The sequence below is a fragment of the Pyxicephalus adspersus genome, chromosome 3, assembly GCF_032062135.1.
Source record: "Pyxicephalus adspersus chromosome 3, UCB_Pads_2.0, whole genome shotgun sequence".
Lineage (NCBI taxonomy): Eukaryota > Metazoa > Chordata > Amphibia > Anura > Pyxicephalidae > Pyxicephalus > Pyxicephalus adspersus.
The window spans coordinates 123,765,426-123,837,514 of record NC_092860.1 but is presented as its reverse complement, the minus strand read 5'-3'; the positions used below and the strand labels follow the sequence as shown (position 1 = coordinate 123,837,514).

Below are 72,089 nucleotides of genomic sequence, written 5' to 3'. Positions count from 1 at the left end.
TAAAGTTATGTAATACACAGCAACCAGAAACCAAGTTAGCTGACAATAACATATCATCTGTTTAGGTACTTCTTTTGCATGCCCTTTTACTGTCCCTAATATTTCTATTGTAAACCAAATTTGATCTGCTGGAGATGCTGGAATATCATCAAACCAATCTCTTGGTTGGTATGCCATAAAGATCCAAATAACAGTAACAAGAGTCAAATGGCGGCTGACATTCAGACAAGACAGACAAGTTATAAAGGTTAACTAGAACTATACAGAAATCTAAAAATCCTTTTACAGGATTGAACATGCTGATTTAAATTGCTAGGCATTGGAATTACCCCTTTATCGCCCTTGATTTTGTTATACATAAATTTACCTGGTTTATTATTATTGAAAACTAACTAGTATGGTCAATAATACACCGGATGCCCATAGCAAGACTTGGAATCCACGGTGTTCACACATGGGTTGGCCACCACAGAATACAGACCTTAACCCCATTAAGAATGTTTAAGATGTTCTTGAGAAGACTTTACACACCAGTCTGGCTCTCCCATCATCTTCACAAGATCCTAATGGAAACAATGCTACTCTGGACAGTATTAAATATAACATTACATAAACTTATTGAAACAATACCATGGCAAATTCATGCTGTAATCAGTTTATGTTGTTTTTGTCGGCTTAGTGGATATATCAAGGACATCTTGGCAAGATCAACTGGTATTTTCTGCACCTTTTAGGAATGTTCTTAGCATGAAAAACACTAAATAAAATGAGTGCAGCCATAACATACTCTTCTGTTGTCAAAGGCCCTGATTTATTAAAGCTCTGCAAGGCTGGAGAGGATACACTTTCTTCGGTAAAGCCAGGTGATCCAGCAAATCTGGAATGGATTTCCTAAACTCATTTGCTATTTGTTAGCAAATGTTTTTGATCCTGGACCAGATCCATTCCAGGTTTTTTGAATCACTCAGGTTCACTGATGAAAGTGTATTCTCCCCAGCCTTGGAGAGCTTTATTAAATCAGGCCTATAATGTTTATTTCTCACAGACATCCACTAAACATACACTCAGTGAGGTCACATAGCAGGCTGGTGTGCCATGGCACTACAGGGTTGTACCTCTGGTTCTAACTATGTGCCTGCTTTAACACAGGCACAATACAAAGGGGCTAAGGTTTGTGATGTGTTGTGCTGTCACCAGTGGCAGATGTGAACTGATAACCAAGGTTAGTAAAAAACTGTTTGGGTGACAACATGGGGAGAGTACGGGAGGTAAGGAGCACATTTTAGGTTTACCCAGAGCTCAGTGTTAAAAAAGAGAAGGTTCTGATTTCAGTAAATAGGAGATACAAACACTGGCACTATATATAATCAGGAGCCATGGTGGACACACAAACTTAATCTGAACCACGTATGCTCTATTTATGTGATATGTTGGATTGATGGGAATGATAGTTCACAAATAAGAGACAACATACAATGCCTGGCCAAGAAAGGTGCCCAAGCCTGTGGAAATTATTTGGGATGGAGAACACTTTACATGGTGATCATAGTCAATACAAGATCTTGGTAAAACAAAATAATGGTGATTATGTGTCATAATCAAAGTTGAAGGCAGTCCAATGTAGTTTTTAGCTGTTTTTTCAGCTCACTGGAAATGTCAAGGGCATTGTATTTCTGGCAAGATCAACCGGTATTTTCTGTACTTTTTAAGAATGTTCTTAGCCTAAGAAAAAAAATAAATAAATGCAATAATAACATCTAAGGATTGGTAGGTTAACAGTAAGTAGGTCTATTTTAGTATTACATTTTAGTTATTGGGTTTAAATACACCTTACACTCTGGATTTGGATTTATGTTTGGTCTGATCAATTGTGCTGATGTCCAAAACAAAAGGCCACACACAGTATATTACATATGATCTGCTTGTTTAGTCAGTGACTTTGAATTTATATACAGTATAACTGGAATCTTTCTGAATTCTAACATGTGTGTGGCTCCCATAAACTTTAACACAGTCATAAAATAAAATATCATTTGGAGGGTATTTGTAACATTGTCACTAGGACAGAAAGTAATAGGGAAATTTCTATAAAATGATACAGGCAGCAAAAAGCACATGTATCCATAGGGCAATGGTCTATGTATACCATATAGTATCTTTCTCCAAATAAATGTGATGTCAAGCATCTTAATGCACAAAAAATAGACATAGCAGTATTTTTTTAACACATCGCAATTTAACACAATAAGCATACGTATCTATGTGTGCTTTACCACACTGAAATTGACTGCACTGCAGTGCACCACAACACAGATCTACAGCATGTTACCGTGCATTGCAGCAATGTGCATTATTTTGTCAATTTTGGTTACAAGGCCCATTCCTGTGTGAACTAACCCTAAATGTCAAATGTTTAAAGTCAATATGCTTTTCTATACTGAAAGTAAATTCTTTTTCCTTTGTAAGCAATTGTTGTCACTCCTTCATTAATATAGTCTGTTTTATGGAAAAGTCCTTTTTTGCTGCCTATATTTATTATTGACTGTTTAAAAAATATAAAGAATATAAAACATACAAAAAAGCTTACCAGACCATATGTGAGAACATAAAACAATACAAAGATATACAAAACATAACAGAAAATATACAAAAAAAAGAATCACACACAACTAAGAACAACATGTCTCACACATAAGGTTGATACGCAGAAAACTGAGGATTGTGTAGTTTGTAAATTGCATGTTATGACTTAGGAACCCACAGTATCATACTAATAAGAAGAGATAAAGCACAGTCCATATATTTTTGCTCATGAAGGTACTATTCAATTAAACAAAAGGAAATAAAAGCAGTGGGAGTATTTAAAGCATATCTAGCTCTCCTAAGGTGCATCCTCAATTTTTCTATACAGTACCATCCAGTATGTTAGAGGTATTAGTGGTATTAGTAGCATTGGTTACTCCCTCAATCATCATCAACTTATGTAGTAATTGTTTGACTTTGCATAGAGGGCTGGGGTTCTGACCTGCCACCTTGCTCATTCATATAGGCTTGCATGGCTCGAATACCCAAGGAGTCCTTGAATTCAAGGAGTCCCGGTCGTGAGGGAATTGTGGGGGGGACATATCAGCATTGTAGGTTAGAGCGGACGAGGACATACTACTAACAATGAATGGTTCTTGATGCACTATGCACCACTAAATCACATGTACAGTAAAGAATCTATACATTTGCTGCATTCTTATTTTTTTTAAATTTCAACTCCTAAAGAACATTGCAGCCTTTTTTTTCTTACACTTAACCCTTTTTTTATTGTACTTTGCTTTCTATTATCAGTTTTTATATGCTCTCTTTAGTACTGTTTCCTATCTGGTTTGCTTTAATGTCTCCTTTTCTACCTTTTGCTCCTATTTTAATAAACCTTATTTTTTCCATTATATTTCCATTATTTTTCCATTTAATATATCTGGCCAGCCTGCCAGTAACACACTCCGAGGATGACAATGTTTATTCGCTGTACTATAATTTCTGGGGAGCAGCATTAACACCCTAGTTATATTGTGATTTGGACTTCAAATGCCTCCCTCTCTTCCCTATTCCATAATGGGTTGTTGCTTTGTGGTTTACCGAAGATAGCTGAGAAGGCTTATAACATTGAAATATCATTTCATTTCACGGGAAGTTGTAAGGACACAGCTTTTCTAACAGGGTTAATGTGTAATGGATTGCGTGTCTAAGGATTGGTATACTGCAGTATATTATATTTTTGTTTTTGGGATTAGATATACTTTAATTAAATTACTGGTTAGACTGCACACACTTCACAAATTCTGCGGTCACCTATCCCTATGTGCTGTCCAATTCAGCCATATATGTAATCTGGACAAAAAAAATTCCAATGAATAAAACAGCTTGCTATCTTCTGAAAAAAGGGAGTTACAGGGAAAGTTTTTTCTACTAAGGAGGCATAATTTAGCCACTTGCTGCAGACAAATAGAGTTTATCCTATTACAGAGTTTAGGACCTCCAGGTACATGCCAATGGACCACTAGTGCTCTATGGATTATAGCTGAACAAACACTCAAGCATAAGCTACGGTATATTTGAAAGTAAGACAAGCTACATAATCTTGATGACTTTCATACCAAACTGACAAAAGGCTTTGGATATAGTGTGGAGTCATTTGAGGTCAATAATAAAGTTATGTTTTATCATGCAGGGCGTGGGTTGCCTCTCTGCACTATAACAAAGTTTTATTATGTGAGTTAAGGTTGTGATGATTTGGCATTTCAGGCCATGAATGACAATTATTTTTACAATACCTAGCATGCTATTAAAGTGGACCTATCACTACAATTTTAATTTTTTTTTTAATTGTCTTTTTAAACAATTTTTGAGAGGAACCCTTCCTATCCATCTTTACCGCAGTGGCGCAGCCCCCTGGGACACACACGTTACATATTCCAGGAGGCTGTTGCTGTTACTTCTGCACATGCCTAGGAGCTGCATTTGTCATAAGGGGCTTTCTTAGAATGTAAAAAACAAGTGCATGTGCAGTGAGATCTCCATTTTTTTTTACATTTTTAGGAAGACACGCCACCTGATCTTATGTTGTCATAAAATTTCTAATACAAGTTTGATTTAGGAAAAAAGTCACAGAAGTGATTCTTCAGTGTATTACCTAAATAAATGTTTTTTTTTTACCAACCTTACAAATTGTTTTAGGCGTATAGATGGGTAAAAATGAACCCTTGCAAACTGATATTTGTACATATTAAGCTCCCATATTATAAGCAGTTGATGGTTTATACACTGATAGTCCCTGTAAAAAATGAACACTAATATCTAACTTATTTTCTCTGCTTGTTCTTTATCAGGCCAATGCTAAGAGACAGCTAACCGCCTAACACTCCGGTGAATGAGCCAATACCAGGCAACAGGTGTTATAGTTTAGTTATGAAATGGAGATCATTTTCACATTGCCCTTGATATGTTGATCCTTGTCAGGGCTTGGCTGCTGATAAAAAATATTTATTTCCTCACAGATCGGAGGTGTAAAACCAACCTTTGTACCTGACTGTGAGATTGTCAAACTGTCTGGTAGTAGCAGTTTATGTTATGGCCTCAAATTGGCTGGATTTGTTTTTCTGCATTTAACTTGCAATTCAAGTGCATCTAATCACTGTTTTATGTTCCAGTTACATATCTGTCCCCTCAAGCTGGGAGTGAGTACAGGGGTTCATAGTACTTTACCATTCTTTACTTTCCTAGAAAGGTCAAAGCAGCCTTAGAAATAACAACATCACACAAATTTTAAATATAATTGTATTTTTCTTTCATTAACTAAAACTTACATTTGCAGGGTTCAGCAATGTCCAGTGTCCCACAATGACTGATCCCAAGCTGGCTGATTTACATCCAGCACAAGCTGCTCCCTGCTCCAGATTGATAGGATCGCTGACCAGGTGGATAGAGCTCCCGGCTCATTGAAAGAGCTCAGTATTCAGTATTTCATTAATTCAACCATTCACACAAGAGGGCAGCTGAGGACAGCTGCCCTGGGTGAACACATTGGGCCTGATTTATGAAAGCTCTCCAAGGCTGGAAAGATTACACTTTTGTCAGTGAACCTGGGAAATCCAGCAAACCTCGAATCGATTTCTTAAAAATAATTTGCTGTTTGTTAGCAAATATTTTCAATCAGATCAATTCCAGGTTTGCTGGATCACCAAGGTTCACTGATGAAAGTGTATCCTCTCCAGCCTTCCTAAACTCATGAATCAGGCCCAATGTGCTTTCATGAATCAGGCCCAATGTGTTCACCCAGGGCAGCTGTCCTCAGCTGCCCTCTTGTGTGAATGGTTGAATTAATGAAATACTGAATACTGAGCTCTTTCAATGGGCCTCACACTGTTTTTTTTCTAGTAGTAAAAAAAGGTAAAATCCCTAAAAACGCATGAACATGCATTTTCAAGTGTTTGAAAGTTCCTATTCAAGTCTAAGGAGTTTTTTTGAATGCCTAATGCAGTGCAAGCCGTATTGAGCATCCAAAAGACTGTGTGGCCGCCTTTTGCCACCTGTCAAACATAGAATAATAATTGGACCTATTCAGTACAATGTAAACTGTTTTTTTTCAAGCGGTTTTGAGCAGTATAATGGTACCACTACTACTTAATGGTACTCAAAACTACTTGTAAAAAACTGTTAGTCTGAACAAAGCCTAAAACCTATATATATTCAACAAAAAGTTGAGAAGGGTTGAACCCCATATAATGTTACATTTTGCTGCCTGCTCCCTGTTAAGGTTATTTTCCTTTGACTTCTTGTTCTAAGGACCCAACAGGCAATGATAGGAAATCTTCTTGGCAAATCATCAATCAACTTAATCAAGCAAAATACATAATTTTTTATTTACAACAACTATGTACTAAATAACTCCACAATGTCAGCATATGTGTAAAGTATGACATTTTGCATTGCAGCACACTTGTGCTATACTTGTGACATCTGACTGTATGTATGTATATATATATATATATATATATTTATATATGAAATTCTGAACACCTGATGAAATGCTGTGAAACATGCTGATGGAGATGTGGTCTGCAAACCTTGCTGCACCACTGCCGCCTAGTGGTTACTATGAAAAGTGTTGACCAATAGAAACAACTTTTTATTTTCAGTTTGAAGAGTTTGGAAAATTTCTATGTGTTACTGTTGAATCACAGTAAGTGAAGGTAAATCTCTCCAACAGAACCCCAGAGAGCAGTAGAACCCCAGAGAGCCCCCTCCAACCCCCTCCAACCCCAGAGAGCCCCCTCCAAAAAAAAATCCATCTTTTCTCTATTTTATCTCAAACTGGAAAGTTTTAGGTTTGCTTTTACTTTATATACTTTAAAGCAGATGTTAACCCTAAGCAAGGTTTGTCTATTTACCAAGACCTTTCAACCCAACAATGCTGACAAAATACTGCAGTGTAGCAAATGGCAGACCTGTGAGCATAAAAGGCTAATAGATACCTTTACCTTCAGTTTCCAAAACCCAAATTTTGCCCCAGGACTCTTCATCACTGTACTGGGGTGTCATGTCTGCCACCCTTGTTTATGTGCTACCGGGTAAGCTGTGTATATAATAATATATTTATTTTACAGCAGGAATTCACAATGGGGGAGGAGTACATGCCGTAATAAATAAGCAAGGATTGCCTATTTAGTTCAAGGACCGCCTTGCAGAATGGCATACTTTTATTATGAAACTGTAATAGTCAAACAAAATGATTATGAATACTAAAAGTAATATAGTTTTATGCTGGGTTCACATCTTTGTGTCTGAGATTGTAGAGATTGCCATGCAGTCAGTCAGCCCATTCATTTAAAAGTTCTGTGAGGCACAGAGGAAATGTTTGACATTTTTTTGTTTGCATTTGTACTGAAACACATAGTAAATGCAGTACTGTATGTTGTAGTATAGCACTGTTTTCCTAGAAAGGTGCATTGGGATGCCATTCAGAATGGTTTCGCACAACTGTAGGAAAGTAGCTAAATGTGTAATAAATAAAAGTTTTTATTGCAAATATTAACCATAAAACATTGCCATTTTTCATAATCACATTATAGTTTTAAAAGACACAATATATTTTCTCCATATCAAAGTCACCTATGTATACAGCTAATTACATGTTTATTATACTTGATATATCATATATCATACATTATGCTGCGCCTCCCTTGTTTTTCCGTCTCTAGTACAGTTTGTGAATTTAGTGCAATATGAAGGCCAAAATTGTCATTCAAAATATAAGAATTAATTAGAGTATTATTTTTGTTTTAATATTAATAAAACTAAAAATTGCAAATAATGTCCAAATTTTTCAGTGGACCACCAAAAGTTTCTCACAGACCACTGGCCTAGAATACTTCTGGTTTATATCTTTTAAGTGACTGGACCCATGGACTGTGTAACAATTGGTCTTTGTGATCTCCAAAGGAAATGTAATGATTCATCACTTTAGTGTCACATTTATGAAATGGTGATCGATAAGGGGAGGGGGTCAGTGATTGATTGCTGTACCATAATTACCCAAAATTGGCAATCAAGAACTTAATTCACTTGAATACTGTTCATGAAAAAAAAAGAAACAGGCCATTTCTAACATTTATTTATATACTTCTGTATATGCATAGCATAATAATAACCTCCATTATGGTAAGTTTTTGTTATGCATAATTCTTAAGTATGTGTATAGATAATAGAATTTTTGTCATTGAGATACAATGTAACTTTGTATTAAAATACATTTTTGTTTTTTTTTAACATCATAGACTGTACTGACTTTATTTTTTCAGAGGAAGCAGATCACTCAAAATATAAAGTTCCAATTCTCCATTATGTTAATGTCCTAAATTAGATTTTGAATACAACAGATCTTCCATTTGGACTTAATATGGCTTTTTATCAGTGACCTGAGAATACCTTGTAATGATTCGCTATCAGAATATTGTATGATGTAACAAACCATTTCATTTTTGTATACAAGTATACAATACCTTTTTATTATTTTTATATTATTTATGTCATTTTTTATCTTTTGATTGTACCTTATTTGAAACCAACACATTTGATTTGTGATTATATTTAAAAAACGATGTGATCTCTTCTTTGTTGAATTGAGATATGTAGTAGCTATTACCTTTTTTTTTTTTTTTTATTTAACCTTGTGATAAAAGGAAATGTGTCCTGAAAAATGTGTTCATTATTACATTGGCTCAGGCTGGTGCTTGGAGTTGGAGGTGTTCCTACTTACTTCAATTCAACTGCTGTAACACTGACATCTTGTGGTGATATTTAGTATTGCAGTTATTAGAAAAACATGACAAATCTGAGATTTTGGGTCAGAGTCTGTAATATTTTAGTAATATCTGGAAAGTGTTTAGTTAAATCTATGCTGCTTGTTATTTACTTTTAGTTAGCCTATCTTGACTATAAAATGATACCACTTACATATTAGAAGATGGTAATCATCAGAAATATTAAAACTGCCCACATTGCAACAAGTTAATTGTGTCAATGCCTGCAATTCCCCATGCTGTTAAATATTGCCCATCAATGTTTATTAAATGGAAAGCAGAATTTTGTAAAGCAGATGAGTGTTTGTTTGTGAAAGAGTTTACAAATTAGCTATGTAGCTTCAATCTGATGGTTAATGTAACCTGGTCTTTGCAGGGACATGGCCCCACATGTAGGGCTCTCTCATTACAAGTCAGGGGATGTAAAGTGGCAGCAAGTGCTGATTTCAAAAATGCAAAGCATTGCAGCACCTGGCAATGTATCTTGGCCCTGACCCAATCTTTTGCCCAATGGTAATAAAACCTGTCCAAAAATAACGATACAACAAAGAGTGTTGCAGGACATGTTGCCAGCACAAAGGTAAGTGACTATTCACACAGATGCTGGGTTTGCTTCTCCAGTCCCATTGACACTTATTAATAGGAGGCATTTCTCTCTCCCACTGACACTAATGCTGGATTGGTTTTCTCAGTTACTCAACACCTACGATGAAGTTTTTATTACTTTCACTGAATTCCTTAATAGAGAATTATTATTTCTACTGATATGAGCAATGGGATATGTATTACTCTTACTGACATCATATGTATGGGATATGTAATGCTCCCACTGATACCAGGGATGTGTGTATGTATTACTTCCTATAACACTAATCTAGAGGATTTATTACTTCTATTAACACCAAAAACAGGGCATTAAATACTACCAATGGCACCAAAAAGGGGCATTTATTACCCCCACTGACATTAGCAATAGGGCGTATATCATTCCCACTGACAGCAGCAATGGGGCATTTTTTACTCCCAATGACAGCAGAAAGAGTCAGATTTTACTACCTTTATATTTATGTACATATATTACTAACACCAACAATGGGGCATTTATTACTCAAACTTTCATGTGATGGCACATTTATTACTTCTACTAACACCGACATAGGGGCATTTATTACTCTCATTGGCATCTGCATAACAAATTTTGAATTCTTCTTTTCTTCTCATCTAAAAGAGAAATTACGTTAGTAGGTTCTAATGATTTATTTTATTGGTGTAAGCTCTGATCTCAGTTAATGAATCACAATGACAGTATCAGAACTTGCACACGCAATGATAATGCCTAATGTGATTTTTCAGTGATTCTCCCTACCTAATTTTTGAAGTTGTTACACTGTTGTTTATCTGTATCTGAATATAATTTGTTTTCTTGATGATAAATTGTTGGTTGTAACCCCCTGCTTTCTTTCCCTTTTATTTTTTCCCTCTATTGGTAAAAAATTTACTGTTAATAAAAATAAAATGTTTAAAAAAAGAACACATACAAAAAAAACATTTATGACTTCCATATTTCTAACCTTACAGGTCCAATTTTAATTAATTTAGGTTAATTTTCCCAGCCTAACCCAGCTCCCACTAACATCATGGTGTTGCCTCCCTGTTTATTATACCATGCACAGCCTATAATAATGCTGAATATCAGTCTCTCTGATTTTGGCGGAGGCCAGAAGTACTGAATGAGCTGTAGGAAACTCAAAGGAGACATTTTTCCATGAACAGTCCAAATAACTAAATTGCAGAGGTAAAGAAGTAATAATTGAAAGCTATATTGCTATATAAATATTCTTGAGGTTAAAAATCAGTGTCTTATATGGTACAATATTAGTTGAAAAAGTAGTGCATACATAGTCTTACCAACAAGAATGTAATAATATGAAATAAAAAACATGTATAAAAGAAAAAAAATCCAAAAATGTTCTGCATTTGCTGGCTGGATTAGTAAAAAGGGAGGTAGGGCTTAAAATTTACACTGATGAATTGCAGCATATACAGTAATTGGAGTGTCACAATTTCTGTACATTAATACTATTCCTTTGTGTATTTTTTTTTAAACATACAAAATGGACTGTGGAGCCCCTTATCTGAAATGACACCTAACAAATCTTGCTAATACCCCCAATGTATCTTGTGAAACATCTATGTATTATAGTGTGCTGCGTATAAAAAAAATCTTTAAAAGGTCCATTGCGGTGTGTTGGCAGCCCAGTTAAAATGAATTGTTTTACAACAACACATTTAATACATAAACCATCAGTAAATAAACATTTTGCTGCAGGAAGAGATATAATCAATAACATTTACTCCACTGGGGACATCTTATCCAGCTCTGGAGGAACTCTGCAAAATCAATGTTCTTTTAATTGATAAGCATAAATATTATACAAAGTGTTATATACCTGGCATAGCTTGATATTTTACATTTCCTTCCACCACTGCCTTCATTTTAAACCTACAAGTTCTCTTTATCCACAAGCCTTATGGTATCTTTATATGTTAAGTGCATTGATTTCCAGGGTCTACACCCATCAACATGCTATCCTGGGAATACTAATTCCCACACAAAATCCTTATAGAGCAATTATTTGTTAGTATATTTACCATGGAGTCTCATCATCTAGCCCAGGGCTGACCAACTGCAGTCATTGACAGCTACATACATGTAAGTTTTTTTATACACAGTCATTTTCGACACCTTTCCAAATTCACTATGGGAGCCGGACAGCCATAATCCAGCGTCAGTTAGTAAATGTCTGGGGGAATTACACACCAGAACGAATGGCAGGATGATCACATGCAGAGCAAAGATGAACGTTTATTTCATGGTTTATCTAAACTGAAAATCCTGGTTACCTGGCTGTTGCAATAAATGTAAACCCTAACTGGATGCCATTCAGTTTATTGATGGTGACAACAACATCCAGTAGACCGTGCGAGTGTAACGTATTGAAATTGTCACTTATAGTCTCCATTAACCAATCCGCGGGTTGCTGGATAAATCTGCCAGGGGGTGTTAGGAACTACCGGAGCCGGAGCCTCCGGAGCCCTGGTGCCGCCTCCTTGCTGTTCCTCCCCTATTTTGCAGGAGGCGAGGGATTTCACTTCAGGGGGCGTTCCCTGGTGGTGGGTGGATCCATTAGGGCGGGAGTCCGGCCTAATGTACTCCAGCTCACCCCATAAATGGCCTAGTGGCCATAAAAGTTTGCTGAGACCTGTGAGCAGTAAAAAGACCTATCCCAGTCTTTCCTGCACAGAAACACCCCCTGCCAATGTTTTGTTGCTGATAATGGAGACTGGCAGACTTTTTGGGACCTTGTGTGCTCCACTAAAATAAATGTAGCTGCGTTTTAATGGAAACAGCTCCATTTCCAACTATGCCCATTGACAGCTCCAAAGCTGCAGTCAGGCAATTGGGGGTTCCAAGACTATTTAAAAATGGCAGTCTACACATTTTTTTTTTAGCTTTGATGCTGAAGGAGCTTTCTACTGGCATCTGTACATTGGGAACCAGAATTTCTCCAAAAATATGACAGAGACATGAAAGAAGTTGGCGGTCAAAAGTGCAATAGTGGGTTTATCCACTTACATTTCAGAACTGCAGCACATTGTTTAAGCAACCTACATTTACTTGATAATCATTCTGCCCTCACACACCCATGGAGAATATACATAACTACCATATTTCCAAGAAGCCCAAATTTTCATACTTCTGTACATGTATTAGTTGGTGCGTCTACCAATAACAAAATATGTATATATACATATAACCTGTAACCTCCTCCTCTCTGGTATCCCACTAACCCGACTCTCTCCTCTACAATCTGCTGCAGCCAGACTCATCCATCCTTCCCACCGCTCCTCCTCTGCTGCCTCTTTTTGTACTTCTCCTCATTGGCTTCCATTTCACCTTAGAATCAAATACAAGCTCCTGTGCTTTGCTTTCAAATCCCCCTTCCTATTGTATGCTGCTTCCTCACCTCTTAGATTGAAAGCTCTTCGGGGCAGAGTCCTCTTCTCATTCGGTGTCTGTCTGTCTTTGCAAACGCTATTTAATGTACAGCACTGTGAACTATATTGGCGTTAAATAAATACTGTTTATTATTATTATTATTATTATTATTAATAATAATAATAATAATATTAATAATTTTACTAGTTCAATATGAGGCAATCAACTTCAGTCTTCACTGTCTAAATGATTGGAAAACAAGCTATAAATCAGATACTTTCCTTCTTTAAATGCATGTATCCAGAGATTCTATGCTTTCTATTGCTTCCTTGTGAAACGCTGCCTAGAAGAAGATGCTACAAATAGCTTCTACCCACAGCAGCCCCATGGGGAATGAATGGGGGTGGAAGTGAATGGTACAGTAACTGCTCACTGGCGCACGCAATCAAATCTGCAGACTCTGGTTCGATAAGAACCAACGGTGCTAGTCACCAGGACCATTTGGAACTGCATGATCCCAAATCAGGTCTGCACCTAGCCTATGTGCTTTACCTTATGGCTTTATTCAGGTTAGATAGATTTGGAAATGGCTGGGTGCACATTGGTGATAACCTTTCCTATTGGATGTAATATAATGTCCTGTAGGACCTTTAAATACAAAGAAATTGAATTTGTTTTTCACCTGATCAGTTCTATTTTATTGAACAGACTGAACTTCACAGCCCATATGAGACCAAGTCATTGTGCAGGCCATTCAATATCAGTAGAACTTGTATGTCCATATCTACTGTCATGTCTAGTTATGTTTATCAGATTATAAAAGGACACAGACACTCTTCTTAACACAGCCAGTACACACTGACATGTTATCTGTATTAAATATAGTATAATACAGCTGTGTTCTTCACCATACAGGCTTTTTCTAGTTTGTTGTTAGTTGCTGGAATAAAAGGATAGGTGGCATTTTGAACATTATGAATGCAAATTAACTACCTTCTTTAATTATACTGTATATCATATAGGTTCAAGTCAGTCTTAAAAGGGGATGTAGGTTGTCAGATATCACGTAACTAAGAAGGGATGAATAGTCAGTTTGCACAACTTCAACTAACATAGCTATAATGAATTTGAGTTCATAGTAAAACTTTCAGTTTTAGTTGAGTATTAGGTGGTTACCTCAATAGTTGGACCAAATGCATGTATGGATGCCTGTTAGTTGGACTGTATTTCAAAGGAAGTATTCATTCTGACTATCCACTTTTTTTGAGTTAATTGATATCTGACAATCTACATCCCCTGAAGTAGCAAATGTTGCAAAATGTGTTGGACTTTTAGGACTGATTTGAACCTATGTATAATACGAACTTGTGACTGTTTGTCTATTGACCGGATGCTCAAATGATTCTACAGGTAATCCCCAGGTTCAGGACATCTGACATATGGACAACTCCTAAAAACCAACTGCTTAATTCCCTGCTTGCTCTGTGCAGAAAGGAGGCTTGAAGGGGGGAAGGGGGCAGTTTGCTTGACTTGCAGAAGAAATCTTTTGCTAAACACAGCTGAGGTTGGGGACTGAGCTCTTCTGCAGCCTCTTGTAACTCTTTAATGACCAAGACAAACTCTGCAGTTGTTTCTTTTTGCATATCAAAGCACTGCTTGCTCCAGAAGTTAATGAATGTCTTTGTTTTTTTGCTTTGTTTGTGATTAACTCACAGTGAGGAATTTATACAGTAACTGACACCACACTGCCTAATAATATGTTGAGACAAACATCTGTCCTAATTGCATTCATTAAAATAATGTACCTGTTCCGACTTACATACAAATTCAACTTAATAACAAACCTACAGTCCCTATCCTGTATGTAACCTGGGGACTACCTGTATACCAATAACTGTATTGCAGTTGTCGATTCTAAATGTAAATGGGATATAATAAAATTGTTAGTTTTTGACGCTCTTATATATATTTATATATCGTAAAATGTTGTTAACTATAAGACCCTTCTTTTAGATAAACCAGATTTGGATTTATACAATTTCTTTAACATGGTCAATTAGTTATTGCCTCTTCAGATTTTAGAGACTTTAGCCAGTAAAGAGTTATATGATATCTGTCCAAAAATCCCGTGACTGCAGCATAGTCATGCCAGCACCATCACTGATCCTAAACTGTACAGTGTTTCGGGAGAAGTTAGCCCAGCCTTCTTCAACTTTTTTATACCCTTGAGGAAGCCTTAAAATAATTTTAAAATCTTGGGGAATCCTTGCTAAAACCAATTTAGTTTGGGTCAGTGGGGAAAAAGCCTTTAAATTGGTGGCCAGTGGACAGAATGCCCCTTGCAGTGGTAGCTAGAATACCACTGTATATAAAAAACTAAAAATATCCCTAAAGTTGGCTCTACCAAATAGTAACCCAGAATTACGAAGGCATCAAGACATGGGAGGCCAATCTGCTTCAAGGTTATAGACGATCTGTGGTATGCCATCTACTAAATGCTGCAAAGGCAAGTATACCAGTTTACTGAAAAACAGATACCCCACAGACTGTTGACCAATGGCTACAACGTGTGGCAGACATCTATGCTATGGAAGAAATGATGGTGACCGGAGATGGAAACGCAGAGAAATGCACACAAACATGGTTTTATTGGATACAGTTCAGTACTACCACAGAATACAAATTGATTCTATTACAACATGCTGCCCCTGCCGATGATGACTGGCCATTTAGAGCCATTCAATGATACCATAGCCTACTACGAGTGAAATCAATACACAGCCCCAATACCTCATTACCCCCCACCCCTCAACCTTTTCTCATACGTCTTAACGTACTAACTTGACTTCTTTTCTAAACCCTCCTACTGCTCTATTCTTTCCTACTCTACAATTAACCCCTCGTGTGTTGCTCGGATTAAAAAAAAAGCATGCTGAAAGCGGTAATCCCCAGCCACACTTGGGGTAGCTAAAAAAAAATAAACTTACCTGGTCCCATCGGCGTGCTCCAGTGTCCTGCCAGTCGGATCCAATCTTGGGCCGCGTCCTCTTCGGCCGAGTTCCCGGTGACGCCGGTGTGTGCGAGGGAACGTGGCAGGAATTTGTAATTATTTTGTATTGGATTCAATAAAAAATACTGTATTGAATCCAATACAAAGTAATCATTATTTTATATAAATATTTATATATATATATATATATATATATATATATATTATAAAATACATTTTCATGACTGTATTTATATTGAAGATTTGTCTCAATAAAAAATCAATAATAAAAAAAAAAATAAAATCTGCTTCAAGGAACTCCCAGCACCCTCGGGTTGGGAATGGTCCTTCGTTCACTTGGTAAAGGGCTGACGTTGGCTGGAACCATTACATTTTGGATCCATGATGATAAAATTGGGGTTATTGCAGAATGGATGTAAGGAAATACCAGGACTGGACAGCTCTTTGGACTCCAAGGTTTGGTCATCTTAGAATAACGGGCCATGGGGCCATGGATAGACCCATGGGTGGTACCTGCTCAATATATTCTTCTAATGTCACTACTTTCCAACACTACATAGCTCCCCACCTATTGTGTGATACTTCCCCAGATTGTAAGCTCTTCGGGGCAGCATCCTCTCTTGTGTCACTGTCTGTATCATTTGCAACCCCTATATAATTTGTACATGGCTGCGTAATATGTTGGCGCTATATGAAACCTGTTTTTTATTATTATTAATATTAATAATAATAATAATATTAATAGTATATTCACCGTTTGTACACTAATGTGCATGTCACATCCCATGTTATTTCACAAGGACCATTTATAGTCCACACATTACAAGCCATGTCCTCCAAGCCTACACATTACTGGTACTGACCATCACCCTGCTAAATACTAAAAGGCTCTGCCATATCCCCGCCCACTTTACCCTACTGACCAATAGCATTGCTTTCAAAACAGCTGCTTATGACGTCACCTCAAGTTAGTCCAGGGACTTTTCTAAAACAAGCATCTCTAATGTGTCCGAGTTACCATGACATTTATCAATTTGTAGGTGAATCTTTCCCCAAACCCGATAATGACGTCATATATAAAATCCACTCTCTCCCCCGTCGGAACAATAAGATCCGCCCCAGGTTCCCGCAACCTACCATGGCCCGCCCCTATCACCAGTAACCAATTATAGGAGAAGAGGGGAGGGCGCTGAGGAATCCTGATCCAATCAGCATGGTGGATGGGCCGGGCTGAGCGGTGTGCGTGTGTCCTGCGAAGTGAGTGCGGGTCGAGGAGCTGAAGTGGGGGGACCGGGCTGTTAGTGCCTGTGTGTCTGCGTCACACGAAAATGCACTCGGATGCTGTCAGTAAGTACAGGCCGCGGCTGGCTCCTTCACACCTGCCCATACCTCTGTATGGTGACGGTAGCTTCCAGCCCTGAGCACCTAGGGGCCCCTGAGTGTTAGAATGAGGGGAGAGGTGGTGCGGCGGCTCCAGCTGCTGCGTAATAATAGCGGCCGCCATAGCTGTCTGGCGCTCCCTTCTCCTCTCCTAGACAGACCTCCCCCTACCCCTGTGTTGCTGCTGACAGCTACCTCTACCCCTCAGGGAACTTCCTGGGGCTGAATGACTGGCAGCTGTTAGAGCGCCACCTGCTGGTGGGGTATGTGTTGTCAGGGATTGCAGGGTCACATATAAGGAAGATTTGTGTCCTATAGTCTGATGTATATACTGGAACAAAAGGCTTGTTCTGTCAGGCAGTGTATTATAACAGAGGGGCTATAGGGACAGTAACCCATAGCAACCTCATCACTGGCCCCTTGCTTCTGTAGATAGGTGCATTGTCCTCACTGTTTGCTTTTTGCCCCATACACCTTGGTTGGGATGTGCACCCAGGGTTTGTTTTGGGGTACACAGCAACCAGTGGGTATGATAAGGGAGGATGCCCCAATATCTTGTGTAGCTGCACAGGTGTGCTGCAATTCCATTAACCCTTGGCTTTGGGTACCCATAGCAACATGATGGTTGTTAGGCTTGAGTTCACATAAGAGCCTAATAAAGAGTTCTGATTGGTTTCCACGAGCAGGTGCTACATGTTCAAGTCGTATCATTGGATAGACATCCCGTCATCAGAAATCTACAATCAGGCAAATATTTTCCAATCCAGTCATATGATTTCCTCCTACGTTAACTTTTATTTAGTGCAATCATTTACATCCAATCCACAATGTGTATGAGGGTTCCAATCCCATTGCATCTGAATCCGCATGGGTATTATGCATTAAAATATGGGGCCCATGTATGAGGTGCAGGAGCTGTAGTCTCTAACTTCCCTCCCCCAAACACATGGGTAATGCACTGAATTGTACGGCACCACAACTTGTGTGAACACTGCCCTAGTGGTACATTGAATTATTAGGGGCATTTCCTAGTCTATTAGTCTGCCCTAGTCTATCAACCACACACACCTTGGTATATTCATATGTAAGAATATCTTTATTTGTGATTGTCATTAAAGTTAGTTTAAAATATCTTATTTTGAAGGGATTCTAATATACGATCCCTATTCCACAAATAAATGTCAAATACATGACAAAGGATTCCCAGAGCACTATGTCTTTTCTAAAGAAACATCACAGCAGATGCCTTGCTTTTCAGCACACTTTACCTGATTAAAATGGAATCATCCTGTAATGATTTATTCACTTGTACTTTCCCTGATGGAGTGGAGGTGTTAGAAGCCCCCGTCAGCAACATACAGAGGGGTGACTGGGTGCACAGTGATGGACCCCTGCCAATCCTATAGAAGGATATGCATGGTGACAGAGCAGTCCTCCTCTTGTATACAAGCCCCCCTTGTTGGAATTCAGTTTGTTTCATGTGAGGCATGTATTGTCTGCTGCATGCACCGTACATACTACATACATAGAAGCTGTCAGGGGGGTAAGGCTCACATCCCCGCCCTGTCCACTTGTGGGGAAGGGTTAATTATGAAATATCTGACACCAGTATCAGGGTTATTATTGAGGTCACTGACACCAATGGGGAGGCACTATTGAGGTAACTGAGGTAACACCAATGTGAGGGTTTCTGTTGTGAGCAGTGACTCAAATGTTTGAGGTTATTATTGGGGTCACTGACACCAATGCTGGCAGTTATTAATGGGAGTTATTAATGGGGTTACTATGGGGTCACTGACACCATTGCTGGGGAATTTTATTAGGGTTACTGACACCATTGCTGGGGATTATTATTGGGGTCACTGACACCATTGCTAGGGGTTATTATTGGGGTCACTGACACCATTGCTAGGGGTTATTATTGGGGTCACCGATACCATTGCTGGGGGTTATTAGGGTTACCGACACCATTGCTAGCGATTATTATTGGGATCACCGACACCATTGCTGTGGGTTGATATTAGGGTCTGCAACACCAATGCTGAGGGTTATTATTGGGGTCACCGACCCCATTGCTGGGGGTTATTATTGGGGTCACCAACCCCCAGCAATGGGGTCGATTATTGGGGTCACCGACCCCATTGTTGGGGGTTATTGTTGGGGTCACTGACACCATTGCTGGGGATTAATATTAGGGTTACTGACACCATTGCTGGGAAATATTATTGGGGTCAGCGACACCAATGCTTAGGGTTAATATTGGGGTCACTGACACCAATGCTGGGGGTATTTATTGGGGTCACCATTAGGTCACTGACACCATTGCTGGGGGTTATTATTGGGGTCACTGACACCAATGCTGGGGGTTATTATTGGGGTCACTGACACCATTGCTTGTGGTTATTATTGGGGTCACTAACTGCAATGCTGGTGGTTATTATTGGGGTCACTGACACCAATGCTGGGGGTTATTATTGGGGTCACTGACACCATTGCTTGTGGTTATTATTGGGGTCACTGACACCATTGCTGGGGGTTATTATTGGGGTCACCATCACCAATGTTGGGGGTTATTATTGGGGTCACTATTAGGTCATGGACACCATTGCTGTGGGTTATTATTGGAGTCACTGACACCAATGCTGGGGGTTATTGGGGTCACTATGGGGTCACTGACACCAATGGTGGGGGTTATTGGGGTCACTATGGGGTCACTGACACCAATGCTGGGGGTTATTATTGGGGTCACTGACATTATGGAGCTTTTCTTTCACTTTCCCTTCAGTGTGTGTTGGGGTTTGCTTACAGTGAGTTTATTATGAATCATCAGTGCGGTGTCTTTAAATCATTTATTACGGATGAAAAATACGATCATCTGTTATTGGTTTACTTTACATTTTTGTATTTTTTTAATAGGGAAAATATATGCTAATAATATATAAATATATGTTCATTAATAATTTAAAAAAACAAATTTGTACTACTAAAGGCAGGGGCGTGGGTGCGATTGTAAAAATAATTACAGTTCTTTCTTTATATGTTTTCTGTGTGGTTATTTTATGTGTGTAATTTGTAATATGGAAGTGAAACTTTAAAAGTGTTTTCCTTGATGTGTTTTTGTGTTATTCTTTAAAATAATGCTTTTTTTAAATAATGTTTTTCTGTGGTTAAACACGCTGAAAATGTATTAGCCTTCAGCTCATGAGCCCAGACTGGTGCATAGGAATTTTCCTAATTTTTTTGAATATGAGAAATTCTGTATTTAGTATATTGTCCTCTGATTCTTGTAGAAAGGGTTTGTACTTGGTTGCAGATATAAACAGAAACGGATGGTATAATTGGCCAGAATGGAAGCCATACTTGGTGCTTACATTGTCCCGTGTTTGCAGATTTGTAGTGGTTTGGGTTTAGTGGTTGTAACATCTAGCTTTCCTGTCTGGTAATGATGGCTCATTCGACTAAACACCTCTTTTAAACCTTTTCTTATGTTTAAGGCCTGAGCTCTAACACTGAGCTTTTTCTGCCAGATTAAGCACAAGGAATCACAAAAACAAAAATGTAACCTATTGCAGTTTATCAGTTTGAAGTTGTGATGACTACTTTGATTTTCATTTTTTTAAGGATATTTTCATTATCTACAAAAAATACCTGTTGATTAGAAATTCAATGTTCCTGTCATTTCCAGTGAGCAGAACAGGTGACAAATATATTAGGATGTTAGCCCCAGAAATTTTTTGGGGCTGGGTGGGAAGAAGCTGTAGGCATGTAGCAGCTCCTGTAATGTCACCCAATTTTCAGTAAGCACCCAAAAACAGGTGGTGCACCCAGCTGAAAGGGGCTGGGGAGAATATTGTATAATTGTGTTCATGAACTAATTTATAATAGAGATGAGCAAAGGCAGACGCTACAGTAGCCCAACATGGGTGGTAACCATGGCTGCTTCCAAAGGTACAGTGGAGATGAGAACCTAGCCCCCTGAGGACAGGAAATTATCTGTTTGCAGGGATAATATGTGAAAATAGGGGAAAAGGCTGGAACATAAACTATTGCAGCCACATTGTTTAAGGATAGGTAAGCTCCAACATGTTTTAAAATGCTTCAGGGTAATATTAGGGTAATATACATTTTGCTGTCTGTGTTTAAATTGTATACTTTTATGAATAGAAAGCCTCCATGCCCTTATTTTTTTTTTTTTACATCTCTTTTATTTAAAGTTGATTTAGAGATCACATGGTCTGTAGATAAGAGGTTTGTGCTTTTATAAACCAGTGATACTCCCCTTCCCTTGTAGGCACCGCTATCTCTTCCTTATTTCTCTTCCTGTAGAATCTGGATTGGCTGTTCCAGGATGACATAACTCATTCACGTGCAGAGGATGTCAGGATTGCCAACCAACGCTGATGCTGCACATGTGCGGCTGAGCTTTCTGCCAGATACCTGGAGTGATCAGGCAGGAAGAAGGGATTATTGCAGAAGGGACATCCCCTGTTCCCTACTACAATATTGACCTGACCAGTGGAATGTTATGCAAATATAAAATATATAAAATTTATTTTCTTTTCTCCATTTCCAAGTAGAGAAGAGTGGTGTTTGGCTTGGTACAGGCTTGGCTATGCCTAGTGCATAGATTTGAAAAGTCACCATACCTGCACTAAGGACCTGAGTGAAAGTTTAGGCCTTGCTAGCAATTCTTTCCTCTGTTGGCAGTATGTAAAGATTGTGTGATCCTGTTCTTGCTTATCAGCTGCTGTCTGCCTAAAGATGACTAAACTTGATAAAATTATAGTACTGTGTGTTTGGATATCAGTCCTCAGTGGTGCAGTCTATAGGATTACTATAACTGCACTACTAAAGTTCAGACTGGCATTGGGAACACCAGTTCACCTTGCCAGCCATTGAGCTCCCTCCACTTTTGTGCTAAATCCAAATGAAAGTTTTGCAGCTTGCAATTCTGATCTATTCACTGCCATCATTCTATATGGGCTACAACTGGTTGTCAGCCAGGGGTAACTACACTGCAACCTCACCACCAAGTCTGAACTAGCTCTTGGCCACTAAACAAGACAAATCTGATGACTGTGGAAATGTGCTGTTTATGAAATATTTCCTAGAGGTGTATCATATGTAAGAAGAAAGCTGGTGACACATAAAAAAGTAATGCATAACTTCAATACTAACAACATTATGCTTTTTTAAGGATGAATTACTGACATTTCTAAATCTTTGCTAGATTAAAGTTTTCATTAAACTTTACTTTTTGTTCAAATTAAATTTAATTGTTGTTTATTGAGTTCCTTTGTGTTACATTGTAATATCACAAACCATTTTCCTGTCATAGTTATTAGTTTTTTGAGTGTTATTACTTCTCTCCGCTCTTCATTTAATCATAATGTGTTACAGAGACCTCCAGGCATGATGGCAGCTATGGTCATGTGGCTCATGAAAGTAGAATAGCTTTCATGCCGTTTCATAGCTTAGTTCACTGTAGCAAAAAAAACAATCTGATAACATGAATGTTTTCCTCCATCACACATTCATCCCCTCATCATTCCTGCTAGTTAGAGAAGTAGCAGGGGCACACCACATGATCACCGGCCACGCAGCACAATTTGTTTCTAAACTTATAAAAACTATATGTCGCAAGCAAAAATGTGACAGAACATTTTTTCTTTAAAATCTGTAAAAATAGAAAATATGGAATGTGCCTGTATTGACCTGAGGTGATCATCCAGATTCCGGCTTTATTGCCTAATCCTTGTCCTAACCCTTGTCCTTGATCAGGAACAAGGATGCAACCTGTGAGGTCCAGACACCAATCCTGTAGGCATTGACAAATTTTCCAGAAATCTAAGATGCCTGAAACATTGAGCACCAAATGTTGCATCATTGATCTGTGGTAGGCAGCTCTCACCATCGTAACAAACATAAACACAGTTTTTTGTAACATTACACCTCTGTACATGTATACAATCCGCTACTAAAATGTCCCCAATTGTTTCCCATTTGTTAAATAGCCTGAATACAGAAGAGTGTCACTCCAGCAAGCACATTGCTGGCTGTTGGAGCAGCGACATGTAAAATAAATGGCATGTGGCAGAGGTGATATTGAGTTGGAGTTAAAGGTGTCAAAAAAACTGTGACTGCCAATAAATTTTATTTGTAATGAGATAATAAAATATGTTGCAGTTTCCTATTTTTCAGAGAATAACCATAATAAAGGGATTTTCACACTCTAGGATTAAAGCCCGGTGACTAGTTATTTCACTGGAGTGAAGTCCAGCTGAGCCATTTTACAAGCTGGCATTCATACATAACCTTAATCAGGATTATACACTACAAAAAGTGTTTTCATTTTAGTAGTAATATGTTGAAACCAGTTCTTTTGAGTGTAAACATGTGTAACTGTGAGTTTAAAATGTACTTGGTTTATTATTGTATAATTCATCCTGCAGAATTGAAAGTCCCCTGAAAATTTTGGGTGCATGCAATGCATAGGTGTTGTCATAATCTCACAAACCCTGTTTATATAGTCAGTGGATAAAGCATATTAGAGGGGAATCCCTCTCATTTCTTCTGCAGATTAACAGCACATTGTCCTGGGATGCACCCAGAGTCGGATTACCCACAAAACGACCTATGCTCTCCACATATGCTGCTACCTAGGGCTTTTTTACAATGATACAACTTGCTTCCTTGCTTGGCACACATAATATTAAAAGTAGACAAGGGGTACTGGTTGGCTTGCTGATGGTTTGGTAAGCACCAGATAAAAGCACGGTGGAAATTGACCTTGTTAAAATCAGAAACCACTTTCATTAAGCTGTAATATTTCAGAGAAGGGAAGTAAACACCATTTACTCACTTGCTTTGGCAATGATTAAATAGTTATGTTGCATGCTTTTAATTTATAAAAAGAGTTACTATAAAAGAGTTGGAGTTGAAAGCTTTATGCGGCATCTCTACCGCCCTGATTATAACACATACTCGCAGTGTTGCAGAAGGGACTGCTCATGAAGTGCATCTTGCTGGGTATGTCTGTTCTGAATGATGCTGGCTTCAAAACCTAATGCTACTGTTCCTAAATGGGTGTGAATTTGGGATAAGCTGGAAATGTGCTAGTACTTTGTTTAAAAGTGGTACTGACCGTGAAATCTTGCAAGGAGACTTCTTTTTTTTTTTTCTTTCAATGCAGCATACCAAAGTGCAGCTTACATGCATTGTGGTGCCCTGAAGTGCAGATACTTTGGCCCGTTTGACCAAGGTTCATCAGGGTGCTATTCTAAATAATTCCACCATACAGTGTGCCACATGTTCACTTTAAAGATTTGCTTCAATTGGGTGACTTGGGGACCCTAAAAAGGGTTTGTCTTGTAAATTTCCTGGGTGAATTGACAGAAATTCATGTGGCGACAATGCCTGTCTGGCCAGTCAGTCCTTCAGCCTCTAGGTATGCTGCGGTACACATTGTATGTGTTTCTTAGAAGGGGAAGGAGCTGCACTTTGAGACTCAACAATCAAATATTTTTTATTTCTTTTAAGGTAAGCTTTTTTTTTTTTTTTTTTTAATTTAACACCACTATTTATCACATTCTAAACTATTGAACCATTTAAAATATGCAGAAGTTATATCAGAAACTGAGGTACAGTCTAAAACTTTTTTTTTTTTTTGTATTAAGTATAGGATGTATAGCCCTCTCTGTCCATGTACCCTGATAACCACTGTCGCATAGACAGATAGTGATGGCAAAACAAATATTTTAGAATTGTTATCAGAACAGAACTAAAACTAACTTTTCTAATACAGACCACTGTCCCATGGACATAACTCTGCAAACAAAACATTGTTAGGCTCCCGTAAAATTGGGAAATGAATATGATTGGACATATTGTGTGAAAGATTCAATGATCATCTTGGAAATTCCATCCTTGCCAACAACCCCTCAAGCTAGATGAGCAGAGGATGTCTGCTACTGTCAGATCTAAGCTCCAGGTCACATCATTTGCAGATCATTAAAGAGGAACTAAACTCAAAATCCCCCAAAACACAAAAAATCCATTTACCTTCAATCCGGCAGGGTAGTCCAATCCATCCGGAGGTGTCTTCCATCGGGTCCCGGGCGCCGCCATCTTCGCCTCTTATTATGTAAAGTGAAAATTCTGAGTTTAGGTATGCTTTAAGATTCTGAGCTGATGCAGTCCATAGAGTTCTGACTGCTTGTTCTGACCTTCTTTTAGTTTTCATTACTATATATATTTATTTATACAGTTTTACAGAATCATGTGGTGTTCTTAATTATTTGTGCAGCTGAGAACTTATTTACATAAAAAAAGTAAAATAAATTTGTTTCCTGTAGCAATGATTTGCATGTAATTATTATAATGAAAAAGGGGTTTTATTTCCCATATATATATATATATATATATATATATATATATATATATATATATATATATATATATATTCGTTTATATATTTTTATACAAGATGCATTTTGTGATCAAAAAGTTTACCTTTTCGTTTGCATCTCATATGTATTGTGTATGGTTTAAGAAATGATAATTTATTTGAAACCTAGTTATTGTTTGCATACTGCCTATTGTGTCTGGTTGTTTTTGTGTATGTTATTTATAGACCCGAATCTTAAATAAATCTTAAAATATTGGAAAGTAGGGTAAGTTAAGAGCATATAATGCTTATATATGAAAGACTCTTGGACTGTCCAGTTAACTGGAGTGATTCAAATACATAGGGGGTCAGACATGAACAATAAATGTCCAAGGAAGTTTTGTGGCTCACGCATGTTTAAACCACTTAACTAAAACTAGTACACAGTTTAGAAAGTCAGTTTGTAACATCTGATCTATATACTTGAACCTCATCAGTGACTCCTAGTATGTAAAGCCACTGTACCAGTAACTTGGAAAAAGGTGGAAAATGAGGCACAGAAATTTTGTTTGGGGACTGGCAAAGATTCTTTTCAGTTTTCAAAGCATTTTAAAATTGCAGCTATATTAGGGAAATAGATTTAGATTGAAATGGGCACTTGAAACAAACAGATATTGCCTCTGTTATCGTTCAGCCTCCCATCTTTTTACTGGATAAAAAATAACCTACTCAGCAGATGGACTGATCTGACCAAAACTTTTTAACACCCCATTAAAAAAAATTCCCTAAAAGCTTTAAAAGCCTTCCTCCAGTTTATAAACCAAAACAAAAATGCTTACATGATCTATTAGGTAAATTTACCTTATTGCTATGTTGTAAATAAAAAAAAAAATATATACATCTATATGGAGCATTCTTCAACTTCTTAAATACAGAATAACACACCTCTACTACTTTTATCAGAATGGCCATGTCATATCTTTTCAGCATTGGAAGGATAAATTTGAGCTATCCAACACTGGCTATTGCCACTTGCTTCATTTACACCATGCAGCTAATACTGCATGGAATTTTTTTTCACACCTCAAGTCAGGAGTGTGATTGGCAAAACAATTTGGGTAAACACAGTTTTGTTTTGTAATATATTTTCATTGTCTGAACTCTGGATTTAAAAGGGGTACACATAGACCTTAATGGATACAGGATTTATATCAGGGGTTTTTCAGTGTGTCTGACCTTTGCTATGGGTAAATGCTTGATATGCACTTCTATGCTGGCATTCAGTATATGTAACAGGGTTAATTTACTTAAACAACACTTTTGTTACCACTTTTTTAAACACATGTTAAAATACACCTTTTGAGCATTACGATTGCAGTTTTCATTTTCTGAAGCAGAGACCCTTTAGAGTAAAATCATGGATGTATGGAATTTTTACACCCCACAAAATTAGCACTGCTGTTAACCATTCCTCACATTTTCAGTATGAATACACTGAAATTTAGTGCACATAAACCCAATCTAATCCCGTATTTTTTTTTTTTTACAAAATGGCAAGTAAATATGTACAAAATGTAATTGTGTGTGTCATCTATTAGATATCATCCAGTATCATCATTGCATTCAATTGAAGCTGAGCAAATAAAAGCTCATATACAGCTCCAATATTGCTCTTCCTGACAACCGCCATGATCTTCCATTTTTGTTCAGACAGGTATACCTTGGCATTGCTGCTGCAGTTGCTATATTCTTTACAGTGTCGACTACAATAAAGTATGGTTTGTATGAAAGGAGTGGTCACGGTGGTACAAATGTTGTTTTGCAAACTGCTGCTTCAGAATTTTTAGATTGCACCTGGATTGTTCAGAAGTTGCTCTTGAAGGATGTATGGATACTATTCTTTATTCATGGAAGTATTCTTTAGCACAATTGTGAGTGAGCCCACTCATTTGGATGGCAAGCAATCTCGCACATTGACTGTCTCATAATGTTGCACAACACAAAAAAGTTGGAAAGAGTATTCCTTCTCTTTTTTGGGGGGGGGGGGGGCTTCTTTGCTGCTCTTTGCCTCGCAGTGTGTACACAGGTGCACCCCTACCTGCTGCCCGTATTGAACTGGCTTTGGCAGCATGGTGCTGTAGCTGACTTGCTGGACAATCTCAGACTTCCTGAAGCCTTCTGTGATTCTCTCCAATTAAAGTTTTTGATGATCTGGTAAATTGTTCTTTAAGATGTTATATTCCTAGCAGCTGAAATCTTTTTTACAGGGCACTGTTTGTGAACTTTGTCTACATAAAGATGGTATTTGCCATTGAAGAAATGTAGCATTTTTAATTTACTCCATGCAAAGGATATGACAAATAATCTAATTGGTCTATTGGAAATACTTGGAAGCATCTCCTTGAGGGTTGGCAAGGGTGCAGGGACCTAACAAAGATTTTGAAATGAGCTTTCACAGACTGGAAAATGTTAATACTGTCCAGGATTTTCAATAAACAAGAAGGGATAAACTAAAACTTTAAAGTCCACTAAGCAGTAGTTTCCCCTAAATATGCAATGCAATCCCAGTGCAGGTTCAGAAAAAAAGAGAAACTCTTCCTGCTCATGACCTCTCCATGTTTAAGCCTATGCTGTAGTGTCCCACCTGTTTTATGCTCACCTTTAACTTGATGACCAGTTGTTACCACAAGTCTTGGCATCTAGCAGCCATTTCTGAGGAATATCTTGTGTATTGTCACTAACCAATGCAGGGATTAGCGGTGACTATAATGATATTATACTGTATTAAACTATATTATTGCTTAATTAAGAAACAGCCATACTAGAGCCAGACATGTTTGTGCTGTGTTTTGTAGGAATTTAAATCTCCTAAATTATACTGGTGTGTCAATACACTTGATTGGTTTTACTTGCATTTACTCTATATCAAAATAGAAATGTTAGGCTAAAATGCCCCCCCCCCAAAAAAGCTATTTTATCTCCTGACACTTCTGCTCTGAATAAAAATGCATAACATGGATAACGGGGTGTACACATTTATCCTTGGTGGTAACATTTACAATATGGCAGTGTTTCTCAACCAGATGAGACACCAATGGTCTTTTTGCCCATCTGTAAGGGTGGTATTCTTCCCTCACCAGCAATGTAAAAGACCTGACCACTAACAATGATCACCACACTAATATACTGTGAGTTGAGGATTTAGTTATATCAGGTTGAATGAAAACCTGAAAGCATTTCATTAGCTTTTTTTTTTATATAACCTTAGATCCTTTGGATGGACCTTTTTCGTGTCTCAAATGGATATTTTTTTCCCTCCCATCCTGCCCTGGTCACATTTTGGTAATTGCTAAACTAAGTTGATTTTCATCATATATCCCTAAGGAGTATTCACTGGGGAGGAGCAATCTCCAGTGTTTCTTTTTAAAGGAAAATGGAGGTGCTTATTGTGAAGGAAAGGGGCTCCCTGTAGCCCAAATTCCCTTTTACTGATTCCCCAGCTCCTTGAGTGTGCTTGTTCTTACTCCTAACCTTTCCCCAGTTTAAAGCTACGTAAACACGTTTAATGGTTCTAGCCCGATAATCGTCTCAGGGCCAATATCGGGCAAGAATCTGTCATGTGTACAGTGCCCATCGTCCGAACAACCGTCCTGGCGCATCCACAGACGATAGACGACAAACGATCCTAATGCAAGGGAAGGGGAAGAGCGCGCAACAGGGTGCCGCTCCATCGTTCTCTCCCTCCCCTCTGCATAGAGCAGAACAGTGCTGTATGTACAGCACTCGTTCATGCATCCTGCAGTGCTAGTCGTTGGAAAGAATCGTGAAAGATCCTTTCCAACAACTAATATTGCACGTGTGTATGCGGCTTTAGTGACAACCTGGCCTTGATCCTTTGTGTGGAGATAGTGGAGTTGGTATTTGGTTTGTAGGCATGTTTACACACACATATATATTTTTGGTAGATTAAAGATTGTCCTCTCACCTTCCTACCTGCATGCTTGACAGAGTGCAGATGACAAAGGCCCTGCTATCAGTGCTATCAGCAGGGTTCCTGACAAACTGCAGACCTGTTCCGGCCTTTGCGGGTTTTCCCAGAACAGGGACCCAAGAAGCACTCATCTGAGAGGGGTGACTGACTGCTTAGTAACGGTCTGACAGAGGCCAAATAGTTGTTCTTCTCCCTGACTGGCAGATCAGAGTCTGTGCTGAGGCCAGGCTCTGTCTGCATGCTTTAAGGATCTGCTTCCCGGAGCTGGGTGTCGACTAACTCTGAGGATACAGCTGAGCAGATACTGTGAGTACTGCTGGGATCTGTAGTGTGTTCCACGTCTAAACCTGCTAAGGACTGCTGGGATTTGTGGTGCTTCAATGGCTGAGTGCTGCAGAGAACTGTTGAGAGTGCTCTCTCCATGCTGGATGTAGCTGAAGAGCCAAGGAACTTGTGTCAGTGAACCAAACCGAGGTTCACGATTGCCTGGCTGCTGGAACCGTTAGTTATCTTGGCTTTGGATTACCGAAAGGGGCCCCTGGAACCTTGTTGTGACCTTAGTTTGCCCTACTCCAGTCTATCTTTTTCCTGTGTGTATATCTATGATCCTATAATAAACCTCTGGCCTGCTGGTCCCCTGTGATTGACCTCTGTGCTCCTACTTATTTACAAGCACATCGGAAGGTGGAGATAATCCACCACAAAGAGGGCCTCTCCCACTCTACTAAAATTATATAAGGGGTTTATTGCTATGTGTCCCTATTGCAGTATAGGAAATTATTTATTCATTTCTTAACCCTTAAAAAAAAAAGGGTCCAAAAAGTGGACCTTTTAAAACTTCTTTAAACAAGAACAAGCTCACTCTTTGAACTTGAAAATACTAACCTCACAGAAGGCTGGTTTTCCCAAGTTTTAGACAAACCACATCATCCAAGGCACAGCACTACTGCGGTACTGTCCCTTTAGCTAATCCTTAGTGTTCTTGGAATCTTTTGTTGTGTGTTTAATGTCTGTTTGTGAAACAAGTGTATACAGATGACAACACAGTTTATATGACCAGCATAAACCTAATAGCTCCAATAAATTAGATATTTGGATCCATGGATATGTAGAACTATCCACTGGCTTCATGAGATTTTTAACCAAGGGGGCTTTTATCTTTTGCTGCAGGTAACAAATTGCAGTGCCAGTGAGTCATTTCCCATGCAGGTTTTTTAATTCATAAATGTATTGCACCCTGGTGCAAATCAAGCCTATTGGTCTAGGTTATTTAGCAGGCTGACCTGGTAAAAAAAAAAAAAAAGGGTTATGTTAAAATAAATTATGATGGATTTTTAAAACAAAAAGTTTTACACAGCTGATGTTAATTTCTCACAATGGGCCTGATGCATAAAACATCTCCAAAGTTGGAGAAAATAGACAATCATGGGTGATCCAGCAAACCGAAAATGGATTTGTTAGAAATCGTTTGCTATTAGATGGCAAATGTTTTCAATCCTGAACCAGATCCCTTCCAGGTTTGTTGGATCACCCAGGTACACTTAGTATTAGCCTTGGAGAACTTAATTAAATCAGGCCAAGTTTGGGATTTATAAAATAATACTGAAAGTAACACATAAAATGGTATTCTCCAAAAAAAGGCTATTCTCCTGATATATAATCACATGATGAACATTTCTACTTCTGGGATCTCAAAAACCTAAAAATGGTGTTCTGGTCATAGGAAATATTAGCATTCAGAGCCCACTCACACCTACGTATGTGTGTTCTCTTACACCCATAAATGTGAATTGCATGGTTTTGCCTGTTTTTATGTCCTGAGAAAAATCGGCAAGTTTCTAAGTGTATAGCTCTACAGAAACATTTTTTGCTCGGTGTACTACATGCTTCTGCATAACCTGGTGGGATCTAGATTGGTTTAAAATGCAATAGGTTTGCCATGTTTTTTTTTTTTTTTTTTTTTTTATTTTGGAGTAAAGTCAGATACCCTTTAAAAAAAACCCCAAGTTAAGCAGTTGTTTACTGCAATTGTTCCACATCATGTAACTCAAAGTAAGGAAACCAAAGGTATTCAGGGAACGATCGTTTTTGGTCTACAGACTATATACTTTTCATTTAACAAAGAGAAGCACTGTATCCATAGTAAATGCAGCCTGCAATTAAGTATAAGTATTGTATAACTATTTTGTAATCTAATTTCAGATTTTCAGCTGAACTCTCATCTATCAACACTGGCAAATATTCACAAGATATATCACACGCTCAACAGGCTGGTAATAAAAGAAATTTTTTAAAATTTGAAAATTAGAACTTTAGTATTTTTTCTTTAATTTATTAAAGACTTTGAATAAGTTTATATTTAAAATTAATTTTGGGCACTTTAAATGCAGTCCATAAGGGATAAGAACGGATAAACAGAGTTTGGTTGGGTCAATTAAACTTAGTTTAATATCTTTTCAGCTTAGTGTTTATGTAGAATTAACCGTTTGGCAATATGTCACAGTAGGTGTTTCCCTCCACATGCATGAAAGGGCAAACGTCATGTTATTATGAGATATAGGCAACATTTTAAAAATACTTTAATAGTATTAATAATCATTTTTAGATATATCCCCAAACAAGTATGAATATATAGTGGTTGGAAAATGATATCAATTTATAGTTGAACGTGGCCTAAAAAAAATTGCAGTAAAGAGCAAATCCTTCAATGATGACATTCCTAAACTGAACTGAAAGTTGTCCCTATAAAAATCTTTTGTAAATTCTCTTGATCCTGCTTTCCAAAAGTCTCATGTTGTCCATATTTTTGTTGGGCATCCTCTGATATCTAAAATTATGTTAGCATGCTTACACAGATGAAAGTTGTCACCTATCTTTGCCGCATATATCGGCCCCCTATGTGTCTCTGTAAAGCACAGTTTAGCTCTGTATTTAACTTTAACTTGTATTTGATTTTGGTGGCCCTGGAATGTTGTGTCCTGAAATGGGTTTGCACAGGAGTGTTATGCGGGGATGGTGGATTTCATTTTTTTTATATTTCATCAAACCTAGGAAACAGCAATAGCAGGTTTCAGCGATTTATAAAGCCTGGTGTACTTTTAACTTCCCCTTTCCCTGAGAATATATCTGTGACAACAGGGCCGTGGATTTGGAGTCACTGCATATTTGCTGACTTTAACCCCAGTTACACAATAATTGTTTCCAACTCCGCAGCCTTAATAAAAACTATATAAAGCTACTCTGCAAAGTTTTTCTTCGATTTGCCATTGTGACTTTAGGAAAATTCATAGAGAGATTTTCTGGGGTTAATCTACTTTTGCTGGTGTAAATTAGCATTGTCCGTAAAACTTCCATATCTGTGGTTGGTAGTGGCAGATCCCAAGGGGTGTTTGTGCTGAAACCAGTGGCTGTCAGTTACTAAGCCCAAGGCCAGAATTGATTATTGTTTCTATTCTTGAATTCAGTAAAAATTAAAAACTATCCATGTATTCCACAGGTCTTAGTTGCACATACTGGGCATTCTAGGTGACATTTACACTTGGTGTTATGCTTAAGCTAGCCTGTTAAAAAGGCTGTTTTATCAAAATCTTGCACAATGATGACTCTTTCACTACCAATGTACACAAACAGATTTTCTTGACTTTCCCTTTGTCAAATAAAGTGTGCTCTTCATGTAAAGTGTAAAGGGATGGGGCAGCTCTGCTATACAGAAGGGTGAAATAATTGAAAATGCAATTATCTAGTTCATTATAAAAAGGGATTAAGACATATATGTTGATTATGTACTAGTAGTCTTAGAAAACAAATATTAGGCAAAAGGCGTTTCATTGTTTCCAGCTGGGGGCCTTCTGATTTTATTTTCTTCTACAGAATTTGACAGAAGACGTGGGCCAAGACGATCATCAAACAGGTAGTTTTTATTTTTACTTCAGAGAAACAAAGTAATCTATATTGGTAAATCTTACACATGCAAATTGTGGCTTTCTCGAGTAGTGGAAGAAAAGCACAAAAAATTTCTTGAAATTGAAAATCTCTTGAAATTGAGAACTTGTACAGCCTTCTTTTCTGTACTGAAATAGCTTATACATTTTAACTGCATATATTCCAATTTTTAGTGTGCATCATAAGCTACAACAAGTCAAAAAGAACTTGTATTATTTCTTAATTGATAGACATTTAACATGTCTAGATTAGCCTTTCTCAACCTTTTTAACATGGAGAAATAATTTTAGGTCCTAAGCAGCCCATGATGAAAACAAAATCCACAGGTCACAGCAGTGTGATGTTGAGTTGGAAGAATTCCTCTTACATTGCTGGCCAACAAGATCATTGCTGTCAGTGGTAACTGACCTGAGAGGCTCAGCATTACATGTGAACTTTACCTAAGGCAGGGTGCTGTGATCCTGCACCCTGGCCAGCTCCATGCATTACAAAGAGAAGCACAGAAACCAAGTAACAATGTCACTGGATCTAAAATAAACTAATATTAAAAAACACGAATGTTTTATTGTAATGTTTCATTTGCATATTGCTAATAAATTATACAACATATTAGAAGAATAAACCTCAGCTTTAGGCTTACACTTGGTGTGGATTCACATTTTGAACAGATGCATTCTGAAAGCAAAGAAGCAGAGTTGTTGCAGTTTTATTTTCTTGTTTTTCAAAATGAAACCTTAAATTACCTCTGTATTATTTTATTTATTTATTTATTTTTTCATAACCAAGTACTACAATTTTTGTTGTCTACCCCTATTTGTCCCTTGTGTAGTCCCAGTGCAGCACGTCGCAGAGGTCTGATAATTATAGAAGAGAAATGCAATCCTTGCTAGATGGGAAGCGTTCCTTGGTCTATTTATGTAAATTATTTCCTTTCTGCAGGGAGTCTGCGTTCGTGCAGTACTTCAGACTGCTTTAGTAAGACTATGCCTCCAAGGAAAAAAAGGAGACCTGCAGCAGGAGACGACCTGTTGGCTAAGAAAAGTAGACATGATGGGTAAGTTGATTACAAACCCAGAATTTTATCATCGGTTCTTTACAGTAAAGAGAACTTTCTATGTGTTTTGGACCTTTTCCACTGCTCTAGATTTATTCATATATTAAAAGTATATTTTGATGTAATTAATCCTGAGAATATTCATTATGCTACTCAAACTATGTGATTTTATTTTATCTCAATGTTATTTTTATGGATATTACACTTGCAGTTATGACCGGTTTTAATCCTTCCTTGAGATGCAAGTATTCAATGTAGCACCCACATGTTTGATATTTGATTAATATTAGGATTGTTTCCACCCTTCTATCTAAATAAAATATCCATTGTGACACAAAAAAGGTTTTAATCTCAATATTATACACTCCTAATTACAATTGCATTGAGCACATTTTGATCAATTTAAACATTTTCATCTAATCAAAATATTGTATGCTTAGGTAATGTAAATAGGAAGATAAGTGTGAGGGGGGAAACCCCATGTCATTCATTTAAAATAGTTAAATTAAGCTAGATTTTATCTTAAAGGTGGATATAGTATGTGAAAGTATACAATGGTTCTATCTGTAAAAACAGAGGATTGTGGGCAATTGACTATATGAACATTGCTTCTGTATTTTTTTTGTAACTGTTTTCAGTAACTGTAAATCCTATTGATTCTATAGATAAGTGGCTGTTATTTAAGGTCGGAACTAAATATTTGTAAAAATTATAAGCTTTTTCCTAGAAATTTACAAATCTGATCTTATCACAAGTATAAGCTCAGTCAGAACCAAATGCACGTGCTTGCAAATCCAGAAAATTCCTATTGATTTGCCAGAAATGCACTTAATTCAATATCCTGTAAACTGACGTCACATAACAGTTTACCAGGGGTTGTAGGCCCTGCTTTCTGCTTTCTCTTTCCAAATGACTAAATGACATCATGGATAGCTCCATTTCTGCCCAAAACACTGCATGCTGGGTCCTTTTGGTCTGCCCGTATGTTGCCTCCTATAAAACTACTGTAACAGAAAGTTAAGTTGAGACTATGGTAATGGAGATTATTCGTACAATGAGGTTGATTTAGTAAAGGAATTTAGGCTGTTCACTTAGCAAAGTAAATTATCACTACAGGGCAAGGTACAGTTTTGTTGACTTTAGCTATCCGATTAAGTTCAAGCAAAAATAATCTTTTCTTCTTTTTTTGTGTATTTGTCTTGAAGGATGTATAAAAAATATGATTCCTCCAGAATAAGAGCAGAGGAAGAAGCTTTTTCCAGTAAACGATGCCTAGAATGGTTCTATGAATATGCAGGTAGGTTAAGTAAGTTATCTGAATTATTGTCACATGTCCCACTTATTTTACCCTTTATCGCCACTCCAACCAATTGATATTTTGTACTGTGTTCTGTCACTTCAGTACATGCATCCTGTTTAATTCCACTTGAGCATGTCATGAGTATTGCATAAGTTAAGTTTACTTTCAGGAGAAGACCATGTCAGAAACAAAGTTTGGATTCTGAGATTCAGATGAATAAATATGCAAATCTCAACTTTGTCTTGTAGGTGTTGCAGTTGGACTCTTCTCTTTACTTCTACTGAGCCTTTATTGTAAAAGGAAGTCTCATTGCCCAGTAGATGAGGGAAAGGTGGTTATGTGTTTTGTTGGAAAGTGCACTTCAGCCTAAAATGGACCTCGCCACAGTTTTCACTTTATATAGTAGGGTAAAAATGTTTTGTTTTTTTTTTCATTATATGTCTTTAAAAAAAACAAAACAAAATCAAAGCCCCTCACCCTTTTTATCTATAACTCCGCAGTGGTAAAGGCTGAATGGGAGTGCAGAGCCTCCAGGGATATGTATGAGACGAATCCCAGAAGGCATGAGCTGCTCCTGCACATATGTCATAGTATATTTTCTATACTGTCTTTGTGCTGATCAACCCAAAGTCCAAGCCCTATTCAGGCACAAAGATATTACTCCTAAACATCAGCAGATATTTAACATAGATTTTCGAGGAAACTTTCAAATTAGAAAGAGAGGTCATCTTACCCCCCCAGTGGGAAACGCTGCTCTAAGCTATGTAGTAAAATTGCACTTGGAGGGTAATTGTTTTGGAGGTTGCTGCTGATTAGTGTGATACATTACCTCTTGTCCCTTTAACTGAATAAGCCTTGTAACAGACCTCTGTCTATCTGTACAGGAACTGATGATGTAGTTGGGCCAGAAGGAATGGAAAAATTTTGTGAAGATATTGGTGTGGAACCAGAAAATGTAACTGTTTTTTTTCTTGATGTTATTTGTTTGTAAACATACTAGGCTTGTAGTTTTCTTTTTTTTTTACATAATATATGTAAAAGGCTGTTCTTGCACCAGTGGTTCTCTCAAAAAGTTAAAACTATGTTCTTTTTGGGATTATGCATTTACATTGTATTTTGGTAAAAATAATGCTCCAGTTTTGATCACTAAAGAACTCCTCCTTGGGGGGTTAATGGTAAAAAATGTATAAAGAATAGTTCAGTGATTTTAGTTTGCTGGCCATCAAGGATTTCTCTCACTGACTTCATTTTGTCTGCCCCCCATCTCCTTTAACAACGATATAATGTATTTATTGGTATCTTACTTGCATGCTGTTTGTTTTCTAAAGAAAATTGTGTCGTAAGGCCTAACGGGACTGTTGTGTTTTGAGATCTATGCTCATAATTGATTCTCTAGTGTGGTAATGAAGCCGAACCTACATGTTAAGACAGTCATTACCTTGTATTTACTCTTTTCCCACAGGTTGTTATGCTTGTTCTAGCCTGGAAATTAGATGCACAGAACATGGGGTATTTTACATTACAAGAATGGTTAAAAGGAATGACTTCCCTACAGTAAGTAGTTGCTACATATGTTTACTTGTTAGGCTTGGGTAAAGCTGGCCTGACATTTATTTATTTTATATAACATAAGGATAAAAGGGCATAACAGAAACCATAGTTAATACAGACAACATAAACTGGAGATACAGAACAGAGCGCACAAACTGTAGAACTTACAGAGCTCAGGTGACATTCCTTCTGCAATAAAACATACTTGCCTGCCTGGTCGCAATCTTTTTTTGACCCATGCTCGTTCCTGGGGCATCCAGGAATAAATGAACTCCTGTGCTTATGCATGGGGATTCTATCAATCTTGCCTGACTAATCAAGATGGCTGAAGATCCAGAACCCTGAAAAAGACCAGATAGTGGTATCCGTCACAGGGTGAGGACAGGTAACTGTGAATAAAAAAAAAATTGTGATCAGGCAGGTAAATTTATTTTATTGTTTCTTTGTTGCTATGCAGGGCCAGGGTATTGTTTGCATTTTGTATTATGCTGTAAAGATATCAACTTTCTGTACTGGAAGTATACTCAACTAACCTCCAACACAACATCTGCAAGCTCATTCTCTGGTGCCAGCATCTTTATTCACACTTCATTTTTTTATTTGTCACATTAGTATGAATGAACTCCTGTACCCCTTATGTGGGAGTTCGTTTTTATCAACATATGCCAGAATTGTACAGAAGACACCAACAGGCAGGCAAGAATCCTAAAAGCAGAAGAGACATACCGTGTTTCCCCGAAAATAAGACCTAGCACTTTTCCCCCAACCTGCCCTAATATAAGACCTACCCCGAAAATAAGACCTAGTAGAAAAAGGAAAAAAAAAAAAAAAAAAAAACTCACCGAGCGGGAGACAGCGGGCGTACACACTCCGGAGCCGCACAAGCCGATGCTTGCCTTGTAGTTCCGGCTCCTGTCACAGGCGGAGTGATATTACATGCACTTCGCCTGTCAGAAGCCAGGAACTCGGCTCGCGTCTTCTGATAAGGTAAGTTTTTTTTTTTTTTTTTTTATTTTAACCAGCACAATTACGGTATAAAAATAAAATAAAAAAATAAAAATGTGAGCAATCATTGCCCCAGCCACATTTTGTGCTGATTTTAGGTTTGTAAGGACAAGCTGGCTGATTTAATACAGTAACAGTGCAAGAAGAGAAATGCTGAATTCAGTAACCAATACCGGTAGCAATGAATCAATGAAGAGTTTAATTTACAATTGGGTCACCATATAAAACTCTCAAATGTACATTGTTCTACTTGAATATGGTGTTTTTTTTTCATTAAAAAAAGTATATAAGACCTACCCTGAAAATAAGACCTAGTGTGTTTTTGGAAGCCCAAAAAAATATAAGACAGTGTCTTATTTTCAGGGAAACGCGGTAGTATTTGTCTTTTGTAATAAATATCTTGTCTGTCAGTCTCTGCTTACCAGTGATCCACAATTGTTGTGTATGTGTACATATATTTATAAATAATTCTTTTTTTTGGTAGCAAGATACCTAAGAAGTAGGAAGCCAGATGACATAGAAAGCTAGATTTTTTTTTTTTATAATATATTTATGGTTTGGAAATGGTTGCCTCTGCAGTGTTGAACCATCTAAAGTGTGCGTTTTATTTTAACTATCTATATAAACTACTGTTTGTTTTTGTCTTTTAGATGTGACACCACTGAGAAACTTAGAAATACTCTGGATTACTTGAGATCTTTATTAAATGAGCCAACAAATTTTAAACTTATTTATAGATATGCTTTTGACTTTGCACGGGTAAGTAAGATTTACATCCAATAACTGAAAAAGGGTAATAAAACACTGCCATTAAATGGCAATGAAGGAACACACCCAAAATAAAAGTTGGAGGCACATTATTGCATACTTACCCTCTAGTGTAGAGTTTTCCAATTAGCACCAGTATGTGTTGCTACCTCACCCACCTCTTTGTCCATTGGAAACTTGAAGACATCACCACAGATTCTTTGTTCTGAATTCTGCGTGAAAAACTGTTGCTTAGTTCCTTAGGAAATACTAAGCTGCAATTATTGTTGCAAAAAAGCGGAACTTCATTAAAAAAAAAAAAAAAAAAGACCTTTTACTATTAAAAAGCTCTCGATCCCTCTTTTTTTTATTCTTCTACATACATACATTCCAGGAAAGCCCTTTATTGGGCATGCAGAGAAGGCAGCACACAGTCTCCTGGGATTTATATGTTACATATAACATTCACAAGAATGCTGGCTTAATAATACCTAATGATTAGCACATCAGGAACTTCTAGTTGCTTGGCCTAAAGTTTTGGTATAGTTAGCAAAACGGAGAGAAGAGAGTCATGGTGAAAAAAGAAAGGGAGTATTACCACAAACATTGTTTGAAAATATAATTTTCCCATTTCCTCCCTATCAAGGAGCTATCTGAGTGATTACTTCTCTTACCTTCTAGGGCAAGAAGCGCACAGGGTTACAAGCAGCCCTTCTATAGGCCTACTTTGGTTTTTTTTGTCAATGCCTTGTAGAACATTCTGTGTTTTTTAAAGATGCCAAATAGGCTAAACTTTTTTGGCTCTGCATTGCATACATTATGTTTGTGGGTTCTTTCAAGACCATGGCATTACAGGAGATATAATGGCATCTATGGGTGAGAGAAAGCCTTTCTTTAGCTCGTTGGTAACACTCCCATGGGTGCTAGTTTACCTGCTGTAGGACTGGGAATTGGGGTCAGAATTGTGTGTGTTGCCCTGGATATCAATTTTTGATACAGCCATAAAACAGTCCTGTATTTGGGTTCAGGTTCAAGAGCTGAATGTAAAAGCCAAAAGGTTGTGAACTTTTTTTTATGCAGAAAGTGCAATTTTTTTATCTTTTTTTTTTCCAGAATTCTTTGTTTTTTAATCAGGGTGCACTTTAACATAATATCCCTAAAGCAGTGGAATAAGCATTTAGGCAGTATTGTCTGGAGAGTAATGGGTTAATTGGATTTTACATGGATGAATTTCCTAAAAATGCTGATTAATGAAACTAACTAAAACAGATTATATTCTCCCTTACACTATACCAATGTCACTTTATATTTGTTTTATTTTTAGGAAAAAGATCAGCGGAGTTTAGACATGAATACAGCAAAATGTATGTTAGGACTCTTATTAGGAAAAACATGGCCACTGTTTCCAGTATTTCATCAATTTCTAGAGGTATGAACACGGTTTTCATTTATTTACCATCATTTTATGCTTTGGAGGAAAAGTTTACCTAAACCCTAGAACAATACTGTACTTTAGTGCAGTTTTTTAGTCCTTTGATGTGGTGACTGTTTTGGTTTTCTTTCAACCAATTGTCTTCTATTCTTACCTGTTCATCCTTTGGGTAACACAATTCCCCTCCCAGGGTGACTGCACTGTATTTTTGTCAACCTAGGAGAGAAAGTATGTTAGGAATACAGAACATCACACCTTCTCATTTTCATAACATTGCAATAAAGTGTTCTGTAGGAGAACTGAGCAGATCTCATAACACTACTTAGAATAACACTATATAATACAGAGGACACCCTTGAATTTCTGTCCCGATAACATTTATTAAACAAATTTGTGTCTGTGTAAAGTAATTACTGAATGGAATTGTAAATACTTTGGCAAGCAAAATAGTTTATGTACATTTTAGGTGTGTATTTAGCAGTTTGTCTGGAGATCCTAGTTAAATTAAATTGTAAAAACTTTACAAACTTGTACTTTCCGGAGAAAGTAGAAGTTATATATATATATATATTGCACATCATACAGTGTATGCAGGAAATAATGCCTGCTGCTTATGTAACACAAAGATTTGCATGTGAATGGGGAAGGATAGGTGGCCATGTGACTAGAGGGCTGTGTTTTTGTATGTAGCTATTTAAATTTCTGACATCTTTTTCTCTTTAAGCACATACAGTTGACTTCTGCATTTATAAGGTTACATATACCTACCCATGCACTCAGTTCTTTACAAACTCCTGACCTCATACCATGTACATTTCAAACTCTCGACCCCGTGCTCTGATAGCTACATACTCCTGACCCAGCACCTAATGGCTCCATGGCACATGCAGTAAATGTTTTAAATTCTCTTGACGCAGACCAGAGTATGCTCTGGTTTTATAAACCATACCTCTTTCCTTTGCAAAGTTTGGCCACCCTCACCATTCGTGACACCACGGTGGTTCCCAATCCGGTAACAGTTTTCTTGTTTGGGTCACCGACGTAAAACATTTAAGAAGCACTGATATAAAATAAAAAAAAAATATGCACGAAGGCTACAAACCAATGTTATTATAATAGAGTTATGACTTCCTTAGTGTTCTTTTTTTATTTATTGAGTCCTATGTATTGATATCTTTATCATAACTTATATTTGCTTTCCTGCCATGACTTAACCTACCAAATATATTTTTGCAGCAATCAAAATATAAAGTTATAAATAAGGACCAGTGGTGCAATGTCCTAGAATTCAGTCGAACAATAAACCTTGACCTCAGCAATTATGATGAGGATGGGGCCTGTAAGTACCTGTCAGTTATTTATTTATTATTTTTTCTGCTTATAATCCTGATTTTTCCATGTTCTCCTTTGTTTCTTCCACAGGGCCAGTATTGTTGGATGAATTTGTTGAATGGTATAAAGAAAAACAGATGGCATAACACTTTTAACTATGCATAGCAGCTGAAGAGTCATTGTTAACACACTTGCGTCAACCATTAGCCATAAATTGCTGTTTGTATGGAATCGCATGTTGCTTCTTTGCACAGTGTATCCCTTCCGCCGGGCCTCTGGGCGCATTTGCTGTTTGACCAGCCATGCTTTCCGTGTAGCACTGTCCTCTTTCCAGGCTGCTCTGCATTTTGTATTGACACTACAGATTGGTGAATTTGCCAATGTCCTCACTGTGATTCTGTGTATATTGCTATTCATTTTTTTGTATATGCTTGTACATAGGCGCTTCTCTTAGAGAACTTCTGCTGAAATGTATTGTAAAAATTACCTGCCATTTCTAGTCACTTTTTCTTTTTGAAGAACAAAACTGAAAATCTAAGTTTGTTGTTGGGAATATCTGTTGACATTTTTTAGCATCTCTTGCAGTGAAATGACAAAACGTTTGTTCACAGGTAAATGCATTAAAAAACTGTAATTCTTGTAGCAGAATGTGACACCGCTCCTGTATATCCTATTTATTTGTACAGTGTCCCTGTTACCTAAATTAATTTCAGCTGGCTACCTATTGGCCTGGATCAATATTTAGGCAAGTACTCTGTGCCTACCAAAATGGTAAGCTGGCATTTTTAGAGTACTTAAAATGGCTTCCAGAACATGGTATGATGAGATGCAATATTGTATGTTAAAATCCTGTAGCTATTCCTGACTACCACATATGGAAACACTTAAGGGACTCTTACAGGTACTGAATATCTCATCACAAAAATTTGTGTTCTTCCAGATGTATTTGCATTCAATAAGCCGTACGGTTTAGTTTAGACCAAAGGCATTTTCATGCATTATCCAATGAAGACCATATCTATGAATAGTTGTGCAAAATGCTGCACTTTGGGTATGTTGATCTGCATTTTCTGTCATCCATGAGGATGTTGTAAAAGGGAGACCCTTCCTTGCTATGTAAACAAGTCAGTAACAGTTAGATATTTTATTCTAGTCACAATGGGACTTTTGCACATATCTTTATATTCTTAGCCTTAGATAGAATAAGTCCTAGACTTATTCTATAGTCCTAAATTGTTAGCACAGTGTTAGACTTTTGGGGGATTTTTGTTGGATCTCTTTTCTTTACTTTTATCAAGCTGACACTTCAGTGCGAGTGTCCCGGCAACTGCCTAAGTGAACATGTTTCCAACTCGTGAAAGTGCATAATTGTTTAGAATATTGCGCTTTAAATTTAGAAGTATGTAAAAGGCTGCCAGACCCTCCTATTTGACATTGTTCTGTTTTCCTAGGAACTGGAAAGGTAGTAAACATTGCAGTCCCAGTTAGAATTCAGATGAACTCTGATGCTCAAGATAAAATATTAGGTCCAAATAAAGATTAAAAAAGGCGAAAACATTAATCATTAAAATGTACGCTAGTACTGTGATATTTCTTGCACTTTCCAGGTCATGACTGGTTCTCTTTATGCTGCAAAACTTCTCAAAATCATGGTATAACAACATCACTGTCATCCTGCAGAAGCACCCCATAAGACTTTAGGGTCATAAAGTTATTTAACACACAAAATGACATAAAGTGATGTTATTATAGGAGCTGAAAAATGTGCAAGTAGTTTTTTATTGTTAACTACTGACTTGGATAGTTTAAATGTGAGTATAAGTTGTGAGTATACATGGATGGGTTTTCCGGACAAAACGTCTCCATCGCCCATCTGCCCTTTTTTACTGGAACTAGGAGATGGGGAGTCTGCTGTTGAAGTGTTCCTGTTTAGATATATTAGTGGTCACTGAATGATTGGGCATCAGCATGCAGAGCAAGTTAAAGCAGAGCTAGGCTCACCTTACCTCTTTCCATCACCAACATCTTTACCCTGTCCTCTGCTGGTTTGGGGTCAGCCATCTTGATTGGCCTGATGGAGTATCACTCCCAAGCATGCAAGCTGGAGTTCATTCATTCCCAGCAATCAGCTGTGCTGGGATTGTAAACTAAGCTGTTATGCACAGCTTGGCATATATTCAGCAAATGATTGCAAACGGGCAGATACATTTGTTTTACAGTTTTATTCACCATATTTATAGAGAAGTTAAAAAAACAAAAAACTTTCAGGAGCCTAAGTCATAACGTATAAACCATAGACTTCTTTGAGTTGTTTGTAACGTGAAGCATGGGTATCAGTTGTATTCCCACAGTGACTCAGAGTTTAGTGATGCGGCCGTTGCAGCACTAGGTCCCAGGTTTGAATCTCGCCCAAGACACTATAAGCATGGAGTTTGCAGGTTCTCCCTGTGTCTGTGTGGTACTCCGTTTTCCTCCCACATTCCAAAAACATCCCGCTAGGTAAATGGGTTCCTCCAAAATTGACTTTGACTGTATTAATAACATATAATTGTGGTAGGACATCAGATTGTTAGCCCCTTTGAGGGACAGTGATAACATGACTATGAGCTTGGTAAAGTGCTGCATATTATGTCAACTCTATATAAATACTGTGTAATAATATGAATAATAATCCCATGTGTGAGCTTAACTGTTCTCTCTACTAGGAGTAAGGCACCTGTACAGTGTTCAATACAGATTTTTTTTAAGCCAGTTGGGAAGAAATTGCAGGTGGGTGGCAACCCCCATATTGTGACCCAACTCTTCAGTAGTGTCAGGTGGTGCACCCAGCTAAAAGGGGCAGGGGAGAACACTGCCTGTGGTAGACTGCCTTGTCTGTTGCCATGGTTCATTAATTAAAGTATTTTAGACGTATAATAAAAAAATAATAATTGGAAGTCATCACCAGATATATTTTTCCTGTTTCGGCATATGTAAAGATTTTATACCATATTGTGCGCTGAACTGGGTGTTGACATAACAGCCAATCAGACTTCATCTATCTTATAGGAAATAACATCTGGTTGTCTGCCACTTGTTTTAGCTCCAATTTTGCTTTAGTCTCTGCTTTGTATAAATTAGAGCCCCAGGGTAGTATTCCACAATGGTCTAGTTCTCTAAGAACACTTGACCTTTATCTAATTTAAGAGCTAAAACGTCAGACATTACCTGCTGTTAGTTTGGCTTGCTAAAATAAAAAATACAGTTATGTTTTATGGAAGCCGCTGCATTTTGGTACCCAAAGGCTTTGTTAACAATAGCAAACCCAGGGTCCTGCTGCTTTTTACAAAAGGAATGTGACATTGAAAACTCAGCAGAGTTGCTTTTTTTATTCTGAAAATACTGTCTCCATGGGATTTCCACAAAAGAGAAGACAGAACACATTGCCCATATATGTATAATACATATAAGAATGTGTGTTGAGGGCTTTTTTAAGCATAGCACATTTACCAAATCATGGGAATACAAAGTGATCCATGCGTTAGAGTTGACCAAGAGAAAAACGGGCATAACCTTTTTTTTTAAAAAAAAACTGGTTTAGAACTTGCCAGAAAGAAAGGTGTGTGTATTTTTTAATTTCATGTGCAGTACACAGCTATACCTTCCATAAAGTGTGATTGTGACTGCATGTGTGATTGATGCTTTTACTGATAAGCATTATCTCATTGATTAATGCATAAAATTTCACATAATGGGTGCAGCACTGGAGCCTAGTACCAGCAGCATTCATATAGATATATTGTGTAGTTTTCCTGCAGATCAGAAAATGAAACCTGTCTGGTAAGGACAATACTATTTTGGTCTTCACGAATGATCTTCTGATGTTATTTTTATCTAAGCTCCCCACTGTCATGTATATATTACTATATATGTGTGACCTGTTTACTGTCAGAGGCTGTCCTACTTTTATCTGTGGATTTTTCATGGGCTCTTCTTTCCCATATAAGCCAGATTTCCTTTATTTCTCAGTCAAGCATTGAGGATGAAGATTAAACTGAATAAAAGACAAGCATGAATGGCGTGCAGTCCTGTGAAAATCGGTGATATGACAGGTTAATAAGTTTGCCAAAGCCTCTATAGAAGCATATTGGTTTTACAGTGTTGATACATCTCATTATCACTGAACAAGTTCCTGTGCGTAGGCTAAAATCATAAAATAATTTTCTGTTTGTTTTTCATGTGATTTTTATATAAACAGTGTTTGATATATTGAATTTGTTCATTTCACTTACTGCCTGCTCCTACAAAGGACCAAAGTTCTGTCATGTTCATGTGTGCTTTAAAAATGTCAACACTTCTGTAGCACAGAGGTTGCTTTAAAACATTGTATCTCGTAGGTTACCACATGAAGAGAGTTTTTCTGGAAAAAGGAAAAGTACCTTTTCTGTGTTCACTGTAATCTTTTCCTCTTTTCCCTATAGCTGCTACAATAACTCCACAAGCCTTAGAAGTAATTTAGCCTTATAACAGTTTTTTGTTTTTAATGTATATATTTAATTTTGTTTTGTCCACCAGCAAAGCTGTCTGAAATTAAACCAACATCTTGGTTGGCTTTTCTAATTCTAAAGCATTGTTTCTTCCAAAGCTGCTACATTGTCATCGTTGAAAGCAGTTTATTCTACAATTACAAATGCTTCTGTGTTGAGAACTTTTTGTGAGAACATTGTGTACACACTGTGTACGAAAGTTACGTAACTCCAAGACTGTTCTATTGGAATTGATTTGGGCTACTTGAGTTCTGTTTCCAAAAATGACCAACCATAACCCACAAATAAACTATATTTGTGATGATGATGTGTCCTTGTTTCTGTGGTTCTGCTTTACTTTATTTTCCATGGTTTGAGATATTTTATTTCCAACCTCTAAAGATCAGAGCAAAAACTGGAGTTGTTACCTGTAGAATCCATGATATTCTCCTAGAGAATCACTTTTAACCCTTATTGGTTCCTACACAGTTCATCACCACGTTTGTCCGATTTAAAGAAGATGTGCTTAATCCAAATTACAGCACAACCTGTGCTTCCTTTCTTCTGCTGTGACATCGTGAGCCAGACCACTGCAATCAGTAAAGCTCATGCTTCCTGTTGTTTGTAGAGCACTAACTAAATACTGAGGGGGTGTGCAGACCTATGCAGAGACACCACTGCTTCCACACAAGAGTAATGGTTTACAGCATCCTGGCTGGCTTTTCTATTCAGTTTGGTTATACATTGCTTATAGTGTTCTTGTTAATTTAGTAGTTATAGATACATGTTTTGTATGTTGTTTCTCAATTAAGAGGGAGACACTTATTAATGGTACCAAATCCCTATATACATTACACAGTTTTGTTCCTTGGTTCATTTTATGGGACTTTTAAGGTAACTTGCACATACTCAATATTTAAAATTACGATGTTTATTCCATTACATAAACACTCTTGAAGATCCAATATGGAATTCTTCATGCAAATGAAGCAAGATTAAGTATACATTTTCCTCAATGCGTTTTGCCATCAGGCTTCATTAGAAGGACATTTCAAGAAGCTGTTTAAACTTCATATTGGTGGAACATCATACAATATGTATATGTAATGATATAAACCTTGTAATTGTAATATTGAATATGTGCAAGTTACCCTAAAAGTCCCATAAAATGAACCCAAGAACAAATTGTGTTTTGTATGTTGTCTATTGCATCATTTACTTGTCCATGACAGAATATCAACTTCTAGTTCTACCAAATGAGCATTCAATATGCAGTTGATGTGATCTGAATGTAAACTGATGCCAGTTGTCAAAATATGTTGGTATTGTTCTCTTCGGACTATTTTTATGTTTAGGTCCTCCCTAGTCACTGTTAGTTTGTTCCTGAGATTTTAATAGAGGGGTACACAAATCTAAGAACAATGAAAGAAAATGGTTGAAGGAATTAGGAGAAAAAAATTGCAAATCATTTAGTAGTAGGGGAGATGCCGATTATTAACTTCACAGAGAATTCAATGATAAGTAATGGCCAAAACAAGGTTATCGTGTATTAGGAAAGGTTTTTAACAGACAGACTGACTTAATAATGACTGTGTAAGAAATAAAACTAGGAAAAAGAGAGTTGTGAAAGTTTGTTGCTGAGAAAACAAGAACAGCAGCTAGTACATTGAGTTGTTGCAGTCATCAGATGGAATGAAGAGATGAACAGATGGAGAAGACGAGATAATAAGCTTATACTTATATGTACATGTCCTTAATGAACCACTCTACACCATAGGTGTACACATCCACTGATAAGTGTGCTTGCTAAAACCTAGTGAGTTTAGTTCTTATATACTGGTGGTTGCTTGCTTATTGCTTAAATGACCTCCTCTTGCTTACTATTTCTGATACTTTTGTCTCAGGTCCTTGCATCATCTGAATTCATATTATAAAATGTCGAGGTAAATGTGCACCAGAATGCAGGCTAAAGCTGAACTTGTTACATCATCAAATCTCATCTGCAATCTTGTATATGTTCCCTTTTGGCAAAATAGCTATCTTGGCATAGCTAATCCCAAATCCTGTCTTCCTATTGGTTACAACGCAGAGGATTTAACTAAATCATTTAATGTGATGTATCATTTAATGTATCATTGGCTGTAGCGGTTTTACCATAGTGTCATGCTGCAAAGACTTTCACTGATATGAGACATGTATGTCGAATGTTGGAAGATCTGACCACATATCAATTACAGAGGGGTAACTAACAACTTTTAGAAGAGGCCAGAAACGACAGCCTTCTTGCCTGCCTCACTACCTGGTTCCTTTAGAGTGGAACTATAGTTCTGCAAAAATAAAAATGGGGTCAGGCAGGCAGTTTATTGCAAAAGAGGCTGTGTCCCTTCTACAATAAACCAAGCTTAACTTCCTGTTCACAATATTCGTTATTGGGTACTCTGAGCTGTGTGAGCGTTCCCCGGGGGTGCTGGGACTGAATAAACTTTGCACCATTTCAGACAATCAAGATGGCAGTAGATCAGCCACCTGGAAGAAGAAAAAAGAGGGCGGCCCCCATGATGAAACAGGGACAGGTGAGTGTTTTTTTTTTTAATGGCGATCAATCAGGTAAGGTTATTTTATTGCAGAGGAACATTGCCGGATCACAGTTTTTTAATGTAAGAGTTAAGTTCCACTTTAATAGAAAATAATATATTGCTTTTTACACTCTTATAAAGTGTAAATATATCTAAAATATGTACTTTACAAGTTTAAAAGTGTTCTGTGTTCTACAATTTTCCTTTTGCTTTTATCAGCAATCTTGTAAACTGTTATTTGCTGATCTTGTTCTAAGCCATCTGTGTGGACTACAAAATACCTCATCCTTTTATTATATATAAGGGGACCAGAATGTGTTTTGTAGTGCTAACACTTTGTGTCACCCTAGAATAGGAAGTTTGTTATTGGCAGAGTTGAAAGAAAAAAAAACAACAAAATAATCACAGAAACAGCATTTTAGGACTGGTAATAAATTATTTTTGTTCTTATTGTGTTTACATACACATTCCTTCATAGTGACATAAACAACATTTATTACTGCTTATGTATATCAGAAGAAAGGATTGCAAAATTACAGAATACATTATGTTCATTATGTGACAGAGCTGCTACAAACATTCACACCTATATATGCCAAAGCTCACAAACTGAAATATTTGACAGTTCTGTCACTGCTGTGCAGCTAAATTCTCAGTAAAAGCTACAGCACAGAATAATAGCAATTAGGCTTTTCAGCGGCATTTGTAGGAGCTGGGTGTTGGAAACTTTTCCCCCAGAATGCCAGCTTTTGTTTTAAAAATCTTCTTTATCTTCCCCTTTATGTATGTATGTATGTGTGTATATATATATATATATATATATATTACAATTTATATTTACCTTCACAGATTTCTCAATTTCCCCTTTATTTAAACAATCAATTGGTCTTCCTAACCGAAAACTGTTGGCATAGATAATGTGCTGTCTTTAGGCACACCTGACTGATATAACTGAGAAAAAGAAATAGGAAGGCACAACCCTTGTGTATCTACAAATAGTAAGCTCAGCTGACATACAGTATAAGCAAATATTGCTGCTGTGTACATCTATAACTATAAACTATATACAATGCTTTAAAAAAAATTACACGTGGACATATTTACATTAGGCTTATTGTATTTCAATATAGTTTACTGTAACCCAATCTATAAACATACCATTTGGATGTGGAGGTCTTTAATAAGCCATATCTCAGTTTTGTGCATTTGTGTGGTTTGATAGGGAGGAAGGATACCCACGCACATATATTGTCCTGTGGACAAGACTGGCTACTTCAGACCATGTAGCCTGCAGCAGCAATCAGGTGCTAGAAGTTGGTTTTAAAGTCATGGCATGTATCATCATGCATTCAAAGCAAATCTTTACTGAGTGAAACTTGAGGTCTTCCACTATCAAGCTACCTCAAAAAATTCGACCTACTCACTGACCTTGTACAAACATACAGATCAAAACTACATAAAAGAGTCCTTATTAGCAGACTCAATACATGAAGCTTGGTCAATATACCAGCCCAGCACCCAGAATTTTCAGCTAATCAACAACAACCTCAGTGTTTCATTAGTTGATTCTTTTAAAACACATGAATGTTTATAGATGATTTTGTTCTGAATGGAATTCCCAAAGATCTGTAGCATAATGCATTGTAACACATCTCACACATATTTCAATTAGTTAAAATGTAATCACTGTGGTATATGAGCTGGTAAAGAAACATTTCTGTTATATAGTTATCAGCAATACAAAAAGCAAAGAAGTATAAAGTATAATCTAAACATAAATACAGGTTAGAAACTTGGGCGACTTAAACACCATAAGTTCTAACAATTATGTCCAGATTTCATGCAATGAAAAAAAATCAAAAACCCTTTAACTTTTTAGAAATCAGTTTCCAAAATTATTGGAAACAACTTTGTTTATTGTGTTAGATGGACTTCTTCAGGCTCCAACCTGCAGATTCAGGAAAGAGTCATTGCTGTTCTTGCCTAAATCCATTATCATTCAGTGCTTGTTTTAGCAACATTTAGTAAAGTTCTCTTTAAACCTCTTTTATGTTCTGTATCCTCTGTATCATGGGTAAGGGATGAGTTCTGAAAGCAAAAATAGGGACTAAAGTCATTGTTTTGCCACCTAAACCGCCATATCTTGTATGCATAGTAATCTTTTTACTTGTTTTTGTCATGTGTTCGTGTGGCAGGTGTGTAATACAGTGCAGCTTCCTCCCTGGAATCCATGTACAATTTGATCCAATCACTCTGTGATGAGTCTCTGGAAACTGCAGAGTGTTGTACAGGGAATCTTGATGTCATGGGCTTTTCATCAAAGCTGAAAGATGATTGTTCTTGCAAACTTTTTCTGAACTTTCTTGGTGGGACAGGAGGAGGGATTTTAACTTGTTTAATCATTGGCAATTCTGGATCAATAATGCTAACTGGTTTAACTAATGCCATTACTTGTTTAAGATTAACCACAAGAGCATCTTCATTATTTGTGTGTGCAGCCACTTTCAGTTTCAGGATATCAGAATTCATTGCATCACCTCTGTTTACGTCTTTATGACCCCATTCATCAATATCTGACGTATTGTCTAATGACTTTTTCTTATAGGAGGTTAGGATGACATTGCTATCTTTGCTGGGTGTCTTGAAGGTATATGAATGATGGTGTTTAGAATTCTTATTATATAACTGACTTTTTGGATGGGTGATTGGTTCATTTTTATCATAATCATCATCTTGATGTTCTTTATATCTAGATGTACTAGTTAAGGAAAATGGCTTCCATTTTGGCCTTTTTACAGCTTCTGGCACAGGATACTCTTCAGCCGTTATATTTACTGGTTTAGGTAAAGTTGTTATATTCTGAGGTTTTACTGTAGGATTGACCATCTCATTGTTTGTCCATTCCCTTAGCATTGGTTTACCCGTATTAGAACTGATTATATTTTCATCGGAATATTCATGTTCTGAATCTGTTGAACTTTCATCAGATGATCTTTTGTCAAAATGTTTGGGTATTGTTTTGGGGCTTCTGAAAGTATTTGAATAGTAAATTGAATCTGGAACTTTGAACTGAATGGGTTTTAATAATGATGTAACCTGTTTCAAGTTCACTGTGGGATAATCATGCTTATTTCTTGTCCATTCTGTTGTTCCTATCATATATTCACCAATGCTTTCATGCTCAGAAACAGCAGAGTTGTTTGAAAGGTCATTTGATAAGCGGATATCACTAATTGTCTTTGAAGTGACCTCTATATTTGTCTTTGGATTTATGAGAGTGTCCTCATACTGGTTTGTATCTGGTAATCTGATTTGAATGGGTTTCAGTACAGATAATACATGTTTAAAGTTAACTGTTGGATATGCATTCTCATTTCTTTCCCTTTCTGTTGGTGTTACTTTAGTCACATAAATGTATGAATTTTCATGTTCTGAATCAGAAGAAGTATCATCATACTTCTGGGTAACTTCTATATTCTTCTTTTGGGTCTTGATAGCATCTGAATGAAAAGGCTGGTCCTGAACTTTGATATTAATGGGTTTTATTAAAGCTGTTATTTGTCTGAGACTCACTGTGGGGCTAAGGTCCTCATTTCTTGCCCATTCTGTTGGTGTTGATTTAGGTAAGGTAGAATGCTTAGTTAGTAGAATGTCCCCATGTGGATCTTCTAGATCTGAATCACTTGAATCACTTGAATCAGTTGAACCAGTAATGTCCACCATGTTATTAGTTATCTCATAAAAGCCTTCATGTCCTGATTCAGCAGAACTTTCATCAGATGAGCTGTTGGTATAATGCTTCTTGGATACATGTACACTCTCACTGGGAATTACAAAAGAGTAATTTGTTGAATCTGGAAGTTTAATATGTATTGGTTTTAATAAAGATATTACATATTTGAGATTCACTGTTGGATGGACCTTCTCGTTGACTGCTAATTGTGTTGACCCTTGTTTAGGTAATGTAGAAATGATCACATCTTCTGAACTTTCACTGTCGAAGTCATCTGAATCAAATGTTTTAGATAAAGTGCTACTATCGAGTTTCTGCATAACTTCTGTATCTGTATTGGTACTCTTTAAAATACCTGGAGTTTTGATTGAATCCGAAACTGAGACAGAAAGTGGTTTAAAAGTAGACATTATGTGCCTCAGGTTTACTGTAGGATTAAGATTTTCATTGCTTGCCCATGTTATTGGTATCAGTTTGGGTATATTAGTGCTTTGTATAGCATCCTCATGTGAACTTTTATGCTCGGAACCAACAGAATCATTAGAACTTTCATCAGATGAACTATAGTCAGGCTTCTGTGTGATAATTTCTATATTTCCCTTAGAACTTATGGGGATATCTGAATAATGTGTTGTGTCTGGAACTTTGATTTGTAAAGGTTTTATTAAAGATATTGCATGTTTTAAGTTCACTGTAGGACAGACATTCTCATTGCTTTCTTGTCTTTTCTGCATTGGTTTAAGTATAGGCAAACCCATCAAATGTTTATATGAACTTTCATACTCTGAATCATCAGAAGCATTGGAACTTTCATCAGATGAACTACTGTCATACCTCTTTGGGGTAACCACTGTAGTCATTGTGGAGTAATCTGCAACTACAATGCAAATTGGTTTTAATGAAGACATTACATGCTTAAGGTTTACTGTAGGTATAAGGTTCTTGCTGCTTTGCCAGTCTGTTGTTGGTGGTTTAGCCAAATGTATAATCACTTCTTCATCTAAACCTTCATGGCCTGAATCTGAAGAATCATTTGAATTTTCATCAGATGAAATATCTTAATACAAATTCTGGTTAACCTTTTCTACATTTATCTCTGAATGCACCGGAGTACCTGAATAATAGGTAGAATCTGAAACAGCAAAGTGCATGGGTTTTAGTGAAGAAATTGCATGTTTCAGGTTTATTGTTGCATAATCATTCCCATTGGTTGCTGATTCATTCAAAACTGGTTTATGCAAAATGGCAATCCTTCTCATTTCTTCATCTGAATCTAAGTCAGATGATTTATTTGAATCTTCATCAGATAAACTGCTGTTAGAGAGCTTTGAAATAATCTCCTTTTTCTTTTCCGTTATGCAAGATCTGTTTGTGACATCTTCATCTGAACTGACAGAATCATTTGAGCTTTCATCAGATAATATATACAGCTTCTGGGTGCCATTTGTATTGTTATTTGGATTTATGGGGAAACTGGTATACTCAGTTGAATCTGAAACTGTGATATGAAGGGGTTTAAAAAAGTAAATGATGCTTTTCAGGTCTACTGTAGGATTCAGATTTTTATTGATTTCTATGGTTGTTGGAATTATTATGGGTAAAATAGAGTTTCTGTGCTGTGAATCATCAGAATCATTTGAACTTTCATCAGATGAACTATAGTCATGCAGCCTTGGTGTAGTAACCTCTGTGTTCTTTTTTGGACTTATGAAAGTATCTGAATATTGTTCTGGAAGTTTGACCTTAATAGGTTTTAATAAGGATATTACATGCGTGAGATTTACTATAGGACCAAGATTCTCAGTTGTTGTCCTTTCAGGTGCTATCTGTTCAGGCAAAGCAGACTTTAATATTATTTCTTCATTTGAATCATCAGAACTTTCATCAGAAGAAGTACTCTCATACATTTCATGGTCAACCTCTGTATTTGGTTGTAAAATAATATTTGAATATTGGACTGTGTCTGGAACTTTTATATAAATAGGGTTTAGTAAAGATATTACATGTTTGAGGTTCACTGTAGTACTAGAATAGTCATGTTCTTTTAATTCTGTTCTTGATCCAGGCATATTAGCACTCTGTAAAGCTTCTTGAACGGAACCTTCATCTTCAGAGACAGAAGATTCATTAGAACTCTCAGTTGAACTAAAGTCGTACAACTTTTGTGTAACATCTGTATCTTTAACAGGAATGTCTGAATTACTGGTTGTTTCAGAAACAGTAAAATAAAGCGGTTTTATTAAAGACATGACTTGTCTTAGGGTAACTCTTAGGGTATTATCCTCAGTGGTTGCCCATTCTATTGGTTTTGGTGCAAGAAAAGCAGGAGTTCTTATTACTTCTTCATCTGAACTTTCATACTCTGAATCAAGAGGACCATTTGAACTTTCATCAGATGAAGTGCTTTCAGTCTTTTTCTGGGTAACCCCCATATTATTCTTTAAACACACTTGAGTATCTGAATAATGGGTTGAGTCTGGAACTTTGACATGAAAGGGCTTTAGTAAGGATATTACATATTTAAGGTTCACAGTAGGATAAACATTTTGACTTCTTTCCCAGTCATCTGGAATTTCTTTAGTTAGGTTAGGTTGACTTCTGACATCTTCATCTGAGAAGTCATATTCTGAATCATCTGAACTTTCAGTTGATGAGCTGTTATCATATAGAAGTGGGATATTAACTTCTGTGTTCTTCTGTGCACTCAGACTTTGAGCTCTTATCTTGATGGGGTTTAAAGTGCATATTATCTGTTTTAGATTTACTGTAGGATAGAAATCCTCATTGCTTTCCCATTCTGTTAATGTTGGTTTTAGTAAACTGGGACCTCTAATCACACTTTTGAATTCTTCATCAGATGAACTGCTGTCATACGTAACCTCCCTATTTTTATCTGAACTCACAAGAAGATCAGAATATTGGGTTGTGTCTGGAACTATGATATTCACAGGTTTTAATGAAGAAATTATATATTTGAGGTTCACCACAGGAGATTGGTTCTCATAAATTTTCAATTCGCCTGGCAATGGTTCAGAAACATTAGAACGGATCTTTACCTCTTCATTTGAACCTTCATGTTCTGAGTCAGAAGAATTAGAACTTTCGGATGAACTAAAGTCATACTGGGTCTGCAATACCTCTGTATGTTTCTTAGGAATTACTGGAACATCTAAATATTGGGTTGAATCTGGTACATTGATATGAATAGGTTTGAATGAAGACATGATATATCTGAGGTTTACAGTAGGATAAACTTTTTCACTGCCTGTCCTTCTTCTTGGTGTTGGTACAGGAACAGCAGAAGGTTTAGTCACAATAATATTTGAGCTGTCATGATCAGAATCCACAGAATCACTTGAATGTTCATCAGATGAACTGTAAGAATACAGCTTCTGGGAAGTAACCTTAAAATCCTCCCTTGGACTCATAATGGTATTTGAATAATGGCTTTCATCTGGAACTTTGATTTGAATGGGTTTTAATGTAGATATTATTTGTCGTAGGTTCACTGTAGGATATACATTCGCATTGCTTCCCCTTGGTCTTGGTAATGGTTTATATACAAATGGACTTAGTGTTCTATCTTTATTGGAATCATCATTATCATTTGAACTATCCTCAGAAGAACTGCTGTCATACAGTTGCTGGTTAATCTCTTTAGCCTTTATTGGATCTGAATATTGGTTTCCACGATCTATACTTTGTAAATGATATTTACTTTTCTCTACAGGAATACTGTTGTCTTCATCAGACGAAGAAATGTCAGCAATGTCTTTTCTATTCTCTGGATATCTAGGTAAACTAACTGGAAAGAATTGATGTTGTGTAGAATTTTCATTGACTTTAGGAGTGGTGGAATCTGGAAATGTTATACTAATGGGCTTTAATAATGATATCACATATTTAAGGTTTACTGTAGGACTAAGAGTCTCATTATTTAATCTTGTTTGATTTTTCAAGAAATAAGAATCAGTAAATGCATCTTCAGATGAACAATAATGTTCTGAATCAACAGAAATGTTTGACTCTTGATCAGTGGAACTGCTATCATTTGGTGCAACTGAATAATGAATCCCAGATGTATTGTGTAGCTGAGGTCCATTGTGATCAATTGTTATCCTTTTGTCTTGATCATAATTATGAGTGAAATATTCCAAATCCTCCATTGTGTTTTCTGGATATTTAGTCAATGGGTAAAACTGTCCTGGTTTGGAACTCTCTACTATTCTGGTTGTGATTGACTCTGGAACTATGATATTAATTGGTTTTAACAAAGAGATATTATATTTTAGGTTAATTGTAGGACTGCTGATTTCATTGCTTGCTCTTTTGCTTTTCTTTGTTCCAAGTACATTGAAATTTAGTAAGTCATCTTCATCTGAAAGTTCTTTTTCTGAGTCAAATGCGTAAATGAAACTTTCTTCAGATGAACTGGTATCATACAATGGTTTGGTAGAATATTTATTTTTCTTGTGCTTGCTAATGCTGTCTTGATGGTTTTTACTTGGCTGCTCAGTCATATTTTTTATTCTGTTCACTGGATATGTAGAGGTGCTCAGTGGGAAAAACTGTTTTTGTGTGGGACTTTTTACAATTGAGGGAACTGTGGAGTCCGGAACTATGAAATGAACAGGTTTTAATAAAGACATCACATGGCTGAGGTTTACCATCAGATTAACATCATCATTGTTATCCTGTCTTCCTTGTTTTGTCTCCTGCAAAACTGTATTTATTATACTATCATCATCTGAAACGTCATATTCCGAACCCAAAGAAAAACTTGAACCTTCATCAGAAGAATAGCCGGCATTGTAGTAGCCATTGATGCTATCAAAGTTTTCAGAATTTGTATTATATGACTGATGAGCATGTCCCGTATCTGACATGGAAGATTCTGAAGCTATGAAATTAATGGGTTTTATTAAAGACATTAAATATTTAAGGTTCACATTAGGACTAAAGTCTTCATCACTGGCCCACTTTACTAGTTTTGTTTTAGGCAGATGAGTTATGTTCTCTCTTGTTTCTAAAACAGCATTATTTGTGGGAAATTGAACATCGATTGCTCGCTCCTGTGTAAAACTTTCTGCTTCCAGTTTATATTCATCAGGATGTTCAAGAGTTTGTCCTGTGTTGTATTGGGGTAAACTGCTCACATTACTGTTCCCACCTTGTTTTCTTGTTGTATAGTCTGCAGTGAACCCTTCATTGTCATAAACTGCACCTGAATGTTGTGGTTCTGAATATTGTGACTTGCACCACTTTCTCCATAAATTCTCCAGGTATGGTCTTATGAATACACCCAGAAAAAAGGCAATTAGGAAAGTTAATATTACTGAAAGGGAAACTGCCAAATCAAAGCTGTATTGAGTTTGCATTCGAACATTCTTCACTTGAAGATCTCTTGGACTCCTTCTTAAACTTTTTTGATTATTTTCTTGTATGTCCACATGGTATGTAATCCTTGCAACATTTGTGAGACAGACATAAATGCCTTTATCAGAATGATCGGGCTGGTCTAATATCAGACTATTTGTGTTGCTGAGGTAATAGTTGGTATTGTGTCTCTCTTTTAAAATAATACCCTGTGGACTCCACCAAAGTACATCCTTATTACCTGCAAAGAATAAATCATACACACAATAAACTAAAAAATTACCATTTAAAAAATAACATTTGTCTTTTTTTCTGTATAAAAGGTCTATTGGTCAACAATTTAAACAAAACATTAATATTTGGCAGATAACATATGTATTTTTTTCTGGGGTATATTATTAAGGATTCACATTGTTTCTGATGGACATTTGTTTATCTGTACCAATTACTTCTAAACTGACCCCTAAGTTTTAAATTGAACTTTAAAGGGAAACTTGTCTCTGTTAGTTTTGGTAGATAAAGATGGCAGTGTCTGATAAGAAAAAAACATGCAACTGTGTGAGTCATTTCTATTTTTTAAGTCCAATGAATCAAGAACATTTACTGCTTTGGCAATTCTTCCAAACTGCAATTCATATCAATTGTAGTACTATTTAAAAAAAATTAGATTGTTAAAAACATGCGAGAAAGACTTAGCAATACACATTGATTACACATTATTATAGCCAATTATTTTTTTAGCCCTTTACCCCATGCATACCATTTAACTCTATATTCAAGTGTTAACCAACATTTTAAAATATCTAATTAGCAAAATATAGTTTTTTTGCACACTATGTGCAGTAAATAATGACCCACCAATGACCAACTACCACGACTTTGTGATGCCTTCCAAATTTGACTGACTTCTGTCTCAAGCAGTTTTTTGTATGCTGCTACTTTAAATAAATAGTTTGTGATTTAAAAACACATAACCTTTGTCCTACTTTATGTATTTTTTTTTTATCTCTATTACTACCTTACATGAAAATCCTTCAGCTTCCTCTGCCTCAGACAAACACTGTTGCCTCTGCCCTACATAGAATCTTCTTATTTTTGCAGTTTAGAGCATAATTGTATTTAAAATAAATAGAAATTTAGTGAAGTGCAGACCGGGGGGGGCAGAATGGTGCAAATAGCCGTCATTTCATGCACCATATGGATCTTCTGCTTATTACCGGCGAGCTGGAGTTGGAAATGTTACATGGCAGTGTATGGAAGACTCAACAACAGGATTACAGGCAAGTTTCTTCCCAATATAATGGAAAGTAAAGATACAGATGAGCAAAGTGTATTAGCCATATTCACTGGAGGCTCCACCCATACAATACCAGATTGCAAAGCCTTTTGCATCAAACAACCCTCACATTTGACTACTGTTATGTCACTATCTAACTAATAATATAGTCTGAATGCTATCTACCCCCCATGAATACAACTCTGTGTTATGGTGATGGTGACACTAACAGGAGCAAGGGAGATCAAGCAACTAGCCGTCTGTCCTCTGCGCTGCAGTCTGCTGCATCCCCAGTTTCCCTTTAGCTGTGAAGGTTTTCTCAGCATCACCTACTCCAAGACTGTGTGTAGCTGAAAAGTATATGCTGTTTCCTATGAGTGCATTAGGTCCTTGCTTGATCTTTTTCTGCAATTGGCTACTGGACCTTCAAAGCTTCCCAGTTGCAAGTTGTCCGTTGTAGTGTTTAATTTGCTGGTGGTGTGATATTCTGTTTGATTACTTGTCAGCTTGTTTTCTTTAACTGAGATTGTTTTTTTGCATGGAGCGACCTTTGCTTGTTACCCCAACTTTGCTCATGTCACCCATTAGATACCTTGTTTGGCAGACCAATACCTGTTTCTGGACTCCTGTACTGCTTATCTGTGGAAAATCTAGCAACTGACCCTGGACTGTCTGATTTCCATCATGTCCTCAGTCCTGCTTCGTGAGCTCCTGGTCCTCTGTTAGTTGTCCCCAGACGCCACCCTTTGGTAATCCTCTTCTGGGACAGCACAACTGGCTTCTCAAAAGGGGGCTTACTATATGTGCGCCGTTAGATTGGGGGACTGGTGCCTGTTGAACAAGGGTGTTGGACCAGGGCCTTGCAGTATGCTTCATACTTCATGCATACACTACTGCTTCACTCTGTTTCTTATAAACTTTTTTAGTGATCCCCTACAGGTAAAGTTTATAGCAAGTTTTTGATTTTCTCTTTTAGCAAATTCCTTTTATTTCTTCATTTATTTTCTAACTTTAAAGTTTCTACTTAGTTTTCTGGCTACCCCATCAACTTGCAACCCTACACACACTCAAAGGAGCACAAACAATGGAGTCAAGTAGAAAAGTAAAGTAAAGGGTCACTCCATTTAAAATTGAAAAACAAGCCTTGGAGGCACACAGGGAGCACAGTATACTTCTATATTACCCCTCACTGAGTTCCAGTTAACCAGTCGAGTTTGTCAATAGGCTGGTGATTTGGGAACCCCTTTATAGGTTACATGTTTGGACTGTTACATACAGAAAGCCTTAGGCAAAACGTTATGAGAAATTTAACAATGTTATCAATAGGATATACACACTTTAGATGTAAATAAAAGCAGAAAGCAAGTTGATGTTACATAGCCGGAGGCTACAAGCTTTTCTGAAGTTTACAGCGTATTGCTTAACATTCCCAAAGCTTAATGGTGTTTGCAACCTTTGAAAATGCTTTGTAAATTCTTGTACACTCTGCTCCTAAACTGAAGCTTGTATTGGCAAGGCCTATAAATGAGTTGTAATCTCATATTTTTTAAATTAAAACCAAACTTTAAAGCTAATATAATAAATGAATTACTTACTCAATTGGTTGGAAGTTTCACAGTCCAAAAAAGCCTCTTCTCCAGCAGGGATTATTAGTGTCTTGTCATAGACATAGCTGGAATCAGATGTCGGGCAGGATTTGCTGTTTTCTATAGAAAGGATGTGCTGCCCAGCTTTAGAAAAAGGTGTAGCGCATGTAACATTCCATGGTTTCCTCACAGCCACAGGTAGAGATGAAATTAAATATTTTAAAGGCTGAAGATTGCAATCACAAGCCCATAGATTTTCTGATAAATCAATATCTGCTTTCAGGATGTGCTTGAACAAGAAAACCAGAGGTGAGAGGGTCACCAGAGTGTTGCTATTTAGCTGGAGAACCTGGAAAAATAAAGTTATGATTACAAAAAATTTAAAGATATTTTTATTCTTCTAATTTTTGGTGTTTGGCTACATTTTTATTCTGTCAGCCAAAAACATGCAACAATAATACACAAAGTGCAATTATCTTTCCCCATCCATTATATTTCCCTTTCTGTTATCTTAATACAGTAAATCTACTATTTTATTCTATTCCAATCTTGTATTTTAATATTACGTATTTATATAATGATGTCATCTTATAATGAAACTGGAAGTGTCCAGATTAGACCCATGTAAACACAAGCAGAACATACAAAGTCATTGCATATACAGTCTTGGCCATTACAACTTGGGACCCAACTGAATATATTCATTGATATGAAATAAATTTGCTTAGCTGATTGTTGTTAGATTTTGCACTGCAATAGACAGCATAGTTTACAACTTGCATGCAAAGGAAAAAAAAAGGATAATAATGCTGCTGCTGGTAGGGTTGTGCTATATTGTAAAACCTGCGCTGCCAATAATGCTACAATTACCTCCCTCTGCAACAGCTACAATGTCCCTCACTCTGATCTGTTGCTGTTGTTTTCACCATGTTTACTTTTGGGTTTTAAGTCCTCAGCCATCTTTTTGGCTGTGCAGGATGTATAGAGCTCCCCTGATGTGCATAGGAGCTGCTTCATCTTGGCACAGAATTGTGCTAAGCCTGTACACTAAATGGTGCATAAGAAGCAAGCAGAAATATCTTTATAGTCTTCTGCCATGAAATAAAAAGGCTGTCAGGACAGTGGAGTTTGCTTCTGATTTAAATTAAAAATCAGGTGCATATGTTCAATACATTCCCTAATCCCCTATGTTCTCTTTTCTAATTACATATAAACAATTAAAAATAACCCCAATAAAACAAGTCACCTGTAGATTTCTGAGATCTCGAAATGCATCTGGATGTATACTGCTGATCCTGTTCTCCCCCAGATGGATATGCTGGAGGTTTGTACAATTTGCAAAGTCATCTCTTTGAATATACAGAATTCTGTTGGCTGATAAACTAAGAGTATGTAAAGATTTAAGTTTGCACAGGCCTGTAAAGAAAGAGAGTGTAAGTAAATACAAAGTTATCTGATGTAGGCAGTTCTCTTTTTACACATAAGTCTTATCTTTGTGTGGGAAAACACTGATTTGTTACTGTGCATTACTGCAGCACAAAAATATTGCATTACACACTTTTGAATGGGCCTAGCACACTTTGGCATCATATCACAATGCATGTGAGATGGAGTACACCACAACACACACTTGTAAATCATCTGCCCATTGTGGTGCACTTAAAAAAAATGTACAATATGGTGTCTGTCAGAACATTCAGAATTAATGATCTGCTTACAGTTCAGCCTAGTTTAACTTAACCTCCCTAGCGGTTAATTTCTTTCCGGTTTTATATGTCTAAAAACGGTACATTGTTTTTCATGAAAATTTACTTTACATTATAACATATTAGTATGAGTATAAAAGTTTGAAACACAAAATCATGTAAAAAATAAAAAATTGAATAAATTAAAAAAAAATACATAATATACTCATACTAATATATAAACTGTAAAATGTTCTTGAAAACAATGTACTGATTTTACACATAAAAATCCAATGTATTGCATTCAATATAGTATTTTGTATCGAATGCAATAGAAACGTATTTTGAATTTTCCGCCCCGCCGGCAACGTACACACGCACCGAAGTCACCGGGAACTCCCCGATGACTCATCCGGTGCAGAAGCTGGCCGGAGGAAGAAGATGGAGATTGCAGTGATGGGTGGCGCGGGACGCCAGTGGATCAGGTAAGGCTCTATTTACTATTACCTCCCATAGGTTTACCTAACCAGAGTGTGACTCGGGGTTACCGCTTTTAGCAACTTTTTTCTACCCTGAGTAACACTCGGGGTTACCGCTAGGGAGGTTATTGTGATGCCTTATTTAAATGGGTCCACACTATACCAGTTCCATGGAAAAAAGTAGACAAATATCAACTGCACATAGGTAGCATTTGTCTGTCCATATACAAGATTCATCCTGGTAAGCCTGGAACACTGAAGTCTGACTGCTTGTCATTCTACACCTTCAGCCATTCTATAGTCATATTTTGACTAAACCATAATACTGTTTCCAATTGGATCTTGATCACCATTACATGCAGTACCTTTTACCAAATAGAACAATTGAATTATTTTTTTTAAATGGGAAACCAGTGGAGGTTTTGTTTAAAAAAATGATCTGTCTATTAGTAGATCATATTAGATGCAGTTTAGGCAGCCATATGAGAGCCATGGCTCCTAGAGATGTTTCCTTTATTTCACAAGTAGCTGTGATAAAGGTTCAGAATTGACGTTGCACCTCACAATACCTTTTATTGCCTATTTTCATACCAAACTAGCCACTTCAAACTATGTTTCACGAGTATTAGGAATTTTAAAGCAAAATTTTAAATTTTTGTCTACAATGTTAAGAAGAAAGGAGAGTGGGAGAAAAAGTGGAAGAAGGACAGAAGGGAAATCTCTGTCATGTCAGGCATCCACCCAGGGATAGGAAAATAGAAGAAAGGATAAACGAAACAGTCAGAAAACAGGAAGACTCTTTGAAAAATATCCAAGTAGTCCAAGTGGAGATATACATTAACTCTCTATTTGGTGGTTATCCTTGGCCACCATCTGAAACCTATATTTATTTTTAGATTTATTAATTGAACATATCGTTTTGAAATTATGAGCATTAATATGAATTTGGCCCAATAGTTATAAAAGAATAACCCCCACTGTTCTGGGAGAGCTTTCCACAAGATTTTGGAGTATGTTTGTTAGGATATGTGCCTATTCAGTACAATGGGCATATGTTAGTACGCTTAGAACTGTTAGAAATCCTCCAGATATACAATTTTAATAAATATTTGAATACAAAAAAAATGCATGAGCAGCAAAGAATCCACCAAAATTAACTTAATTCCTTTTAACTAAAACCTGATACACTCAGTTTTCCAAATCTGGGCCACACAAAGACTTTGATAGCTCACTTATGTAATCCTTCCCCTGGGCACACTTGGATCTTACAGCGGACTTAGATAAGACAGCACAACATGCCACAGTGACTTCTCACCTTTTGGAATAGCAACCAGCCTGTTTCCATTTAGGACAAAGGTTTGTAGTGAAGTCAGGAATGTTCGTTTCTCATGCTGGTTACCACTCTTGTCTATTGACACTTTGTAGATTTGATTATTGCTAATGTTTAAAGTTTCCAGAAACACAAACTTGTAGAAAACATTTAGATGTAATGTTGACATCATATTATAACTAAGATCAATGTGCTTGGTGGTCCTCGGGTATCCTTGTAAGTGATTTGAGGAAGTCACATTCCTGATCTGCTGTTCCAGGAAGAAGACATCTGCAAGAGTGGTAATTCCAGCTGATCTGCAGCTTAGAAAGTGGTCGTTGTTCCACTGACACCCAAAATACAGAGAGTTGGCTTCATGGCCACAGACGGAGCCAACAAGAAGACAAGCAATCACCAGGTATAAGGAGGTAACTTCCATGATGGTTACTGCGTAAAGAAAAAACAAAGCTTTTTTATTACAATAAAATGGTAACAACCAAATTAAGGCATGTTACTATGCTGCAAAATTTAGGATGATGCTAATGTAGGTGGTAAAAGCTGATGCAATTCAAATTACATGGGATGCTTCTGCTTATGGTATTGTTTGCAAATATTACACGATCACAGCCCTATTCCATAACAGCTACACCGTGCATAGATTTTGTTCCAAAAAAAAAAATTAATTTTTAGGAATTTGGAAAAAAAAATTAGATGTCTGATACTATCATGCTATCTTAATGTTATGCCGTTATTTCTGCCCATGTATAACAGCTTTTTCTCCTGCTTTCATTGTAAATTAACCCCAATGCTGTCCAACATGCTTACACAGCAAATGACAACCTGGTTACAGCTACTGAACTTTAAAGGGTAATTTACATAAAGCCATGATGGTTCTTATTCCACGGAATGTCAGATCCTCTAATTTGGGGTTCTTTTTGGTACCATTTACTTTGCTTTTGCACACTATTTACATATTCTAAAACAAGCCTTTATTCATCTCTGTGTGTATAGGTATTGTGTAAAAATTAATTTGCACATTACATACAGTGGAATCTTTTTTTTTCTATGAACTCAATTTTGCACTCTGCTTGACTCTGAGAACAGACTGTGATCCCAGACTAGTGCCAGATTTCTCCAAAGGCGTTACAGGCAATGGAAGGCAGCCAGTAACACATTTCTGTGTATAATAAAGGCATAGCACCAAACAGTTCCTCATTTGGAGAAGCTCATCTTCTTTTAGAACCAAATCCTTCTGTCCTCATGGAACCATGGCCAAGAAACAATGACTTCATTGACCTAGTTACTGGCAGGAGTGTCCATAGCTTACACACTTAATGACAAAAGATGTCTTGGCTCAGAAAGTCAAGATGTATGCAAATATTTTTGCCATTGAAAAGTGGTTTATTGTCACAAATCTTATGGGTTTGTGGGTGGGGTAGTGTGCTGATTACACAGCCACCACATTCTAGTGTGTTTCTAAATCCAAGCTGCTGATTGCTCATTCTCTTTCAGGCATTTTAGATATATTGACATGATGTCCTTTATGGATCCATCCTGACAGATCCATGTACAACTGATGGAGGTGACACTCACTTGTTCTCTCCCTCCCTTCTCCATAGAAAAGAACTGTGCTGTGAGTACAATGGACGTTCAATTATCTGTCACTATTGCAAGTATATGTATACAGCCCTGGTTATCTCTAAAAGTCAACTTTGACATATGTTTTCCCACCATAACTAACTCTCACACCTAAATTTCTAAAGTGGATTTGGGGATAACATTTAGTTACAAACATTCTGGATCAGGACAGACTGATTCTGAGTAAGACTGACTTGGCAAAAAAGTTTATTAAGGCTTTGAGGAGAGGTAAAGTGCATACAAGGCCACCCTAAAATGTGCATAACCTGCGTCATCAATATATGATCTCATCCAAATAATGTACACAATTTGTTTTGTATTCAAGTTCCAGAAAGTGGATATTGTTGAATACAGTCAATACAGTTAAGTAAGGATCATATACAAAAAGTATTCTGTACATTGCATACTGTGAGTGCAGATGTGAGTTTACACAATCTTTGGTATGATATAATACCAATCTCACATTAACCCCTTAACTTCACTGTGCCCTTGTCACAAGTTCCTGGGCACATGGGCTGTAAATGTCTATGAAACTCCCCACAAAGCTAGAAAGACTGTAAAAGACTGTAAAAGATAGACTATCATGGGAGAACCTGGCTGATCCAGCACACCTGGAATGCATCCGGTCAAGGATTGAAAACAATTGGCAACTAATAGCAAACTAGCTTTAAGAAATCCATTGCAGGTTTTCTAGATCACCTAGGTTCTCCCACAATAGTCTATTGTCTACAGTCTTGGGGAACTTTAATAAATCAGGTCTCGTGTATTTAAAGGTGTAGGTCAAAGCAAAATAGATCCCAGAAATGGCAGCACCTTATTGTGTCTGCTGTATTGTAGTATTGTATTTACTTGCTTAAGAGATAATCAAACCAAACATTTTAAAATAAAAAAACGCCTGTTTTGAATGGTATAGGTTAGAAGGTGAAGCAGGAATACCTGTATGTTGCAGTCTCATTCCTTCTCTCAGTTCCTTAGGACTTCTCACATTGTTTGTTTAAATCCAGGGATCTCATTTTTTGACAGCTGCTTTAAATTAATCCTCAATCTTATATATTGTTATATATAAAGTATAGGCACTTCAACAGTCTTCAAAAGTAGTACAGAGCTTGTTCCCTGGGAATGTCTCCACCTAGACTAAGTAAAGATCGATGGGTGTGCAGCTGACCACAATTCCCAATCTTGCTCACTTTATTACTGTACAAAGTCTAGAGAATTTATTACTTGGGATACACATAGTGAATGTGCAATCATTCACATAGTTGTACCTAATTAACTCTTAGATAATGGCAGGAAATTATTAACTAATATATCTGTGAAGCAAATTAGGGAAATACTATCTTTGGAACCAATATGTAAGGTAGGTATTTTATAAATATGGCTTTAAGGATTACACTATGTGTGGTCTATTTATAATTAGTAAATAGAACATTCACCAACAATCTCAAATTACAAGTCAAAACATTGTCATTTAAAAACATAGACCTGGAAGATTCTCCACCATATATTGTTGCTGATTAACTTTTTTATACATAGAAGTGGGGGCTCGTCGACAAGAAAGCCTAAAGGAAGGAAAAGTGTTGGGTTTTATAAAAATCCACCTCCAGAACAGAAACACAAAGATTTAGGAGAACAGAAATAAAAATAAACAAACATTTGAGTCACCTTTGTCACATACACACCCTAACACTAACCAAAAAGGCAGAAAAAGGTACAAAAGCGATCAGAGAGAGGAGAACAGTAAGCACAAAGCATTAGTAACTTCCACTTTAGACCCCCACTCATCCAATACACTTGACACTAGTATTACTCAACCACTCGATGTACCAACCACTGGAATACAACCAACACTAACTTTGTCAACCATCCATCCCCCTTCCCCCCATGGATACACTTCATCCACAAGCTTCATGGATTCAGCATGTCCTGTTGATATGCATTTAAACTGCAGGCAAAGCAGGTAAAAGGCAGCTTTTTCATGTCAAACGCTGCATTCAAATGTTTCCACAGCATTTGACAACCCTATGGATTATTGTTTCTTTGAATTGTACAGTAACCAGTCAGCTATCATTAGTTTAAAGTGTCAAGCTGCTAGAGGAATGGAAATGGACCTAATGGAAATGGTCTAATTATCATACAGTTTGTTGCTGATTAAAGACCACAGATCAAAGTCTTATACTGATGGAAAATAGGATAATCTGCCTACTTAGACCTAATATTATCCCAGGAGCTTTGCTGAAAAGATATGAATATCTCTATGAAAAAAAAAACCTTAAATAGTTTATTTAGTTTATATCATAAATTCCTATCAATAAATTAGATTATTATTGCTCAATCCTGAAGACCTCATGGTATGATAAGTATTTTTTTTTTTAGCACACACTAGATAGTTTAATAAGTGAACCATCATGCACACCTTTATTTTCGGCTTTATTTTTTTTAAGGATCTGTGTCCTCTCTCCTGTAATTTAGTTCTTTCCTGTCAATTTGTTCAGTAAATAACACAAGACTCGGTATATGCACTCTCCAGAAAATAAATGTAATCGAGATCCTCCTTCCTCAGGATGAGGTCTATACTCTCATATTTACCTTTTTTGATTTGTTTAGTATGCCATTTGTATATTGGATTGTCATTGGAATTTAGGAATTAAGAAGCTTTGTTATATATATTCTAGTTTCCCTTTTATTATGATTCGGTAAATAATTGTTGGTTTGTTTCTTTTTTACTGGTTTGTTTTGTTTATTTGATATGTTTGTATTCTATGTATGTTTTTAATGCTTTTAGTATAGTAACTTTCTATAAATAACGGATGTTCACAAAAATTACACAAGCCAGTTTACGTAATTGGCTGAACAAAATGACAGGAGATAGGACACAGATTCTTACTGTCACAGCAAAGACTGCAGCCAACAGGGACAGCTGCGGTCGGGTGGTTGGGGACCCTATGACACAAAATTTATATTTCAGGACGAAAACCTTGGCTGTAGATTAAATTAGATGTGAACCCTAACTGTGTACCATTAATAGCCATTTTTAATAGCATAACATGCATCTTTTTATTGCTGACCTTTGCAGCCGTTTCCTTACATGCACTCAAGTCATGCATGCACATACTTTTTGTATACCTACCTAAGGTTTGACAACACAGGAGAACAAGTTATAGACAGATACCAAGTGTTGTTACTCCTGGAAGTGCCTTGAAAAGGAACTTCATTGAAAATTCACCAGATATGTAAATAAAAAGCTACAGATTTAAAAATATTGGGAATGACTTGAAAGACATTGAGCATTGGGGTTTAGCCTGTTGTTTTGAAGGCAAAAGCTGATAAAATAAAATAACAAAAGGTTGTCACCAATGTTTTGTATGCAGCTGTAAAACTGCCACATTATCGAATTCCTTACATTGTTTAGTGATAAGATTTCCTATCAGTAACCATTAATGTATTAAAACATGTATCCTGACATTGATACTACTAGTAGGTTCCCAAGCTGTTCATTAACCACACTACTATTGGTATGAATTACTGTCCTGGCCATCATGTACTAGAAAAATATGCACCTGACCACTGCATGGAGAAAAAAAAAACTCTACAAAGACATAAGAATAGTGTTTTAAGGTGAAATCAACTGAAAAAAATAAAAGCTTTTTGGGTTACACACAGTTACTTCTTCTTCCTAAAGGGACCAGGGCTGGTGATTATATTGTACACAGCGATAAAATCATTAGCAAACACTTTCTTGAATATCATGAACACAATTTAAAAGTAGCTTCAAGGTGCAGATTATACACACTTGTGATTGTAATGATTTTATAAATGTGTAATTTTAATGCTTTGACACATCCCTTGTAAAGTCCCTTCTCTGTTTTATGAAAGTATTTTGTATGTTGAACATTGTCCATGAGATGTGGCCTGTTTGTTGTTCTTTGTATTCTCCCTTTAGCAGGACTGAGGCTATGTACACACGTGCAATAATTGTCTTGAAAGGATTTTTCAAATTTTTTTCCAACGACAAACGACTGCACGATGCATGAACGAGTGTGGTACATACAGAATCGTTCTGCTCTATGGAGAGGGGAGAACGATGGAGTTCCATTTTGTTCGTTTTGATCGTGGATCTGCCAGGCCAGTCTTTCGCACGATAGATGACGTGCACTGCACACACGCAAGATTCTCGTCCGATATAAGCCCTGAGCTGATTATCAGATAAGATATCAGGCATTGCACGTGTGTAGGTAGAATATTTCTTCTTTTATAAACAGATAACTAAAAACATGAATAAATATCATACAGAGACACTAGGTTAACACTTCCGTTTTATTTGTTCACCCATTTATAATAATAGAAAAATGAAAACATCTGACATATGCAGATATACATATTTTAGTAATTGCAGAACAAACATTTGTAACTATTATTGAATTTGACAGGTCTTATATAAAAATATACAAATCCGTTTAGTATGGATGCACCCAACAATAAACATAGTTATAGCCAGGGTTGTTTATAGCCAATGTTCTCATTGTGGGAGATGTTTGTGGGATGTGCGTTACATTATTGAATTAAGTTTTCTTTATGAACGAGGACTCTGAGCTACACTGTTCAGGGTATATATATTAGCTATGTGAAATGGAAGAACTAAATTACAATATTGCAAAAGCTGCCATTCAGCTTAGGCAAAATGCATTACCTTTGCAGCATCAGACTTTTGTTTTACTTCAAATCCCCGAGTTTAAATATGTTAACAGAAAACAATATTTTTCATCCAGGTAAATATTATGTGTGTGTGTTTGTGTATTAAATAATTTACAAATAACAAAGGAATCCCAGAGCTCATATATATATAGAGAGAGAGAGCTTGGCAAAAGTACTTACGTGTATTACATGCGTGCCTCCTCTCGCTGTAACCATACATGGTTCACTAAAGGAATCTACCAAGTAAATTTGTTTTCAAAGGCAGTGCTCAAGTCTTAACCAGAGAATGTCTGTACACCTGATCTGTGTAATGTCTGCACTGTATAATGTCATGTATAATGTTTGTATGACAGATTTCATTGTGAAAATGTTCTTGTTCTGGGATTAGAATCCCATCTGTTAATACCACACATAATCCATAAAACCTATTAAATCATATATGTGTTGTTTACATATAACCAGACAGAAACACAGATCCCTATTTGTTATAGACGTTATTGTAACAACATGGCAGATCCACATAATATCAATGTTAGTGTCATTTGTATTGGTGTATTGTGTAAGACACACTTTGCTTCAGTATTTGTAATTATTGTATGGTTATTTGCACTGTGCTACCTGTAAACATACATAATAATTATGCAACATGGTTAGTGACAAAAGGTGTGCAGTCTTTTTACTGGCATCGTTCTTTTATTGTATGTAGACAGCACAGTCTCTGAACAGCCCTGACTAAATATAAAAGAGCAGATTAATGTACTGGTCAGGCCCAATTTACTAGATTTGTCATGTTTTACCCTTTACAAATATAGAACATGTTACTACACAACTTTAGGTTTTGGTAGTTTAAATATGGAGCTCCTTATGTCATGCATTAGCTAAAAGTCTGCAATGACTCTCCTCCTTCTTGCCAGGCTGTGCCTATGTACATTGCACATGGTGGAGAACACACGGTATACAGAGAGGTAAAGGCAAGAACTGCCAAACCTTCCACCTGAAGAAATAGGTATTTATATTATTATTTAGTATCTGCCCCAAGATTGGCCAGATTTGATTTGCAACCTACACCCTAGAATTGTAAATTAATGACCAGGTCTACACAATTCATTTGAAGAACCTATTGAATTATCCAATCTAAAACTAAACTAAAAAAGGAGCTTTGCCTGGATTTCCACTTTAAGTTAACAGAACCAATAAAACTAAACTACTAGGTAAAAGGTCTAATCTGTATCTCATTAGTGGCAATTATGGTTCT

General features: G+C 36.9%; 2 protein-coding genes across 2 annotated transcripts in view; one reads left to right on the top strand and one right to left on the bottom strand.

Moving 5' to 3' along the window:
- The first annotated feature begins 17,065 nt into the window (after window positions 1-17,065).
- DCUN1D4 (defective in cullin neddylation 1 domain containing 4) lies at window positions 17,066-46,809 on the top strand. Its single transcript, XM_072406247.1, has 11 exons — window positions 17,066-17,206; window positions 31,819-31,889; window positions 33,487-33,526; window positions 34,498-34,612; window positions 35,818-35,909; window positions 36,797-36,867; window positions 37,375-37,466; window positions 39,119-39,227; window positions 40,540-40,644; window positions 41,884-41,986; window positions 42,070-46,809. Exons 1-11 carry the CDS (start codon window positions 17,188-17,190, stop codon window positions 42,123-42,125), a joined length of 873 nt encoding a protein of 290 aa, XP_072262348.1. The 5' UTR covers window positions 17,066-17,187; the 3' UTR covers window positions 42,126-46,809.
- A 23,628-nt stretch (window positions 46,810-70,437) lies between these two features.
- Window positions 70,438-72,089, bottom strand: part of SGCB (sarcoglycan beta) — an 11,737-nt gene continuing 10,085 nt past the window's right edge. Inside the window, exon 6 of the mRNA XM_072406246.1 lies at window positions 70,438-72,089. This exon is cut by the window's right edge and continues 1,274 nt beyond it. The gene's annotated coding sequence lies outside the window, so the exon portion shown is untranslated.

Coding starts and splice junctions, on each gene's coding strand:
- DCUN1D4 (XM_072406247.1), top strand. Junction 31,890..33,486: donor ATCACACGCTCAACAGGCTG/GTAATAAAAGAA, acceptor TTTCTTCTACAG/AATTTGACAGAAGACGTGGG. Junction 33,527..34,497: donor CCAAGACGATCATCAAACAG/GTAGTTTTTATT, acceptor TCCTTTCTGCAG/GGAGTCTGCGTTCGTGCAGT.